The following is a 60948-nucleotide window of genomic DNA, read 5'->3' on the forward strand; positions in this document are numbered from 1 at the left end:
ATAATCAGTTAAGACCTCTGTCTTTGCTCTCTGGTTTTGCTTTCTTCACAATCTCTCTCCTGTCAGAGAGCTTCGGAGACGAGCCTTGGACATTATGGGATCTAGCTAAAGGAAAAGTTGGGTTGGGGATACACATAGTAAGGTTTGGTGGATGTATTCAAATGTTTCTTAAGCATCATTGTGTCTCCTTCTCACAGTATTTATATCCTAAAATTGCATTCTTTTTTTTTTTTAGATTTTATTTATTTATTTCAGGGAGAGAGAGAGAATGAGCACAAGCATGAGCAGAGGAAGAGGCAGAGGGAGGAGCAAACTCCCTGCTGACCATGGAGCCCAAACTGAGGCTCCTCTTGGGACCCTGGGATCATGACCTGAGCTGAAGGCAGAAGCTTAACCAACTAAGCCACCCAGGTGTCCCAAAATGATATTCTTTTCTTAAAGAGGGGTTCTAAAATTATAATGCTTTCTTCCACTTCCCAGAGCTGAGTCTTCCCACACAGTGAAGCCCAGTGTAATACACTTCAGGGCTCACATACCCCTGGGGGTGACCTTGGTTGTAGATGATGGTTTTGTCCTGATCTTAGTTTTGAAACATTCCTGTTGTAGGCAGACCCCTAATTTCCATTTAAAAAGTGCAGCCCTCGGCTCATAGTATGGCTTCCAACATACACATCTTTTTTTGGTTTTTCTTCTGGGGCCTCTCCCTATCATCACCCTGCGCGCACGCACACACCACACACACACACACTTTTATATCTGCCGCATTTGAATCTCCTATTTAAGCATCACAAGCTGGAGCGCAGAATGGCAGCGAGCCAGTTTTTAAAACTGAGCTAAAATGTACACGGCAAACACTTTCAAGAATGCCTACAGCTGCCAGTCTTAACCTTAGCAGGCAAGCGTAGGAAATAGGCTTGCGCGGCAGACACTCTGTCTAGGTCTTTGGAATCGAGGCTGTTTAATGAGGTAAAAATATTTCCACCTCTTCACCTAACAAAACGGTGAAAGGATGAAACTCTTAAATTAGAAAAGTTCCTCAAACTAACATCTCAGCAAAATTTTTGGCACACAGAAGAAGTGCTCAAGAACTATTAAGTTAATAGAATCTCATTTTTAGAGGAAAGCACCTCCAGTATGGCAAATGGACTCCATTTCCACTTAAAATGTCTTGGAAGAAAGGCTTTTCCATTGGCCTATATTCAAGATCAAGTTTTTTTGTGTGTTTTCTTTCTTCTTCTTCTTCTTTTTTTTGTAAGGGGAGAGGACTGTTTTTATCTCCTTTTCTCCCTCTACAATGCCTTTCCAGAAGTGTTAACCCTATCTATAGTTTTAAAAAATGTTAGCCTTCATTTCTCTGGCAGTAATCCATTCATGTATTGGTTGAACAAATATTTATTGAGCACCTACAATATTTCAGGCCTTATTCTAGGTACTTCTTTTTTTTTTTTTTTAAGATTTTATTGATTTGACAGAGAGAGACACAGAAAGAGAGGGAATACAAGCAGAAGGAGCGGGAGAGGGACAAGCAGGCTTTCTGCTGGGCAGGGAGCCCAGTGTGGGGCTCGATCCCAGGACTCTGGGATCATGACCTGAGCTAAAGGCAGCCCCTTAACGACTGAGCCACCCAGGTGCCCCTAGGTACTTCTTTCTCTAGGGGAATTTTCCTATGTTATTAAATCTCTTTGCAAACATGATTTAATATCATAACATTTTATAATAAGCAGGGCCCAGAGTTAATTTAGCCATTCTCTTTTTGTTAAACATTTAGATCATCCCTAATGTCTCCCTATTATAAGTAATGCAGTAATGATCTTCTTTGTAATAGATGCCTGTCCATATCTATGATTAATGCTACAGGACAGATACCTACAAGTGGAATTACTAGATCAAAGGGTATGAACACTTACGTTTCTTGATAAATACTTCTGGCAGGCTTTCCAAAGCATATTATCACCTCTAACTTTGCCAGTTCCTCTTCAACTGAGGAATCACCCACCACTATTTAAAGACAGGAGAGCATAATCCATTCCTTCTATAGAGGCTTGCTGATTCTTAAAATAATTTTACTTCCAGATGGCAATAAAAGTAATCAGGCTGTTTTCTTGAACACCTCTAGTCCTTTCTGTACTGCACTCATTTTTTTTTTAAGTTTTTTTTTTTTTTTTTTTAATCACAAGTAGGCAGAGAGGCAGGCAGAAAGAGAGGTAGAAGCAGGCTCCCCGCTGAGCAGAGTGCCTGATGTGGGACTCGATCCCAGGACCCTGAAATCATGACCTGAGCCGAAGGCAGAGGCTTAACCCACTGAGCCACCCAGGCGCCCCCACACTCATTTTTTAAGGATCACATTTCCACATTCTTTTTGTAAAGGAAAAAACACTTAAAGAATAGAGAGTAGCCATTTATTCGTCTGTTCATTAGTATCCCTCCAGACAGACAAGAGGTCACTCTGGGGAGGAAATCATCCATGAGAAATACAGAATCATGCAAAGGCATGTAAGAATATAGTAATCATCTCCATTACTGCTCATATTGGGGTTTTTTGGGGGGAGGGAAAACGTATAGCTAAACACATCCCTGGATAGCTTTGCTCACAGTAACAGAACAGTGGGGCAAATGAGCCTTCCTAGCTCATCAGCATCTCTGCTCTGGCAAATCAAATGATAAAAATACCTCCCAGAGGTTCTTTTCAACGTAGAAGTAAATTGCATTGCATAGCACTTGGTCCTTTAGTATTTTCTGGAATAAGTTCATTCCCTCTCAAGAAAAATTTGTTTTCCAAGAGAATCAGTGCCACCCTGAGAATGTCCCCAGTGTGTGGTGCTCAAGGAGATACACTAGGGGGAATAAACAGAACCAGGAGCAAGTCCCCTTTGGCCTAGTTTGAGGGAGAATATCTGCTAACTGCATTGACTTGTTGTCTTACTTGTATCAGAAGCCCCTCTGAGCAGGAAGTTTGTTTTTAAAATGGTCTGCTTAGGACAAGAGGTATGAAGATTGAAATTCAAGCTTTTCTCTTTCCTGGAAGCCAGGCCACCTAAAGGGAACTGACTCCTTCAGTCCAGGTTGTAGGAAAACCCCTGACGAGGGCAGACTTTCTTCTCCGGCTGACCAAAGGGCGTTTTACCAAAGAGGAGAACAGAATCTGTGGTGGGGGAAGGATGACCACCACTCGTTCGCCCATCAGTGAGGGACTGAATGTTTAGTACATGCTAGAAACTAGGCTGGGGGGACACTGTGTGAGTAAAATGGGCAGATAACCTGCCCTCGTGGAGCTTGCTCCTGAGTGAGGAGAAACACTAAACAAATGATCACACCCAGAAATATAAAACCGTAGTCTTGGTAAGTGCCAGGGCATCAAGAACACAGACCATGAATGCGTAAGACACGGAATGAGCTTAATGGGGATGGGGGCAGTTGTGGGACGGACTGTGTTTCTGTCAGAAAGAAGAGCATGAACAGAGGGACTGAGGTTCAGAGAGTGAGGAGAAGGGGGCGTGTGCAGACTCCAGAGATGTGATCAGGGCCAAGCAGGGGGTTCAGTCTTCATCCTAAATGGGTCTTTAGATTGTCGAAGCCCATATTTCTTGACAGTTCCACTCTTAAGTACTTACCCAAGAGAAATGAAAACTTATGACCTCGAAAGACCTGGATATTTATAGCAGTCTTAAAACAGCCTAAAACTGGAAACAATCCCAACGTCCATCAACAAAAGACTGGATAAAGAGATTGTGGCAATATTTATACTTAATGTAAAGGAATGAACACAGCACCATGGAACACTCTCAAGAAATTTCCACTGAGGGGGCACCTGGGCGGCTCAGCCAGTTAAGCCTCGGCTTTCAGCTCAGGTCATGATCCCTGGGTCCTGGGATTGAGTCCCTGAGTTGGGCTCCCTACTCAGAGGGGACCCTGCTTCTCCCTCTCTCCCCTGCTCATGCTCTCTCTCAAATAAATAAATAAATAAATAAAATCTAAAAAAAAAAAAAAAAAAAAACTTACATTAAGTAAAAATAGGCACAAAAAAGTCCACACTCTGTGGTTACATTTGTATCAATTCCAAAGCCAAGCAAAACTAATCCATGGTGATAAAAATCAAAAAGTGGGGGCGCCTGGGTGGCTCAGTGGGTTAAAGCCTCTGACTTCGGCTCAGGTCATGATCCCAGGGTTCTGGGATCGAGCCCCACATCAGGCTTTCTGCTCAGCTGGAAGTCTGCTTCCCTTCCTCTCTCTCTGCCTGCCTCTCTGCCTACTTGTGATCTCTGTCTGTCAAATAAATAAATAAAATCTTTAAAAAAATAATCAAAAACTGGTTGCGTCTGGGTGTGGAGGATGGGGAGGGGCCAATGCCTAGGAAAAGGGAGCAAGGGAACTTTCTCAAGTAAAAAGATATGAAAAAGAAATGTTTTGTATCTTGTTTGAGGTGGTGACTTCCCAGGCACATCCAATTACCGAAACTCCTCAAACTGTACTGAACATCTGTGCATTGTGCTATTTGTATAATATATATCAAAGTTGGGTGTTTGTTTTTTTTTAAGTACAATACATACTATAAAGTGTTTTAAGCACAGCAATGACAAGGGATTTGTCATGTGACAAGAGCCCCCTGGCTATGGTCTGGACAAAGATAAGAAGGGGCCAGTATACTCCTGAACAGCAGTGCATATCAGCCCCTTATCAGCCTTTAAGTACATTCAGACCTCCCCTTGTTGACATCCCCCAGGAACTGTGCGAAGCAGTTGTCAATGGACCACAAATGAAATTCAGCCGCGGGGGGGGGGGTGGGGGGTGGGGGGGGGTGGGGTGGGGGGGAAGCTGGGAAACTGGGCTAAGAGCACCAAGGAAACCAGAGACAAAGGAAATAGATCCAACCAGATTTCTATTACACAGGCTCTTTCAAGAAAGGATTAAAGTAATTGTGCTTGTTTTAATTATTTCAAATCAGTTAAAATGACTTCTTAGGTTCTCTTCCCCACGTCTACAATTATTCTTCTGAGATTAAGGGGCACCTGGGTGGCTCAGTGGGTTAAGCCTCTGCCTTCAGCTCAGGTCATGATCTCAGGGTCCTGGGATTGAGCCCCACATGGGGCTCTCTGCTCAGCGGGGAGCCTGCTTCCTCCTCTCTCTCTGCCTGCCTCTCTGCTTACTCGTGATCTCTCTCTGTCAAATAAATAAATCTTTAAAAAAAAAAAAAGAAAAAAAAAAAGAAATGGAGCGGCTGGGGGCGCCTGGGTGGCTCAGTGGATTAAAGCCTCTGCCTTCCGCTCGGATCATGGTCCCAGGTCCTGGGATCAAGGCCCGCATCCAGCTCTCTGCTCGGCAGGGAGACTGCTTCCTCCCTCCCTCTCTGCGTCCCTCTCTGCCTATTTGTGATCTCTGTCAAATGAATGAATGGAATCTTTAAAAATAAAAAAAAGAAAGAAATGGAGCAGGCTGGAACTGGTTGATGCAATAGGCAGGCAAAAATTATCTTTTATCTATAGTTAGAATGAACAGAATTAAAATGAGATGAGAATTAGGTTATGTCTCCACAAGAACATGGGCAATATTAAGCAATGTAAGAGGGTTTGGGGGCAGGACTGGGTTGTCACATCATGTATGCTGGAATCCTGAGGCACCTATACAAAGTCAGAGGGGCACCTGCCTGATGAAGGTTTAAAAGAACGGCAAAATCTAATCATTTCAGAGTTGGAAAGGATTCTCAGAAAGCATATCAGCCTACACATTTCACAGAGGAAATGCAGAGGTAAAGGGAACAAAATTACCTGGAAATATTCATTATGAACATTTGATTAGCATGTCACCAAGCATTTCTGCATTTATTGCCTCATTAAATCCTCATAAAGTGCTGGCAAACAGCAATTATTAATTTTTCTTGTCAGAAGAAAAGTTGGGGCTCAAAGCATGGTGCAGAGAAAGCTCGTTCTCATCAAGATTCTCCCTTTGCAAACACACCACGAGGTCACAGTTCTCAGCTCTCTGGAAGCTGGAGGGAGGGGGGCTTGGCAGAGAACTGAGTTCTGGCCAATGGAATGTGGCAAAAAGCCCTCCCCCCACCACTTTCTGGGCTGAATAAAACTTGGCATACAATCCTCTCTTCCCCACATTCACTCTTCTCTTGTGCCCGCCATTAGAGCATTCGATGCATGGGATCCAGTAGAGGACCTGAAGCTGCAGGGGATGAGGAACCACCCTGTGGCAGGAGCCTGGGTTCCCGGAATGACTCTGTGGAGCAGAGATTTTTTTTTTTTTTCTCCCATTCGTTGACCCAAGTTCTACTGTAACAGCAGTGAGAAATAAACCTTTGTTGTGTCCAGACACTGAAGTTCTGGTTGTTATTGTACTGGTTAGACTAACAAAGAAAAGTTAGGGGACTCATGCAAAATCTAGATATTAACTTAACAAAAGTCTACTGAGCATTTGTTATATGTGCCAGATATTGTGACACAATAAGGCCCTGTGTGTACATCAATGAATTAAGATAAATCTGGGCTATGCCCTCATGGGGCTAGCTCACACAGTTACAGACAGGGCTAGGATGCAAATGAAACCTGCTAACTCTAAATTTCTTCTATTTTATACTCCACATCTTTCCTCCCAAATAATACAAATCAAAATATATTACATTCTTCAAAGATTGTTTTGAGAAATAGAAGATGCATCCCACTATATGAATTATAGGATGAAATAGGAGAAAAAGAGATAGAGTTTCTTTGTTAAACTTCTATGACCTTCAAGACCTGATGAGGCTTGACCAAGAAAAAATTCCCCTGTACTGGATGCTCAGTCAGCTAAGCATCTGACTTCAGCTCAGGTCATGATGTCAGCATCCTGCGTCCTGGGATGGAGCCCAGGATGATGAACCGCATCGTTGTCATCGTTATCATCATGAGCGGGCTCTGGGCTCAGCGTGAAGTCTGCCCCTCCTTTTCCCCCTTCTCCCCCCTCCCCCTGCTTATGCTCTCTCTCTCTTTCTCAAATAAATAAATAAATAAATAAATAAAATCTTTTTAAAAAATTCTCCTATACTGTAGAGCTTTAGTCAGTAGGAGAGACTGGAAAACCACTGTGTTCATATATTTAAATTTTCAGTTATTTAAGGATTAACTTAAACCATGTGCTTTGACTTACGTTGTTGAAAATGGCATGAGTCCATTCCCCTGTATTACTAAATAGTAGGTGTTTTTAACTCCTCCAGATCTAAAATTCTATGAGCCTATGACTCTTCATTTTTTTAAAAAAATTTTTATTTAAATTAAATTAACATATAGTTTATTACTAGTTTCAGAGGTAGCACTTAATGATTTATCAGTTGCATACAACACCCCATGCTCATTCCTTCAAGTGCCCTCCTTAATGCCCATCACCCAATTACCTCATCCCCCCACCCACCTCCCCTCCAGCAATCCTGTTTGTTTCCTAGAATTAAGAGTCTCTTATGGTTTGCCTCCTCCTCTATTTTCAACTAATTTTATTTTTCCTTCCCTTCCCCTATGTTAATGTTTTGTTTCTTAAATTCCACAAATGAATGAAATCATATGGTATTTGTCCTGCTTCTGCCTGACTTATTTCACTGAGCATAATACCCTCAGTTCCATCCACGGAGCCTATGACTCTTTGTGATAACTGTGGCTTCCCGGTACCTCATGATCACTACTCAGAACTTTTCTCACTATAATGCATTATTATAGGGCTGGGCTATATCTCTCAGACTCAGGATATCCCAAGCAATTGATTGGATTTTTTTTTTTAGAATACTCAGAGCCTAGTTTCTTATGCTTTTCTAGATGATTAATTTTGGCAAGTATGTAGGACAAGCTGACACGGCCAATAGTCTGAGTTTTCATTTGTCTCTCAGATATTGCTCTAAAAAAATTCAGATATATATTTACTTATCTAATTTTTCCTCTTATTCAAGTGAATTTTACATGATCATTATTACACTGGTTAAGATTCTTTTGTTTATAAGTAACAGACAGTCTCATTCTGATGGGTCTGAGCAAAAAGTTAATTTTTGATTCAAGTAATTAGGCCTGGGTTTCTCTTTCTCCATCTTTTGGCTCCATGTCTTTTAGGTTGACTCCATTCTCAGATAATCCCTTCATGTTCATGAGATGGCTGCAGAAATACCAACCTCATAGGCCCTTAAGTTCATATCCTAAGGAGAGGAAAAACATATCTACTGTGGCATTCATAGAAATCCTGAAATGTCCTCAGGCTGCACTGGTTTAGGTCATGCAGCTACCTCAGAACACACGTGCAGGCTGCCTTAGGCTTAGGTCATGGCTCCACTCTTGAAATGGGGAGTGCATTGAGACCTCACAGACTCAGAATGGGGAAAATGTAAATCCCCAGAAGAAAACTACAGGCTAATTCCATTGAGGCAGGCAAAAAAAAACCATGGAATGCAATGACATAATACTGCATTGAATACATTAATGATTATAATTGAACCAAAATCAGATTCCTTTTTTTAAAGATTTTATTTATTTATTTATTTGACAGAGAGAGATGACAAGTAGACAGAGAGGCAGGCAGAGAGAGAGGAGGAAGCAAGCTCCCTGCTGAGCAGAGAGCCCGACGCAGGGCTTAATCCCAGAACTCTGGGACCATGACCTGAGCCGAAGGCAGAGGCTTTAACCCACTGAGCCACCCAGGCACCCCAATCAGATTCCTTTTAAAGAACAAAGCCATTAACCAACTTGTATAGCTGTCCTTGAACTCAGCAACTGTCTAGGTAACACAAAGATTAAGGGTTCTACCACCCTTAAGGACTAGAAAAGCTGAAAGAGTAGACACTAAAAACTGTCAAATGACTCTTTGTTAGAGAAAGTGTAGGCTTGAGCAAGCACTTGGTAGGTTATTTGTAACTAAATGGGAGAAAGTTAAGAAAGTATACATACTTTATCCTACAAACCATTTATTTGTTTCTTTAGGAATGGATGATTCAATAAATAAACAAGATAATATACACTCAGAGCAATAAGTGATGGGGAGAGTAAGGAAGGGAAATACCATTTAAACTGAGATCATTAATATGATCAATAAAGATCCTTGGGAGATTACCTGGGATAGATGTTCTAATATTAGGCATAAGCAGGGAAAAAAATCATTTTGGACAACTGCTGTTTTTATTAGTAAAAACAAAATAGCCATTTGTGGTCACTTTGTTTCCTACTATATGGGTTCAATGTTTGAGATGTTTATCAAAATGAAGTTAACTTCATTTTAAAGGATTTAAAGAATAAAGGATTAAAGACCTAAATATGAGACCTGAAACCATAAAACTCCCAGAAGAAAATGTAGGCAACAATTTCCTTGAGATCAGCCATAGAAACATTTTTCTAGATTTGTCTCCTCAGACAAGGGAAACAAAAGCAAAAATAAATCACTGGGACTGTACCACAGAACAAAAGGCTTTTGCACAGCAAAGGAAGCCATCAACAAAACAAAAAGGCAACCTACTGAATGAAAGAAAATATTTGCAAATGGTATATCCAATAATGGGTTAATATTGAAAATATATAAAGAACTTATACAACTCAACACCAAAAAAAAAAAAACAACAACAAAAAAACACAAATGATCCAATTAAAAAATTGGGCTGAGGACCTGAACAGACATTTTCCCAAAGACATATAGATGGCCAACAGATGCATGAAAAGATGCTTAACATCACTCATCACCAGGGAAATGCAAATCAAAACCACAATGAGATATCACCTCATACCTGTCAGAATGACTGAAATAAAAAAATACAAGAAATAAAAGTGTTGACAAGGATATGGAGAAAAAGGAACCCTTATGCACTTGGATGGGAATACAAACTGGTGCAGCCACTGTAGAAAACAGTACTGTAGAAAAAGTTAAAAATAGAACTACCCTATGATCCAGCAATTCTACTACTGGGTATTTACTCAAAGAAACAAAAACTCTAATTTGAAAAGATACATGCATCCCTATGTTTATTGCAGAATTATTTATAATAGCCAAGATATGTAAGCAACCTAAGTATCCATTGATAGATGAAAGGATAAAGCTGTGAGTTTTACATATATTATACTTATATATGTTTATATGATATATATATACTCGTATGAGTTTATATATGTATATATGTATAAAATGGAACATTACTTAGCCATAAAAAATTAAAAAGCCATAAAAAAGAACGAGCTCTAGGGCGCCTGGGTGGCTCGGTCATTAAGTGTCTGTGTTCGGCTCAGGTCATGATCTCGGGGTCCTGGGATGGAGCCCCGCATCGGGCTCTCTGCTCAGCAGGGAGCCTGCTTCCCCCTCTCTCTCTGCCTGCCCCTCTGCCTACTTGTGGTCTCTCTCTCTCTGTCGAATAAATAAATAAAATCTTAAAAAAAAAAGAGTTCTTGCCATTTGTAACATGGATGGATGTAAAGGGTATAATACTATGTGAAATTAGACAGAGAAAGACAAATACCAAATACCATATAATTTTACTCAGATGTGGAATTTAAGGAACAAAACAAACAAATTTAAAAAGAGATAAACCAAAAAACGACTCTTAAATACAAAGAACAAAGTGGTGGATGCCAGAGGAGAGATGGGTAGGAAGAGGAGTGAAATTGATAAAGGAGATCAAAAGAACACTTATCTTGATGAGCACTAAGAAGTGGATAGAATTGTTGAATTGCTATATTGGACATGTCAAGTTAATATAACACTGAATGTTAATATACTTTAAAAAGGGGGAAATGAAGTTAACCTTTGACAATATAAATGAAGTAATAAGCTTTTGACAATACAAATTCAAACAAGATTTATTTGAAGTCATTGTATGAGTGAGGACTCTCTCCTTTGGTGAAAAGTGACTGAAACCCAAGTCAAACTGTTTTAGGCAAAAAGGAATCTGTGTTGGAAGGCTCCTTGGTTCTGAGATGGCAAGAGCACACCTGGGCCTTGCAGACAAGGGATCAGAGATTCAAATCCCACCTGGAGTCGTCTTTTATCTCATCTGTTTCTCCTGTACTGGCTTCTTCCTGGGAATTATGCCACAAACATATCGATTCCCCACCTCTCTGTCTTAGAAAGGGAGTAAGCCTCTTCCCCAGGATCAGTTTTTCAAATCCTAAGGAAGGACCTTCACTGGCCTGGTTTATTTCTGTTATTGATACTACCAAGACCTGATTGTCCAAGCAAGAAAGTCGGATTCTTCTTTTTTTTCTTTAAAGATTTTATTTATTTGATGGACAGAGATCACAGGTAGGCAGAAAGGCAGGCAGAGAGAGAGCGGGAAGCAGGCTCCCCGCTGAGCAGGGAGCCCGATGCAGGGCTTGATGCGGGGCTCAATCCCAGGACTCTGGGATCATGAGCCAAAAGCAGAGGCTTTAACCCACTGAGCCATGCAGGCGCCCCAAACTTGTATTACTCTTTTTTTTTTTTTTTTTTGTAAACTTGTATTATTCTTAATGTCTTTTAGCCAGATACAACCAGGAACACATCTCTAGTTGAAGGAGGTGAGTTTATGACTCACTTCAGGAAGAACAAACAGCACAGGGAATCATGGAACTCAGTACAAGAGCATTATAAAGAAACCATTACAGGGTTTGCTATTTGTGTGAGCGCTTTGAGAGGGTCTAAGGAAGTAGAGACCTATTCTAGATTGGATGCTGTCATAAAAAGAGGGGGAATTCTATGACTGAGATCTCAACACATCTTACATACAGAAGGGACAGTCCAGAGCAAAGGTAATGCCAAAAATTGGTAAGAAGTAGCTGTCACTCATTTCAGCTGAAAGAAGGGGGTGTTTGCAATTTGGTGGATGGTACAGTGACTGCTTTCATCTGTGCTTACACAAAATTAGGGAATGAACCTGTTTTATCTCATGTTATTATGGCCTCAGAATAATCTTGTCTGACAGTACTCTGCGAGGTTCTTATGCCAAGCAGGAAATAATATGGTCTACCTGTAAACGCCAGGCTGGCTTCTGAATGTCAGGAGTTGCCATCTCTCCCTTCCTCATTCCCATATATTATTATGGAAATTATTTCCATGTAAATTAGTTACTGGGTCTTAGTAACTTTCTCACATATCTCTGGGCTTTGTCCTCTTCTCTCCATCTTCTTTGCTTCCTCTCTAACCCATTGTCGTTTGTCATCTGAATGACTACATCAGTCACTGAACAGTTCATCCAACATTTCATCTCCCTCCTGTTCCAGTCCATCAGCTCCCCTCCACACTTTGCCCACAATGATGTGGGTAAATACAGCATCCCTACTTAAAATCTCCTTTGTGTACATTACCAGTCCTGTTGCTAATATTTAAAAGGTAAAATTAAAAATCAGTAAGCTTAGCAAGGAAAATTATTTTTTTTCTTTTCTCCCTAAAAGGAATTTAAAAAGGTGGATGAGGAATCAACTAAATATGGAGACTCTTTTGATATTCTGATTCTGTCTTAAGAAATTGTGACTAGGGGTGCCTGGGTGGCTCAGTGGGTTAAGCCGCTGCCTTTCGGCTCAGGTCATGATCTCAGGGTCCTGGGATCGAGCCCCGCATCGGGCTCTCTGCTCAGCAGGAAGCCTGCTTCCTCCTCTCTCTCTCTCTCTGCCTGCCTCTCTGCCTACTTGTGATCTCTCTCTGTGTGTCAAATAAATAAATAAAAAAAAAAAAGAAATTATGACTCAAGGTGAATCAATAAAATGACAGGACTGCTAAAAAACTTACTGTACTGGCACCATTAGCAGAAGTGTATTTATTGTCCAGAACCAGAAATTTATGTGCAGTTCAGTTCTGGGTAATACATTTTAAGAAAAGACATTATTAAAAGAGTATGTCCAGAAGAGGGCAATCAGGACAAGGAGGTTCTGGTAATGATTTCCTAGTTACTAGAAGAGTTCAATTTAAAGCTGAATAATGGTCTGGAAAGTATACTGTGAAACAGGAGTTGTTAAATCTTCTGTTGAAGGGGACGGTTCTTTAATCTGTTGTGGTCTGATACTTTTATAAATTACACACAAAAAAACCCCTAAATTACTAAAAATGAAAAGAAAAAAATTAAAAGTAGGGGCTTAAATTTTTTTTTTAAAGATTTTATTTATTTATTTGACAGAGAGAAATCACGAGAGGCAGGCAGAGAGAGAGAGGAAGGGCTCTCCGTTGAGCAGAGAGCCCGATACGGGATTCGATCCCAGGACCCTGAGATCATGACCTGAGCCGAAGACAGCAGCTTAACCCACTGAGCCACCCAGGCGCCCGGGGCTTAAATTTTTTATTGTCTGATTCAATGAACATTATATTTCAGCAGTTAGAATTAAAACAAAAAACCTTGCCCACTATAAATGCACATTTAAGATTAGAGGATTTCTAGAACTCTTAACATTTTGTTGTTCTTCAATTGTAACAGAAGAAAATTGAGTGAAATAGTAATTCTCTAGATTAGACCATTACATATATACTTTAAATAAACACTACATGCATGAATATTTTTAAGTTTTTAATGTGCCAGATTAGCTAATTTCTTTCTTACTAAAATATCTAATCCAGGTTGGATTGACAATACTACTTTCAGGGAATGATATATATCTAAACTGCTTCTTCTGTGTTGCTTTAATATCATGAAAGAATTGTATTTACAAAGGGATGATGAGGAAAATGGAAAAAAAGTTTTTAAAATAATTTCCACATGCTCAGACTACTCATTTTTAACTTTGTCCAAAATGAACCAAATTATGCTGTATTTTCAAAATTCATTTTCAATTCTTCACTAGTTGCCAGTTAGAACAATGTATCCTGTAAGTTGATAATTAAATTTAAATCATTTTTTGATGAAATAAACAGATTCCAGATCCATGAATTGGCTTATCTGGACATTCCTTCAGTGGAAACTAAAATTCAAAGCATTCTATCAAATTCATCATGGTTCGGTAACTTTTTTGCAGACGTGCAACCTCAAGATAATCACTTCTTTCACTTGGAATTGTTGTGAAATTATGGAACATGTAATAACAGTCTCTGGAAACCCTATTCTTCCAAGCTTGTACATTTTGTTGTGCCCTTCAACTTGATCTGCCGTTGGAAAACATGTTGCATTCCTGCTTTTCAAAGAAGAATTCTGAAGATATCAAAAAAAAAAATTAGTAACTCTAGTTGGCCAGTTTGTATTTTGAGACCAAACTGGTTTCTTGCAAATGTTCAAATATGCTCAAAAGAACTCGCCCTCTGGATAACCATCATATCTCAGCATGCAATCAGAGTTGTTTATTATTGTCTTCCATATTATCATATAATAAAAAGAATAACCTTGAATTTACTGCATTAGCCTTTACATAATTTATAATCTACACCAAGTCACTAAGCACACTGTTGAGTTCAGCTGACCCAGACTTTCTCAAAGAAGGAAGTGGTAGGTTAAGTTACATTTGGGGTCAAGGTCTTCAATTTTGGTAACTACTCCAAAATGGTTTCTTGTCATTGACACTACATATCTGATTGTATTCCTACACAAAACTTCAAACTACATTCGTTGACAATATAATTTTTCAGAGTTTTGTGTTATTTAGAGTTAATTGTCTATCAGCAATGAAGCTGAAAAAGAAATTCCTCCTTTATATTACCATCATATTCCAACAGCACATGGACTAAAAGAAGGGCCGTATTAGCAGTATCTATACATTCATATCCATCAATAAGGTTGCAGAGAAAAAATAATTAGCTTTATTTATTTGATAAGTTAATCTACTCAAATATTCCAAGATATTAGGTTGTTGGTAAGTGACAATTAAACCTTGCCACAGATTACCCCAACATTTTTAAGAATTTTTGATGCAGTTTTTCACTAATGCCTTGACAATTATGTACATATATATTAGTTTTAACAAGCTAAAGTTGCTTACTTTATAAAAAGCCTATAAAACATTACTGTTTATTTATAAAACTGAACATCTGCTTTTTTCCATCTTTTTAAATTCACTTATCTTTCTTTGAAAGTAGTCTTTTGGCTTTGGACTTATCACTATGTTTAGGCCCAGGTACTGGGGAATATTGATAGCCAAAGGGACATGAGATTATTTTGGGGAGAGATAAAAAATGTTTTCTATCTTGACTTTGATGATGGTTACATGAATGTATATATTTGTTAAAAGTCATCAAACCACACATTTAAAATGTATACACTTGGGGCGCCAGGGTAGCTCAGTGGGTTAAAGCCTCTGCCTTCAGGTCAGGTCATGATCTCAGAGTCCTGGCATCTCAGAGTCCCACATCAGGCTCTCTGCTCAGCAGGGAGCCTGCTTCCTCCTCTCTCTGCCTGCCTCTCTGCCTACTTGTGATCTGTCTCTGTCAAAGAAATAAATAAAATCTTAAAAAAATTATAAAAAATAAATAAAATGTATATACTTAATGCATATAAATTATAACTCTATAAAGTAAATTTAAAAAATTTTTCTCTATGAAGCAATCTCCCCCAACTAATATAAGTTCCAGTAACTGCTTTTCCTGAACTTGAATGATGGCATAAAATTTATCAATTGATTACTTAATTTCTTACCTTGGTCTCCAATTGTTAGGCAGGCAGTATTGCCTTATTGTTTAGCTCTCCCCCACCTCAACCCTTACTAACCAGTGTGCAGGACAGATTCCATTAAAATATATGAATTAAACTGATAAGAAAATTATCAGTTACTGAGTGTATCAATCAATGAGTGATCATTCAAGTGAGATGGTTTATAAGTAAAGGTTATGAATTTCTTTTAAACACTGGAAAAGAAAACTCTAATCAGCTTTTGACTGAGGGCCAACCATATCATGTGCATTCAGCTCCGTCCCATAGATAAGACAATCTAAACCCCCAAACAAATCAGTAACAGAATGGAATGGAATGGCCACAGTATTTGCTATTTCTCCCTTCAAAAAGTAGAGTCTATTTCCCCACTCCCTGAACTTGAGATGGATTTGTGGAAGTGATGTTGTGCCAGTTTGCAGCCTAGGCCTTAAGAGACCTTGCAGTTTCTAGTCTCATACCCTTGAAACCCTGACGCCATGTGAACAAGCCAGGCCTGACTTGCTGGATATTGAGAAACACAAAGTTCCCCTTATGGCTCCAGCTGACAGTCACCAATCACTGGATGTATGGGTGACACCAGCTAAGACCAGCCAGCCTCATCAACCCAATTAAGACCTTAGATGCACTGGCAAATCCAGTCAGGATCAGATGAGCCTAACCTAGACAAAAAGATTTACCCAGAACTGTAAATAAATACAGGGTTGGTTTTTTTCCAGTTAGTAAGTATTTGGGATGACTTGTAACTTAGCAAATAGGAGATTGATACTCAAAGCTTCATCCTAAATTCTCCTAAGAGACAGACCCTGCAAGTAGTTTAAAGCACTTACTAAGAAGTCGTTAAACCCTTTAAACACACACACACACACACCCTGAAAGTGAAGGTTAAAGCTATCATATAAAGATCATTTATTTCCCCCCTGGAAACATTAATCAGAGAATAAGGTAGAGTGTCTTTGAATGGATAACTTGGATGAGTAAGAAACTGATCTAATATTTTAATCAGGGGCACCTCCAGTGGCATGCTAGAGCTGGTTCATAGCAATCTGAGATCCAATTATTAAATTTTCAGAAATTTTGTGAGCCAATTGTTGAACTGTTGTTAGATTAAATCAGCCATAATGGGATCATTTACACCTTGGAAATTGGCAAACATGACAGGCAGAGCCAGTTGTTGAACCTCCTCCACTAGTATGTCAATAAACACATCTGTTGTTGTAGGCAAATTTCATCAGTATGTGTGTGCATAAATATACATATAAACATACCCTTAATGTTTAAAGGAGTCATTGATTGGTTCTGCCATGAGTTCTGCCCATTGAGATTGGACAAATCAGTTAGTCTTACCGAATTTCAGTTCTCCTATCTGTAAAATCAAAGTATGTACCCAAAAATCATCCTGAAGGTATCTTTTGGGTCTACTATTCTATCTTCCATGATCCTACTGATGGTAGTTATAGCTGGGTGTCAGTGATGAAAAAGGCCAATGGGATTAATTAAAATTGTCACACTAACCACAACTTCGCTCTAATTCAAGACTTAAAAAAGTGATACATTAGTAATTCAATGTGCTTTGGATTATGGAGAAGGAAGAAGTGAATTCTAACTAGAAGGGACAGGAGGGCAGGTCTGGTAAGATATTTTGTCAATCAGGAATGAGGTCTCATCTTTGAAAACACTGTGGTTTGAACTCTACAGGTGCTTAATAAAATTTGCTGAAATAATTAGATGCCTGGAGAGAACATTAGAAAATACAATCTTGCCGAATACAATCTTGACTCAGGATGCTACTTGCAATTTCCAGATGTAATTGTGGAACTCTGCCTCAGTTTCTTCATCTAAAAATATACTAATTTATAAGCAACATTGTAAGAATTTAGGTAATCACAACTGTGAAGCAGTTTTAGCTCCTATAGGAAGATGTTATATAAATATGATGTGATGTTACTAAATCAAAGCAGGTGTCTTTGTGCAAAACTAGAAAGAATATTACATATTCTTCCTGAGCCTTTCTTCCTGATGTGTTAAAATATGACTTCTTTCAGAAGGTTCAACAGCACATTAGAAAATAGTAGGGGGTAGTGGCCGAACTGCAATTGGGACAATATTTACAAATTATTTTGCTAAGAATATTAGCAAGTCATTTTGAACTTCAGAGAAAAAAAATCTAAGACATCATTCCCTTTGACGTTAAGCCATGGAGATATTTATTTATGCCTTTAGCAAATAAAGTAATTTGCTAACCTCTTGTATTTATGTGCTGATATTCAAGTTGACTCATTTCTGGAAATTGAAAAATACACATCTGAAACTGGAAAAATATTCCTTAAGTCAGGGTTTGTTCACATTGCTAGAGCCTTCTAAAATGAAGGCATATGATCTTGCTTTCTTCCAAAATGAAGGCATATGATCTTGCTTTCTCCCATTCTTAAAAAAATGCTTGGAATCTAAGGTTGCTTTCTTAGAACATGTGGAAACCACACTTTCAATCTTGCATATCAATACTATTCCAATGCTTAATGTTATTATGTACTTAGCTGCATACAAGTAAGAATGAAGGCATGATGTGATATAGCCTTTAATGAACTGAAGAACTATAGATTCTATTCCCAGGAAAACACACAAGACACATATTTTCAAAATTCTACACAACTTCAGGAGTTTCATAGATAGCCCTCAACCCCAAATCTCATTCATAAAATGGGAGGTTTACAATCCTTTGCACTACAGCAGTTCTTTCATCAAATCATATGTCTGTAGTACAATGAATGTACCAGGCCATAGTAAGCACTAGGGACACAGTGGTCTGTGTAGCCAGTCAGGGACCTTGCAAGCTATAGAGTTTACAGTCTTGTAGACAAGAAGGATATTTATCTAATCACACACAGACAAATACTTAACTGAAAACTTTGATTAAGTGCTCTGGAGTAAGAATTATATCTAATTTTCTTTAGGTAACATGGGGGCAAGAAGACACTAGAAGGAAATATTTAGAGCAAAGATTGAGAGCAAAAAAACCCTACCAACCTAGAATTCTGTACCCTGCAATATTATCTTTCAAAAGTGAAGGAGAAATAAAAACTTTCTCAAACAAAAATTTAAAGAATTTGTTGCCAATAGACCTATCTTACAAAAAAATACGGGGCGGGGTACTGGGATTGAGCCCTGCATGGGGCTCCCTGCTCATTGGGAAGCCTGCTTCTCCCTCTCCCACTCCCCCTGCTTGTGTTCCCTCTCTGGTTGTCTCTCTCTCTCAAATAAATAAATAAAATCTCAAAAAAAATACTAAAAGAATTTCTTTAGAGAAAAGGAAAATGATATGGGTCAGAAACTCCGATCTACACAGAGAAAGAGCAATGAAGAAGGAGGAAGTGGAGGTAAAATATAAACTTTAACTTTTCTTATTTTTCACTGATCTAATAATTTTGTTTAAAAAATAGCAATAGGGGCACCTGGCTGGCTCAGTCCGTGGACCATGCAATTCTTGATCTTGGCATTGTTTGAGCTCCATGTTGGGTGTAGAGATTACTTAAAAATAAAAAATATATATTTTCAAAAATAGCAACAGTGTATCTGATTTTATTATGCTTACCAATGAGAAATGAATAACAGCAAAGATACATGAGACAGGAGGGAGGAATTAGGATTGTTATTATAAGGTACTCATACTGCCCATGATGCAATATAGTGTTACTTGAAAGTGGACTTGGCTTATTGTATTGCAAATGTATATATGCAACCACTCTAGGGCAACCACTAAAAAAGATTTTTAAAAAAGAAATGTGTGTATTACAATAGGGCCTGGCATGTGGGAAGGCCTTAAGGAGGAAAAAAAAAAAAAAGGATAACAGTGTGCTAAGAAAGGAGAGTAAACGGAATCATATAAATTAAAACCACAAAAGTTAGAAAAGAGTAAAACACAAAAACAGAAACAAAGAACAAGGGCAACAAACAGAAAACAGTAGCAAATATAGTGGATAATAACCCAACTATATCAGTATCAAAAGTCACTTTGAATCAATGGTCCAAATGCATCAATATAAAGACAGAGATTGACAGAGTAGATAAAAAACAAAATTCCATGTTGTCTGTAAGAAACCCACTTAAAATGGAAAAACACACATAGATTAAGAATAAAGGGAGGGGCGCCTGGGTGGCTCAGTGGGTTAAGCCGCTGCCTTCGGCTCGGGTCATGATCTCAGGGGCCTGGGATCGAGTCCCGCATCGGGCTCTCTGCTCAGCGGGGAGCCTGCTTCCCTCTCTCTCTCTCTGCCTGCCTCTCCATCTACTTGTGATCTCTCTGTCAAATAAATAAATAAAATCTTTTAAAAAAAAAAAGATTTACTATAAAGCTAAAATTATCAAGAGAGTGTGGTACTAGTGAACTAATAGACAAAATATTTCAACAGAACAGGAAGGCCTAAAAATAGAGTCACATAAATCTAGTCAACTGATTCTTGACATAGGAGTAAATCCAATACAATGAAGCATCCACATGCAAAAAAAAAAAAAATGATTCTAGACACAGACCTTACATCCTTCCTAAAAATTAACTCAATAGACCACACACACACACACACACACACACACACACACACACACACATCATAGACCTAAATGTAAAATGCAAAACTATAAAATATAAACTTTCAGAACATAGGAGAAAATTTAGATGATCTTGGGTTCAGTGATAAATTTTTAGATACAATATCAAAGGCATGATCCATGAAAGAAAAACTTGTTAAACTAGACTTAATGAAAATTAAAAATTTCTTCTCTGTGAAAAGGCAATGGAAGAGAATGAAAAGACAAGACACAGAGTGGGAGAAAATATATGTAAGACACCTATCTAATAAAAGACTGATATATAAAATATACAAAAAGACTCTTAAAACTCAACAATAACAAATAACCCAATTAAAAAATGGGCCAAAGACCTTAATGACAGACACGTCACCAAAGATATACAGACAGAAATAAGCATATGAAAAGATGCTCCACGGGCAATGTATCAAGGAAATGCAAATTAAAACAATTAAGATACCACTACACACCTATTATAATGGCCAAAATCTAAAAACACTGACATCACCAAATGTTGGTAAAGATGTGGAGCAATGGAAATTTTATTCACTGTTGGGAATGCAGAATGCTCTGGCCATTTTGGAAGCAAGCTTGGCAATTTCTTACAAAACTAAACATGCTCTTACCTTACAATCCAGTAATTATTCTCCTTGGCATTTATTCAAAGGAGTTGAAAACTTATGTCCACACATCTATGCACAGAAGTTTATAGCAGCTTTATTTATAATTCCCAAATTTGGGAGCAACCAATATACCCTTCAGTATATGATTATATAACCTTCAGTAGTGAATGGATAAAATGTGGTATATCCAGACTATGGAACAATTTTCAGCATTAAAAAGAAATTAGCTATGGGGCGCCTGAGTGGCTCAGTGGGTTAAAGCCTCTGCCTTCGGCTCAGGTCATGATCCCAAGGTCCTGGGATTGAGCCCCACATCCGGCTCTCTGCTCAGCAGGGAGCCTGCTTCTTCCTCTCTCTCTCCCTGCCTATCTGCCTACTTGTGATCTCTGTATGTCAAATAAATAAATAAAATCTTTAAAAAAATGTATTGAAAAAATTAGCTATCAAGATATGAAAAGACATACTTTTCTTTCTATGAAAAGACACAGTAAGTGAAAGAAGCCAATCTGAAAATGCTACATTCTGTATGATTCTAACATAAAACATTATGGAAAAGACAAAACTATGAAGACAAGAAAGATAGTGGTTACCAGGGATTAGGAAGGAAAAGAGGATGAAGGCAGACACCATTTTTAGGGATTTTTAAGGCAATGAAACTACACTACAGATACTATAATGGCAGATATATGCCAGTCTATATGTCAAAACCCACAGAATGCACAACACCAAGAGTGAACCCTAATGAAACCTATGAACTCTAGGTGATGATGTGTCAATGTAGATAAATCAACTGTTAACAAATGTATTATACTGGTGGGGGGATATTGATAAGGGGGAAACTATGTATGTGTGGGGATATGGGAAATATCCGTACCCTCCATTTAATTTTGCTGTGAACCTAAAACTGTTTTAAACAAAAAAGTCTTTTACTTTTTTTTTTTAAAGGTTTATTTGTTTTAGGTTATTTGTTTTAGGTAAAGGTTTATTTTGTTTTATTTTCTAAAGGTTTATTGAGCTGGGGAGGGGCAGAGGGAGAGAAACAGTCTTAAGCAGACTCTGTGCTGAGCAGAGACCCTGAGCTCATGACCTGAGCTGAAAGCAAGTCAGATACTTAACCAACTGCACCACTCAGGTGCCCCTAAAAATGAAGTCTCTTAGGAAAAAGGAGAAGTATATCCACTAAGATGTTAATAACAGCATTATTTATAATAGGGGACAAACAAACCGAGATTATATCTAAAAGTACGGAGTTAATTTTGATAATCAGATTATACAATAATACACATTTGTTACATGAGAGTATTTAATGATATGGCAAAAAAAATCAATTATATTAAATGAAAAAGCAAGTTATAAATAGCATGTATAATTAATACTACTTTTACTTTCTGAAATATATTTATGCAGTGAAGTAAAATGGAAGGAAAGCAAAAATTTCAGTGTTATCCTTTACAAGGGACAATTATGGGTAATTTTTATTTTCTCTTTATCTGTTTTTTAATTTAAAAAAATAATGTATTATGTTCATGGTTTAAAAACACCATTATAAAAATTAAGGGCTCAGTAGATACTAATGAAGTAGATACAATCATCCTTAAAAGGGACAATTTTTTTGGTATTAGCCTAAGCAAAAAGTATAAAAAAAAAATATAATGCCTCTTCATATGCATTAGTTGCATTAGGTGCAACTAGATGAACAGAATGAATAATGGCCTCAGACTATTTCAACACACATAAGTTCACTACTGCCATTTATTCCACTAGTCATTCTTACCTAAAGAATATCCAAATACCCTCTGGTAATTAAGGACTTGAGTTACTACCTTTGGGTGAGTAACATCGGAATTGAACACTATGTGAGAGTGCCCTCTCGTGGTTCAACTGACAGTGCTTTTTATCAGCTTGAGCTGTGTTGATTTGCCTCACCAACAGACACAGAACTGGGTAGTTAAAAAAAAAAAAAAGAACTGGGTAGTGAATTTTTCATGAAGCTAAATTAATTCCATTTAAAGGACCGTCCCACCCTATGTACTTTTTACGTTTCAAGGGGAAAAGGAGACAAATAAGGAGACACTGAATAAACTGCTTGTGATGGCAGATAAGTTGCCCCTGGAGTAATGGGGAATGGAAGGAGCAGAAAGGAGGTGACAGTGGTGATAGAATATGTACTTATTTAGCAAAACTAAATAACAGCAATCCACAAAAACCAAAATTCCAACAACTACAGTATTAATCTGTATTTCCAATACAGTAAGATTGAAGTTAATTCTCTAAAGCTTTGACATGTGGATGTGTGGTTTAAGCATCTTACAGTTGAACAATCTCCATTTAGTACATGTTTGTACTTAGGAAAAAAAAATTTTTTTTTTTAAAGATTTTATTTATTTGACAGAGATCACAAGTAGACAGAAAGGCAGGCAGAGAGAGAAAGGAGAAAGCAGGCTCCCTGCAGAGCAGAGAGCCCGATGTGGGGCTCGATCCCAGGACCCTGGGATCATGACCTGAGCAGAAGGCAGAGGCCCAACCCACTGAGCCACCCAGGCGCCCCAGGTAAAACAAAATTAATTAAATTCTTTATCCTTCCTACTTTTAAAATGCGGCATATCTCAATTTTTATAAAAATTTGGATATAAATCAATCTGAAAAAATTTAACCATTTTTCAGTGTCTAATATTAAACATTCTAGTAAATGTTTCTGATTGTTAAGTTCTATCAACTTGTTTTTCTTTGATATTTCCCCCCAAATTAATGTATTAATGAAAAAAAGTAAGCCGCTAAAAAACATTTCCTTTTGGTAACAGAGAGTGGCCATTATTAATTATTTCCTTTACTCTTCCTTATTTATTATTCCATACATCCTACCAAATACTTAAACCTTCAGATAGAGTTCCTTTATTAAAAGAACTAAACAGGGGGCCTGGTGGCTCAGTGGGTTGAAGCCTCTGCCTTCGGCTCGGGTCATGGTCCCAGGGTCCTGGGATCAAGCCCCACATCGGGCTCTCTGCTCCGCAGGGAGCCTGCTTCCTCCTCTCTCTCTGCCTGCGTCTCTGCCTAATTGTGATTTCTGTCAAATAAATTAAAAAAAAAAAAAAAAAAAAAAAAAAAAGAACTAAACAGGGGCGCCTGGGTGGCTCAGTGGGTTAAAGCCTCTGCCTTTGGCTCAGGTCATGATCTCAGGGTCCTGGGATTGAGCCCCACATCGGGCTCTCCACTCAGCGGGGAGCCTGTTTCCCTTCCTCTCTCTCTCTGCCTGCCTCTCTGCCTACCTGTGATCTCTGTCAAATAAATAAAATCTTAAAAAAAGGGCGCCTGGGTGGCTCAGTGGGTTGAGCTGCTGCCTTCGGCCCAGGTCATGATCTCAGGGTCCTGGGATCGAGTCCCACATCGGGCTCTCTGCTCAGCGGAGTGCCTGCTTCCCTTCCTCTCTCTCTGCCTGCCTCTCTTGTGATTTCTCTGTCAAATAAATAAATAAAATCTTTAAAAAAAAAAAAAAAAACACTACCCTTTTCAAAAAAAAAAAAAAATCTTAAAAAAAAAGAACGAAAAAACAGACTTTAAATGAAGTTTTCATTTCAATGAATTTCATTTCAATTTCACTCAATGAAATAATTTTTCACATCAAATTTTAAAGTACCACAAATATGAGTTTGAATAAAATACTTCTCCACTTTCTTAAGAGATTCCTCACCTCCAAATAGAAATCACAGGGGCAGTAATGCCATCAAGGATCACATATAAGGTGGTACTGACAATCAACAGCGGAATAATCTTTAACATTCTCATAACACTAATTCAGTGATACTAACATTTTAACCAGAACTGCATGTATTCTGAAGCCAGCATAATTTTTTGAAGAGTCAGAAAAAAAAAAACCCTCGAAACAAATTATATAATTTGTAAGCAAAATGTACTTTCTTTCTAGGAAAGCACATTCTTGGGTGAAAGAAAATACCCCTTTGTCACTGTAATGCACTATAAAAAAGCTTTGGCGCATGACCATTTGGATTCTGGCTCTTCCACTTGCTAAGTAGGTAGGGTTCAAGTCACTTGGCCTTACCCACCAAATGGGGATAATGCTCTTTCTTTAAAGGATTTTTGTGAGAATTTAATAATAATGTATATAAAGGACCCAGCAAACAGTAGAACTAATTAAAATGTAACTACAGTTGGCCCTTGAACAATAAGGGGATTAGAGATCCCAATCCGCCATGCAGTCAAAAACCCATCATAAATCTAACTCCCCCAAAACTTAATTACTAATGGCCTACTATTGACTTGTCGCCTTACTGATAACATAAACAGTCAATAAACATATAATTTTACACGTTACGTGTATTTTATATTGTATTCTTACAATAAAGCTAGGGAGAAGAAAATGTTGCTAAGAAAATCAAGAGAAAATACAGTTGCAGTACTGAACTATATTTATCAAAAAAAAAAAAAAAAATCTGTGTATAAATGGACCTGCATAGTTCAAACTCATGTTGGTTAGGGTCAACTGTAATTTAATTATTTCCTAGAAGCCACAAGAAAGAATTGTAACATTTATTTTCTGGGTGGACCTCATGAGTTTCTTTCCAAAGGCAATTTAAAAATCTCCTTGAGAAGGAGAACCATGCACATTCTATTAATCATATTTATACTACTAGCAATATTTGGCTGATGATGTAAAAATACTTAATCACACTAGACACATAAAAATAAATGGCAGACCTTAATGTCTAAGGTAAGATGAAGTAGGTTTCTGTAATTAAGAATGTCAAATCCACAATTCCCTAATACATATAAAGAAACATACATTCTAATACATGAACACATTTTATTATTATTTTGCTATATAACACGTTAGTGAATATACTCAATGCATTTTCTCAAAAGGCAAATGAGACACAAGATAACATCTTTTCGATTCCTGAAAACCTCAGTATCATCTGTCTTTTGGAGGATCCAGTTTCCTACGACGTCTATGATACCTTGAAGAAAGAAGAAAATATTTAAAGTATTATTTTAGTAAATGTTAACTGTTCCTGAAAGAAACACCAAATTTCTGTGATTAGTTTGTTGTTCATTAGTACTCAATGATCTCAATGAAACCTAATATAGATAGATGTTAGATATATCCAAGATAAATATTTAATTTTTTCTTAACAAGAAGCCACTTTCCCCACTGTGAAAATTTTTTCTACTAAATAAGCATTTTGGAAAGGTTTTTTTTTTTTTTTTTTTGCCACTCTTGAAGTTAATTTCAATATGGTAACCTGGATAATTGATCCTTAATTAAAAATTAACAATTGTCTTGGGGTGAGTTGGTGGCTCAGCCAGTTAAGCTCATCCAGCTCAGGTCATGATCCCAGGGTCCTAGGATGGAGCCCCACATTGGGCTCCCTACTCAGCAGGGAACCTGCTTCTCCCTTTTCATCTTCCCCTCCTCCTGGCTTGGGCTTGCTTGTGCTCTCTCTCAAATAAATAAAAAATAAAATCTTAAAAAGACACACACACAAAAATTGATAACTGTCTTTTGAACATGCTCTATTAAAGTTTTATTTATAAAGGGATGTTCTCCCCTAAATGGAGGTCTCTTAAAATCATGTTTTAATATATAATAGGATACAATTAATATTGTTTCTAGAAAATGTACATCACAAAAACGTAAGAAGTGCAAATTAAACAGTGAGGAACTTTTGTTTTTGCAATCACAAATATTTTAAAAATCATAACACCCAACCTAAGCACAGGTGTGATGAAATAAGCAACATCAGACCCAAATGGTTAAAGTATTAACCAGTACAATACTTATGAAAAGCAGTGTGGCAATATATACCAAAAAATATTTTTAAATAGTCATAGTTTTTGATCTAGTAATTCCTCTTCTGGAAATCTAGTCTAAAGCATATAGAAAAATAGTTAAAATATTAACTATCTTAATACTAAAATATTAAATATTAATCAGGGAGGGGAGATGCAGGATGTAAATTTATATATACAGTATGATTAAAGCCATGTAAAAATACACAAACTAACAAAACTTAGGAAAGATATAAAAAGAGAAATAAAATGCATTGTTAGCAGTGATTGACTTGGAGTGATTTCACCAGAATAATTTCTTTTTGCTCCTTTGCATTTCCTTATTTTATTTATTGATTTAAGAGAACTTCTACACAGAGTACATGTGTTTATGGTAACGAGTTCTCTTCAAAAATTCCCTTAAGACTGCATTTTGGCAAGTTGGTCTAAGTTTTATTTAATTTTCTGGTAATGTGGAAATCCAATGTAAGGATTTCTACACCATAAATGGTAAGACACGTAGCTTGTGCTCTTTACTTGTGATTAAGATAGTAAAGCATTCTTTTTTGCTTATTTTATGGTTTCATACTGGCAACTCTCCTATACATTGTTTTTTGATACTGATTTTTTTAAATTGCAAAAAAAGAAATTAAGTTGAAACAATGAAGTACATCTATATAAAATAACAGAACATTAAATTATAGAATAAAACATATAGCATAATATGATTTACATAAACTTTCCTACAGGCACTTATATTGGCATAGAAAAATTATAGAAAAGTATCATTTTCTTAAGGGTTCCAGTTATGTGCCAGATAATCAAGGTTTTACTAGTGCAGCCCTGGAAGGTGTTCTCTCAAAGCAGCTAGTCACCAGAATAGGGGTTTGGGAAGTCACACTATCTTTTTTCTAAAGATTTTATTTATTTATGGGGTGGGGAGCATATGCACAGTGAGTGGAGGGGAGGGGCAGAGGGAGAGGGAGAAGCACACTTCCTGTGGAGCAGGGAGCCAGACATGGGGCTCGATCTCGGGACCCTGAGATCATGACCAGAGCTAAGGCAGACACTTAGCCAACTGAGCCACCCAGGTGCCCCGGGAAGTCACGTTTTCTTATGATACGTGAATTTCAATATCTGCAACAAACACTAGCCAGGAACAAGCATCTTAATTTTAGGGTACCCTTATAACTTATATTCAGACTCAAACCCTTGAGAGAATTAAAAACCCATCCTACTAATAATTAACAAGAGAGTTAAACCAAGACTATTCATGGAAAACCAAGACACACTGTTACCCTTCTTAAATTACACAATGACTCAGTGACATCTGAAATAACTGTCCACAGTTCTTAATCCAGAGAACTTTATCTCCTGGTTCACACTGCAGTCTGATATTCAAATGTTTCCTACCAATGGGAGTAACTAATTTTTGTGGCCTCCATGGAAAACTAATAAAAGTTATTTAAATAAAAGAGTATTGCTATTCATACATTTATAGGATTGCTCTACATTTCAAGAAATTTAAAATTATTTTCCAAATCCTTCTTACTTTCCATCCAGCCTTCTTTCAATCTTTCCATCCTTCTTTCCCTCAACATAACTTTACACCTAGTAGAGCTATGTTAGCTTACTATCTTCTTTTTTAAGAGGTATTATGAGAATCAGGGGCATTTACCCATTGACTTATTAATTTTTAGATGTGTGAGCATCTACTACATGCCAGCGACTACTTCTAGAGGCTAAGAATTCTGTAGTACACAAAAGAAGACAAAATCTCTACCCTCATGAAGCTTACATTCCACTGCAGGAGACAGGAAAACAAGTTAAGTTGGACAAGGAAGGTTACAGGGAGTAAAAACCCTAAGGAAGTGAGAAAGCTAGGTTTGCTGATACTAGCAGGAAGAGAATTCTACGCAGTGAGAACAGCATGTGTAAGGGCTTTGAAGGAAAGGCATGTTCAAGGAACCGTCAAGAGGCCATGTGGCTGGAACAGAGTAAACATATAGGAAATGAGAGTGGAGAGGTAATGGAGGATCAGATCATACAGGTTCTTATAGGTTAACAGTTAAGGCGTTTAGCTTTTTTCTGAGTAACATGCGAAACTACTGGAAGGTTGTCAATAGAAAAATTATAAGAACTAAGGGAAGTATAAACAATGTTACTCTGGCAATGTGCTAAGTACAGACTGTAGAGAAGTAAAGTAGAAGGAGGGAGACCAGGCAATTGAGTAATTCAATAAACCAGGCAAAAGATGGTGACATGGACCAGGATGGTAGCAAAAGGAATTGTGACAATTGTCAAATTGTCAAATGTGGATACATTTTGGGAGACAGAGCTAATAGGATTTGCTGACAGACCAGATGCTGGGTGTGAGACAAAGAGAAGAGTAAAGAATGGCACCAAGGTTTCTGGCCCAAGCCACCAGAAGAATGGAGCAAGCATTAACTGAGATAGGGAAGGCTGAAGGAGAAGCTGGTTTGTGGGAGACCATCAGAAAGAGACAATATTAAGTTAGGGATCCCTATTAGACATGTCAAGTAGGCAGCTGGATGGATACAGTTCTGGAGGTCAGGGGACAGGTCTTGACCAGAGACAGAACTGGGAGCCATTAGAATGCAAAAGGTATTTAAAGCTACGAGACCATCTTTGAAAATGGGACAGGAAAGGGCAGAGAACCAAAGATTGATCCCTGACGACTCCAGAACTTAAGAGGTAAAAAAGATGAAAAGAAATCAGTAGGAGAAACCAAGATAGTATTTGGGTATGTAAAAAGAGTTTCAATGAAGCTATTAAGGTTGAATTAAGGAGAAAAAATAACAGAAAACCCACATACAACCATTAAGGACTGTAACACTGTTAAAATGATGTTTTCTGGAAAGAATTACAATGGAAAGAATGCACCATCACACTTGATGCACCTTTCAAAGAATATGTTCCAAGTTCCATGACTTCAGGTAACTGTAATGTAATGGCTAAGCTAGTTTAATTTGTTTTCATACCTGTGATATTATTAAACAGGAAGTAGCAAGAGCCACATGGTTACATATGTTATCTTTTGAAATCAAACTCTGCACAAATGAATGTAAAAATAGTCATTCAGGCAAAGGCAGAGGGTAAGGAACTAAAAGTTCAATTTAACCCCAAACTCAATGTCCTGGGTTTCCTCATCACCCACTTCCCAACACTAAAAATTCAAAACAGCCCTAGCACCCACTCTCACCATAAAGCCGAAAATCTAAGACTCTTTGAATTGCCATTCAAAAGTAAGTAAGATCATCAGGATTAGGAAAAGGCAAAAGGCCATTCACCAATTTCGTCGTAACAATATTAACTTTAGACTTCCAGGCTTGAGAAGATCTAATCACCAATGATTACTGGCCACTGGGCTATTTCAGAATCAGTTTTGTACAGTCATACCTACCTACACTTCCAGCCCACCCACTCTGGGTGAGGTCAATAATTAAATGCATGGAGGTTCAGGACTGAATGAAGTGAGGCAACACCTTGGGATCATAACTCACTTTGCTGACCTTGATTAAGAATTTGATAATAAGGAACATCTTACTCTACCTGAAACTCTAAATAAAATGGTAATTGAATAAACCCACATAATCTGATAGCTAAACTCTGGAAATAAAACTTCTAAGAATCACTGAGAAATTTATCAGTAGACCATCCTGTAAACTACCATAAATAAAGTACCATTTCAAAGAAAAACAGAATACCTTCAAGAAGCTGTGAAGATAATTAGGTAAGATAATATTTTATCAGACAGTAACTGAGATCCCACATACTGTATTAAGACTACTGTATTAGAGATCATGTGGAAAAGTACAAAACAAAAGATGCATTCCTGATGAAGACAGAATAATTTAGAGCAGGAAACGTAAATAAATAAAAAATTACCCATAAATATAAATATAACATTAACATTATCTAGTCACCTATAGTTATATATACTTGGGCTAACAGCTATTCAAAATAACTATAATCAAATTAAATTTCATGAAGAAAGTGAGCTAAGAGGGGCGCCTGGGTGGCTCGGTGGGTTAAGCCGCTGCCTTCGGCTCAGGTTATGATCTTAGGGTCCTGGGATCAAGTCCCGTGTCGGGCTCTCTGCTCAGCGGAGAGCCTGCTTCCCTTCCTCTCTCTCTGCCTGCCTCTCTTGTGATTTCTGTCAAATAAATAAAATCTTAAAAAAAAAAAAAAAGTGAGCTAAGAGCAAATGGTAGAAAAATGAAAGTACTGAAAATCAAAGGAAACAGCATCTAAGATGGCTTCATACTGAAATGAAAAGTCAAATTGGACAAAAGCAAAATCCAATTATATTCTACTTCTAAGGAACCCATCTAAAATATAAAGACACAGATAGGTTAAAAGTAAAAGAACAGGAACAGACAGATCATGTAAACACTAGTCAAAAGAAGGCTGGATAGGCCTGAGTCAAAGGAAGACGCTTAATAGACTGAGCCACCCAGGCGCCCCTGATCCAACTCTTGATCTCAGCTAAGGTCTTGATATCAGGGTCCTGAGTTCAAGCCCCAGTGTAGAGCCTACTTTAAAAAAAAAAAAGGAAGGAAGGAAGGAAGAGAGGAGGGAGAGACTGATGAGAGAATCAATTAAAGCGAAAGCTGGTTCTCAAAAAAAATCAACAAAGTAACAATAACAAAATAACAAAGTAACAACACCAGGAATGAGAGAGATGACATCACTACAGATTATGAAAATACTAAAAGGACAAAAAGGAATATTATAAACTATGTACAAATAAATTCAACAATCTAATAAATAAAATGGGCAAATCCTGAAGAGATCTGATACAAACCACCAAAGCTCCCTCAAGAAGAGATAAACTAAATAGTCCTATCTATTGAGTAGAGAAGTTGAATTTGCAGTTAAAAATCTTTCCACAAAGAAAATTCTTGACCCAGATGGCTTCATTGATAAATTCCAACATTAAGAAATAGTACCCATTCTACACATACTCTTCCCAAACACTGAGAAATAGTACCAAACCTACTCTATGTTGCAAGCATTACTCTGAAACCAAAACCAGACAAAGATATTGTAAGTCTATAGACCAATATCCTTAATAAAGATGTAAAAATTCTACAACAAAATTTTAGCAAATAGAATCCAAACAATACATAAAAAAGAAACATATACATATATATATATTTATCTTTCTCATCACCAAGTGAAGTTTAGCCCACAAATGAAAGGTTAGTACAACAATTTGAAGTCATTTAATTCATCACATGACTAAAAGAGAAAAATGTTATGCTCATTTCAACAAATACAGAAAAAAAGCATCTAACAAAATTCAACATCCATTCATGATAAAAACTCTCCACACCAGGAATAGAAGGGATTTTCTCAACCTGATAAAGGGCATCTATAAAAAGACCCATACTGAAACATCACACTTAATATTTAAAGACTCAATGCTTTCCCTCACTAAAACTGGAAAAAAAGCAACAGTGTCCATTCTTAACACTTCTATGCAACATTGTACTTGAGACTCTAAGCTATGAAATGAGGCAAGAAAAAGAAATAAAAAGCATACAGACTGTAAAAGAAGAAGTAAAATTGCCTTTATTCAATGATACCATGATCATCAACACAGAAAATCCTAAGGAATGTATTTTATTTATTTATTTTTTCCTAAGGAATGTATTTTATTTTTACTTTATTTATTTGACAGACAGAGAGCACAAGTAGGCAGAGAGGCAGGCAGAGAGGGAGGGGGAAGCAGGCTCCCCACTGAGCAAAGAGCCCAATGCAGGGCTTGATCCCAGCACCCTGATATCATGACCCGAGCCGAAGGCAGAGGCTTTAACCCATTGAGCCACCCAGGCGCCCCTCTAAGGAATGTATTTTAACAACTACTAGAACTACTCTCAAGATCACAGGAGACAACATCAATAAACAATCATATTTCTACAACAAATAAAACTATTATAAACAACAAATTCTTAGAAACTATAATTAAAAACCCAATACTATTTACAATAGCATAAAAATTATGAAATATTTGAAGTAAATTTAACAAAAAATATAGCATACTCATACACACAATTTATATAAAACATTGTTAAGTGAAAATTTTTTAAAGATTTAAATAAATGGAGAAATATACCATTTTAATGGTCAGAAAGATTCAATACCATTAAGACAGCAATTCTGAAATTATTCTAGAGACTGAATCCAATCTCCTTCAAATTCCAGGTTTTTTGTAGAAACTAATAAGATGATTCTAAAATTTATAGGGAAATGCAAAAGACGTAAGATTGCTGAGACACTTTGAAAAAAAGAGCAAAATTAGAGGACTCTGCCTGATTTCAAGACTTAGTTAAAATTATTTAGCCAAAACAGAATGGTATGGCAAAGATAAAAGACAGTGGAACAAAATGGAAACTCTAGGACCCACATATATGGTTAACCGAGTTTCAACAAAGTTGGTAGGGCAACTCAGTGGCAAAAGAGAATGTATTCAACTAACAGTTCCAGTGTTGGAACAACTGGAGGAACAACTGGATATATATATATCTATCTTCAAAAAAAATGAACCTCAACTTGTGCCCCACACCAGATATAAAAATTAACCATGAATGGATCAGGGACCTAAATGTTAGAGCTTAAATTATAAAAACTTCTAGGAAAAAAAAACATAGCAGAAAGTCTTAGTGACCTTGGCTTAGGAAAAGATTTTTTTTTTTTTAAGATTTAATTTATTTATTTGACAGACAGAGATCACAAGTAGGCAGAGAGGCAGGCGGGGTTGGGGGGGGGAAGCAGGCTCCCTGCTGAGCAGAGAGCCCAATTAGGGGCTCAATCCCAGAACCCCGGGATCATGACCTGAGCTGAAGGCAGAAGCTTTAACCCACTGAGCCACTCAGGTGCCCCATTAGGCAAAGATTTTTAAAATAGAATGTAAAAAGCCTGAACTAAAAGGCAAAATTTGTAAGTTGGACTTTATGAAAATAATAAAAAATTTTATCTTAAAATACACTATTAAATGAAAAAGCAAGCCACAGAAAGAAAATATTTGCAAGATATTTATCTCACAAAGGACTTTGATCCATAAGTTTTACACCATAATAAGACAACAAATCTACTTTTTAAAAATAGTCAAAAGTTTTTTACTTTTTTTACTCCAGACTGTATAATTCCATTTACATGAAATTCTAGAAAGGGAAAAACACAAAAATCTAGAAATTCATGAAATTCTAAAGAGACAGGAAGGAGAACAGTGACTGCCAAGGGTGAGGGTTAAAGGGGAAAAACTCACTGCAAAAGAGAACTTTTTAGAGTGATGAAACAGTCTTTACTCTGACTATAGTAGTAATCATACAATTGCATACACATTTGTCAAAACTCATCACAATGTGTACTTAAAACTGGTGAATTTTTCTGTATGTAAATTATACCTCAAAACCATCTATCTAAGAAAAGATACTTCAAAAGGAGTAAGAGGAAAATGAGTAGGAGACAATATTAATAATTATCATTACCATATCATCACTGAGCATACACTGTATGCTAGGCGCTTAACTCCCATGATTATATATATTTTTTAAAAGATTTCATTTACTGGGGCGCCTGGGTGGCTCAGTGGGTTAAAGCCTCTGCCTTTCGCTCAGGTCATGATCCCAGGGTCCTGGGATCGAGCCCCGCATTGGGCTCTCTGCTCCGCGGGGAGCCTGCTTCCTCCTCTCTCTCTCTCTGCCTGCCTCTCTGCCTACTTGTGATCTCTGTCTGTCAAACGTATAAATAAAATCTTAAAAAAAAAAAAAAAGATTTCATTTACTTGTTGACAGAGAAAGAGAGAGAGAGCACAAGCAGGGGGAGCAGCAGGCAGAGGGAGAAGTAGGCTCTGGACACAGCAGGGAGTCCTACATGGGACTTGATTCCAGGACCGTGGGATCATAACCTGAGGTGAAGGCAGATGCTTAACTGACTGAGCCACGCAGGTGCTCCTTACATTATTATATTTTATATCAAAATCATCATGTAGTATTTACCCAAAGAATATGAAAACACTAATTTTAAAAGATATGCACACCTCTATGTTTACTGCAACATTACTTACAATAGCCAAGACATGGAAGCAATCCAAGTGTCCATTTATAGATGAATAAAGAAGATGTAGCATATATATAGAGATATAAATCTCTCTCTATACACACACACACACTTTTCCCAATGGAATATTACTCAACCATAAAAAAGGATGAAATGTTGCCATTTGCAACAACATGGATGGATCTAAACAATATACTTTGCTAAGTGAAATAAATCGGCTCCGTAGCTCAGGGGTTAAAGCACTGGTCTCGTAAGTGAAATAAATCAGTCAGAGAAAGACAAATACCATATGATTCCACTCACGTGGAAATCAAGAACAAAACAAATGAACAAAGATAAAAAGAGACATACCAAAAAACAGATACTTAACTGTAGAGAACAAATTGAGGGTTACCAGAGGGGAGGTGGGTGGGGGGACAGATGAAATAGGTAAAGAGGATTAAGAGTACACTTATTATAGTGAGTGCTGAGTAATATATAGAATTGGTGATTCACTATATTGTACACCTGAAACGAATGTAACACTGGAATTAATTAATCAATTACTTTTTTATGCCAGGCAAATTAGGCATTATTATTTCTATTTTCTTTAATAATAACAAGATTAAATAAATAGCTAGTAACTAGCAGAGGAGATGGTTTGAGTAAGCCCAGTCCCCTTTAAAACAAAGTTGTACGCTCAGAAAAGAGCTTGGCTTTACTGGAGTTTAAAAAGCACAAGATTGACTATAATATGAGATAGGTCTATTTATATAGGAAGAGTTTAACAGTGTTTATGGGGCATAAGGAATGAGTAAGTATAAAGAAAATTTCTACTTTACACTTCACTGCATTGTTTAAAAATACTTTATAGAAGCATTTTGTATCTGTTAATAAAAACTTATTTAAAAAGATACTATATACCTGCAATTATTAAATTCATAATGAGTCCCAGTCTTTTGATTGCCAGGATCTAAAAACTGAAATATTTAATAAAACATCCTTCTATGCACTATCTGATGTTTAAGAAGACCTCAATGACATCTAGAAATCAATACTTGAAAATGGCTTACATTAGTCCAAAATAAATATTTAGATACCAAACAAATACTTGTTGAATGATTAGTGATCATACCTTAGCTTATTTAAAATTTTGTTTTAAATTTTGCTGTGATGAGGCATCACAAGGACAATGTCTATTAGTAAAAATTTTCTTTATATGCATAAGCTAGTATCTGGAGTATTTCTGCTAAACTTTATTAGGAGAGATACTGGGATAATCAACTGCATCTAGTTAAAGTCTGCTTAAAATTGCAAGTGCCTGATAATCCTGATGGAACAAGACATACCAAGAGATTAAATTAATTAGCAGTCAAAAGCTAATAAGCAATAACAAGATTAAACAAGTAAATATTTAGGGGCGCCTGGGTGGCTCAGTGGGTTAAAGCCTCTACCTTTGGCTCAGGTCATGATCCCAGCGTCCTGGGATCGAGCCCCGCATCGGGCTCTCTGCTCGGCAGGGAGCCTGCTTCCCCCTCTCTCTGCCTGCCTCTCTGCCTACTTGTGATCTCTGTCTGTCAAATAAATAAAATCTTTAAAAAAAAAACAAAAAACAAGTAAATATTTAAACATCAGGGCGCCTGGGTGACTCAGTGGGTTAAGCTGCTGCCTTCCGCTTGCTTCTCTGCCTACTTGTGATCTCTGTCTGTCAAATAAATAAATAAAATCTTTAAAGTATAAATAAATAAATAAATACTTAAACATAGGTGGGAGGCTAACACGCATGATTTTAAGACCCCCTAATGGTCTTCCTGCTTTCAATTTTGTTTCCTTAGAGTCCCCTTTACAGGATTTTTATATCTACAGTGATTTGGTTATACACAAAAGATGGAAGACAACTGTAGCAATATGGAGCACACAGGAAGAAAATAGGTACTGAAAGTCATCACAGAAGAATTTCAAGATAGGGCTTGAACTAAAATATCTAGATAATGAGACAAAATAAAATATAAACACAAGTAATGTTATGAATCATGGAAAGAAATCACAGAATACAGTAATGACATAGATATGGGGCTAAGATATGGTTTACTCATTTGTTTCTACATACTCTAAGCCCAGAGGGCATGTATAAAAAAAGTGGGTACTAAATATGAAAGAATAATCAAATAAGAAAGAATACTAAATATGAAATAAAAATCAAAGAGGATATAAAACAGAAGCAGGAAATGAAGACACCATGGTAGCCAAAAAATTGCAGATTTTTTCCCTGGGAAATTAACACAGAAATATCACTTTTGGTACAGAAAGATTATTAAGGGAGGAACTTTTTTTAAGACAGAAAAAGAAGAGCTATGTTTTTGTTATAATGAACTTAAAACTTTGGACAGATACCTATTTTGAAATTTCTATGAACAATGATACTGGGAATAAGACCAAGAAAATAAATGGTCTCCTGGGTGGCTCAGTCAGTTGAGTGCCTGCCTTCTGCGTGGGTCATGGTCCCAGGGTCCTGGGACTGAGCCCTGCCTTGGGTTCCCTACTCAGCGGGGAGCCTGCTTCTCCCTCTCCCTCTGCCGCTCCCCCGTGCTCATGCACTCTCTCTCAAATAAATTTTTAAAAATCTTAAAAAAAAAAAAGGCAGACAAGTAGACCAAGGAAATTAAAAAAAAAAAGTATAAGGGAGCATAGCATCTATATAGGAAATGTAATTAAAGCTCTTAGAATGAATTTCAGCAAGACACAGATTATGAGACTAGAGCCCTAAGGAATCTCTATTTTACCTAAGGATAAAAGAGGAAGTACCTTCTGAAGAGAAACTAAGTAAGTAAGCCAAACTCCAGATCCATACATCCATTTGCTTTCAGAATTGCTCTCCAGCAGAAGGATCCATTGACCCTTCAGACTCAACACGACCAACAATGAGTTCATCTTCCTGTCAAACCTGTTTCCCCACATATATGAACAGCACCACCATCCACCCAGACACGTCTTCAGAAACTTGGGAGGCTGCCTGTCTCTTCCCACACTTAGCTGGTAACCTACCACTGTTAATTAAAATTCTCTTTTTTCCCCTCCTTTCTCCTTTTATTTCCTCCTGTTATCATAGTCCTTTCTTTTATTTTCCCCATTTCTATTCCCATTTCTAGCCTTTTCATTGAGATCTTTAATAAATTTCACCTAGACTACTGTAATAGTTTCCAAACAGGTCCCCTCTGACTCCAGACTTGTCATATACATCTTCCATGTATCCCAAGTACAGAACCCACTTCATGATTTTCTAATGCATTAACTTTTCTTCTTAAAATTTGGTAATGAAAATAAAATCTAACTTCAGCACAACACAAACTCCTTCATAAGACTTACACTCCCTCCTCATATTCTGGGTCCCATCCAAGCTGAACTACTTGCAATTTCCCCATACTCTATGACATTCTGTTCCATCAGCCTGTGGAGCCTTTTCCCCATGGCTAGCTCCTAACCATTCTTCAAGGCTTAACTGCTTGACTCTGTTTATTTACTGTATTATTTTCTCTCCTTGACCATAAACAACTTATAAACAAGGAGTGTATTTTTGATCTTCCAGCACTCAGGAGAGCAGGTGGGTGAATGTATATTCATTAATTCCGTAAGCACATCTGGCCATGAAATGTGCCAGCCTAATGCTTAGCTACTGGTTAACTAAGTGAGTAAGAACAAAGTTTGCTCAAACATAAATGATTAAAAGTAGTCAGCTCTCAGTTTTGGTAGGGAATAAGAAACATATAAAAGAAAGAAGAATCAAAAGAAGAAAAATAATTAAAGCCAGAGTCAGGTGATAAGAATCCATGCAATAAAATGTGAATATTAGCAAACAAGGCAACTAGTTTCTAAAGGAACTGAGAACCATATATGCTGCCCAATCATTTACTGTACCACATTTTTTTTTTTAACAATAACGTGCAATCTGTTAAATAAATGGATAGGTGGGCTGAGAACAAGATCAATTATTTGGCAGGAAGATGAATAAAAACAGTAAATGACTATATCACAGAACAGAAAAATTTTCAAGAATTCTTGCAAAATTCACTGAAAGCTTTGGTTAAATTCCCCCACTAAAATAAAAGAAAAAATAAGTACTATTTCATTTTAGCTATCCTTCAGGTACATCTAAAAATACAATTTAGTAGGTGATCATACTGGGTGTTAATTTCCCAATGCAGAATACAACCTCAGAAGTTTGTTAATGCAGGAAAAGTCATATATTCTTTTAGTTGTCAAGTGGGGGTTAAAGAAAAGAACTTACTGTCCACGAGGATACCAACGGTGCTTAGTAGTAAAGAACATTTTGCTAAGTTGTTCTATCATGGGTCCTTGCTCCAAGTGCTCATTTTTTCCTTCTAATCTGGTTTTCAGCACTTGGTCATGTGTTTCTTCATTATTATGCAGAGGATCTGGCCGAGGGATAGGCTACAAAATAATCAATAAGCAACAGGATCAAAATGTAGGTATGTTAACCAGCATTTGATTGAGTTCACAATACAATTACCACACTCCAGAATTCATTATAGTACCTCAAGGTAGGTTAGTATGTTTTCAGAACAGAATTTTACTTAGTTGCATTATTCATTAAAGAATCCAAAACAGGGGCACCTGGGTGCCTCAGTTGGTTAAGCATCCAATTCTTGATCTTGGCTCAGGTCATGATCTCAGGACTGTGAGATGGAGCCTTGCCTTGCATGTCAGCCTCCACACTGGGTGTGGAGCCTGCTTAAGATTCTCTCTCCCCACTCCTACCGTCTTACACTATTGGTGGGAAGGCAAGCTGGTGCAGCCACTCTGGAAAACAGTATGGTGGCTCCTCAGAAAGTTGAAAATAGAGCTACCCTACAACCCAGCAATTTCACTACTGGGTATTTACCCTAAAGAAACAAATGTAGTGATCCGAAGGGGCACCTGCACCCCAATGTTTATAGCAGTAATGTCCACAATAGCCAAACTATGGAAAGAAGCTAGATGTCCATCAACAGATGAATGGATAAAGAAGATGACGTATATACGTGTGTGTGTGTGTGTGTGTGTGTGTGTAAAATGGAATATTCTTTGGGGCGCCTGGGTGGCTCAGTGGTTTAAGCCACTGCCTTCGGCTCAGGTCATGATCTCAGGGTCCTGGGATCGAGTCCTGCATCAGGCTCTCTGCTCAGCAGGGAGCCTGCTTCCCTCTCACTCTCTCTACCTGCCTCTCTGCCTACTTGTGATCTCTCTCTGTCAAGTAAATAAATAAAATCTTTAAAAAATAATAATAAAATAAAATAAAATAAAATAAAATGGAACATTACTCGGCCATCAAAAAATGAAATCTTGCCATTTGCAACAACATGGATGAACTAGAGGGTATTAAGTGAAAAGTCAATCAGAGAAAGACAATTATCATATGATCTCATTCATATGTGAATTTAAAAAACAAAAGAGAGGATCATAGGGGAAGACAGGAAAAAAACAAGATTTGTCTTGTTTACAAACCATAAGAGACTCTTAATCATAGGAAACAAACTAAGGGGTTCTAGAGGGGAGAGGGTGAGGTGATAGAGTAAGTGGGTGGTGGATATTAAGGAGGGCACATGATGTAACGGGCACTGGGTATTATATAAGATTGATGAAACATTGACCTCTACCTCTGAAACCAATAATACATTACATGTTAATTAAATTTAAATAAAAATAAATTTAAAAAAAGATCCTCTCTCCTTCTTTCTCTGCCCCTCCCCCATCTCTCTTTCCTCTCCCTCTAAAAAAAAAAAAGAGTCAGAAGTATTTTTCTTCTCATACCAAGTTTTGGGGTTTTTCTCCAAAAATAAATTTCTCACTTAATGTTATTGTTCCCCCAATTAAAAAAAAGCACTTATTACTTTAATTTTATTTCCCAAAACTGTAAAATTTGCCCTTTATTTTTTAACTTGAAAGTTTATAGTCTCAGGTGCCTGGATGGCTCAGTCAGTTAACCATCTGCCTTTGGCTCAGGTCGTGATCCTGAGGTCCTGGGACTGAGTCTCGCAACGACTGCTTCTCCCACTGTCTCTGCCTCTCTCTCTCTCTCTCTGCCTCTCATGAATAAATAAATAAAATCTTAGGGGGGAAAAGTTTACAACCTCTAACCTTGCTTATCATTAAAGTGAGATACAATGAAAATGGTATTTCTTATATCCAAAGGAAACAAAAAAGTTTCAGTGTTTTCATTTTAGGTGACTGAAAAGTCATCAAATGATACTTTATGGTAATGTGAGTACTTTTTCACCTAAAGACATCAACTATTAAAAATCTCATTTCCCTCCCAATACATTTGAATGATTATAACATAATCCCATCAGTAACCCTAGTTCATAAAGCCTTTAAGAATCACTGTTTAGGAAAGTCAAGTCATGTATATTTTAAATATTAAATGAGAATGTATGTAACACAAGGTGGTAACATTGTCTTGCTTTACAAATACCATATATATGTACTACAATACATGAAAATATGAATTTATAACCAGAAAGAAAACAATTCAAACATAAATGTCTTTACATTCATACACTATTAATGACAACTATTATATTCTCCCATTGTATTAAATGTCATAGCATATATTTATATTTGTTAGGCATATGGACATGAAAAAAAAAGACTTCTTTAAATTTTTTTTTTTTTAATTTATTCGACAGAGAGAAATCACAACTAGGCAGAGGCAGGCAGAGAGAGAGGAGGAAGCAGGCTCTCCAAGGAGCAGAGAGCCCGACGCGGGGCCTGATCCTAGGACCCTGGGATCATGACCCGAGCCGAAAGCAAAGGCTTTAACCCACTGAGCCACCCAGATGCCCCAAAAAAGACTTCTTTAAAAAGCAGTATCTAAGCGCATGAAGGGGACACACTGGCTCAGTACAACAGAAATGCAAAGTAACAAAAAGATATCGGTAAGAGGTAAAATAGGATCCAAGTCAGAGCCTTGCTACAGAGTGCAGAATACGTTCTACAAGGATTAACGAATATTAGAAGTAAAGGAAAGTAGGAAAGAACACACAATAAAGAGATAAACCTTAAAAACAGATCTTGAGGGGTGCCTGGGTGGGTCAGTGGGTTAAGCCTCTGCCTCCGGATCTCAGGGTCCTGGGATCAATCCCCAGATCGGGTTCTCTGCTCAGTGGGGAGCCTGTTTTCCCCTCTCTCTGCCTGCCTCTCTGCCTACTTGTGATCGATCTCTCTCTGTCAAATAAATAAATAAAACCTTAAAAAAAAAAGGATCTTGAGGGTAATTGGGTGGCTCAGTCAGTTAAGCATCTGCCTTTGGCTCAGGTTATGCATGATCCCAGAGTCCTGGGATGGAGTCCTGCCACAGGCTCCCTGCTCAGCAGAGAGTCTGCTTCTCTTTCTCCCTCTGCCCCTCCTCCCCGCTTCTGTGTGCGTGCTCTCTCTCTCTCTCCCTGGTTTTCTCTCGAATAAATAAAATCTTTTTTTTTAAGAGATTTTATTTATTTATTTGACAGAGATAACAAGTAGGTAGAGAAGCAGGCAGAGAGAGAGGGGGAAGCAGGCTCCCTGCCAAGCAGAGAGCCTGATGTGGGGCTCGATCCCAGGATCCTGAGATCATGACCTGAGCCGAAGGCAGAGGCTTAACCCACTGAGCCACCCACCCAGGTGCCCCTCAAATAAATAAAATCTTAAAAAAATAAAAATGGATCTTGAGAAACCAGATTATGAAAGGTCTTCAAAGTTAGACTTGTAAGTAACAATTTGGGGTAAGCAGAAATAAGGAACCACTTAGTGTGGGAGGGAATGAGGAGGTAGTATAATAAACAGGTTAAGAACTTGAGCTTTGGTCTCTAATTCTACCACTTACTAGCTCTGTGACCATGACAAGTTATTTAAGCTCTTAATTTCCCTTTCTGTAAAATCAGAGAAATAATACCTACCCAAAAGGACTTGGTGAGGATCACATGAAATAATAATATATGGTATGCTTAGCTGTCCTTTGTACTCTTAATTAAGAGTTCAATAATGGTAGGTAGCTACTAAGATTTCTTTAAGGCCTCAAACAGGAGAGAAGTGATAAAAATTTACTTAAAAAAAAAGTTCTCCTGGGGCGCCTGGGTGGCTCAGTGGGTTAAGCCGCTGCCTTCGGCTCAGGTCATGATCTCAGGATCCTGGGATCGAGTCCCGCATCGGGCTCTCTGCTCGGCAGGGAGCCTGCTTCCCTCTCTCTCTCTCTGCCTGCCTCTCTGCCTACTTGTGATCTCTCTCTCTCTCTCGCTGTTGAATAAATAAATAAAATCTTTAAAAAAAAGAAAAAAAAGTTCTCCTTAGGCATTTACAGTAATTTTAAAAGATTATCATTTGTATGTAAAGTGAAATATAAGTTAAGTGTCTTTGCAAGTTACTATGAGACCCTCAGAGGTCTAGCAAACACAAGTTTAGAACCTATAATAGTTTTCTCTATTTTAGGTGACTGTACTTGTTGCTAAAGATCAAAGTTTTCAGTATTATCAAAAGTTAAATTGTTTTCAAGTATTCATGAATGTTCCATTGTCTCTATTTCTATTCTCAAGCAGGCTCAATTCTAATATATCACAAATTCTCTCTGCTTTGTATGATTAAAAACACTTCTTTTCCAGGCACATAGATAAAAGACACTGGAATTAATGGATTCTTCAAAGTCTATACCAAGAGCCTCTGGCTGATTCAGAATTGATTTTTAGGCAGTATTTGATCTTCTTGATCAAACTTCAAAGGAAGGATACATGACTATTTCAGTAAAAAGGAAAAACTAAAATAAAACTGTCAACTTTAAGAAACATTCAGAACTATCATCCTCAATTTTCCTTGTTTCTCTTAAGAATTTTCAAAATTTGACTTTTGAAATTTTCCACCAAATCAGCCACTAAAAAGAATTGCTTAGTACCTGCATTTTTAAATTTCCAAGTCACTATTTTTGCTCCTGGTATATTATCTTTATTTTCCTAAACAAGAAATCCTAAGTTCTAGAAAAATACTTCTAGAATATTAGTACTTTTAATAAAATATATACTCAGCAAAAGAAGTAGGATCATTCTACCTGGATCTGTAGTAAACAATCAACATGTTTTCAATTACCAGAAAACCAAAGATGCAAATCATCCTAACTTTCTTAAAGCCAGTCTCAGTAGTTATTTCTACATATGACCAGGATCTTTGTATGCAGTATACTTTCTAGGGCCTAAAGAATCAAAGGGCACACTGGAGTTGCAGCAGCCGTACCTCCTTAAGAAAAGAAAAAAATTGGGGCGCCTGGGTGGCTCAGTGGGTTGAAGCCTCTACCTTCGGCTCAGGTCATGATCCTGGGGTCCTGGGATCGAGCCCCACATCAGGCTCTCTGCTCTGCACGGAGCCTGCTTCCTCCTCTCTCTCTGCCTGCCTCTCTGCCTACTTGTGATCTCTGTCTCTCAAATAAATAAATAAAATCTTAAAAAAAAAAAAAAAGAAAAGAAAAAAATTAAGATTAACCTTCAAGTCATGTTGAAGAGTATTTTATTATCATGTACTATCTGCATGAGATTTGTAAATCTAGATTCAAAAAGAACACACTGTATTCTAAATTCTAACAATGATGTGTTTGCAAGAATGTTTCTTATTGTGCAGCCTAATCTACAATTTATTACTTGAGCAACAAAAAAATTCCATGCCTCCCCATGTGAATGTCTCTTAGCCCTAAAACAAAAAACCCATAAGCAAGAAGAAAAGAGGAACAAATTTATTCATTTAATCAACAAATATTTAGTGTACATTTACCAAGTACAGGTGTTATTCCAGATGCTAAGGATATACCAGAGAACAACACAGAGGCGTCCTCATGGAGCTTACATTTTAGTGATGGGAGATAGACAGAAATACAAGAAAGTATCTATTGTGCCAGAAATGATACAAGCCATTGCGAAAAGACAATAGGAAGGAGTCCAGCCTCAGGGGTACTACATTAAGCCCTGAGGTAGGAGCCTGCCTAATGTACCTAAAGAACAGCAGGGAGGCCAGTGTGGTTAGTAGTGGAATGATGACTTGTAAAGTTAGAGGAGGGATCTTCCAGACGAGAGAGAGAGAGAGAGAGAGAGAGAGAAAATAAAAGGGAAGGAGGAAGGAATACTGATGACATGGGAGAGGAGACAAGTGCTACAATGGGAGTGCAATGGAAAAAAGGGACCAGGGAACTGGACATGTACGCAAGGGAGTGATTACAATGATGGACCATGGAATCTATGCCAGGCAAGGAGACAAGTGAGAATGTGTGAGATGCATGAGGGCTAAGAAAAAGTGCTTTGATCAATGGCTGTAGGTATCAGTAAGGAGATGAAGAATTCTTGGAGCTGGGAGACTGGGGGAGCTGGTAGGAAGGTAGTGGAATTCTTGAAATCTAGACTGGCAGGAAGGAGGAGCAGGTATTTGCGACTAGAACATCTATAGAGTACAGCAGTGGGAGTGGGGGCTGAAGCAGGGAAAAAGATGAAGTGAGAGGTCAGGGCATTAAATTATCTCCATATACTGCAATAACAAAGAATTAGGACGGAAACAGTATCAGAGGAAGTGATGGTACATCTACAATCTCTGAGGAAGAGTGGAAGGATTGGGGGAGGAGAAGTGAACTGAAGGATGGTAGGTAACAGCCATAAAAAAAAAGGGAGCAGGGGCGCCTGGTTGGCTCAGTGGGTTACACCTCTGCCTTCAGCTCAGGTCATGATCTCAGGGTCCTGGGATGGAGTCCCGTATTGGGCTCTCTGCTCAGCAGGGAACATGCTTCCCACCCCCCCTCTCTCTCTGCCCACCTCTCTGCCTACTTGTGATCTTTCTGTCAAATAAATAAATAAAATCTTAAAAAAAAAAAAAAAAGGAGCAGATGGTATAGTTTAATGATACAAACTACAAAGCCAGAAAATTTTTAGGGAGGAGGAAAAATGGTCTACATATGACAAGGAGCTACAGGGATCCCTACTTCCCCTCTAGGTCTAGTAGTAAAAGGGAATAGGGAAGAAAACATCAACTACCTAAAAACCTGCTGGGGAAGTAATGGCCCCAGGGTCCAATAAGGTTTCTGTCAGAGACAGAGATGAAGGCAAAATTCTGGAAGTTAATGTGATGAGAGATTTTAATGATGATAGTGAGTGCTAAAAGTAAAGTAGAAAGTTTAGACAGGAAGGAAGGATCGGAAAAATGTCAGATTCAGGGATGTAAAGAACTATAAATGGATGAAAGTCTGGAAGCTGAGAAATGACTTTGTGATTGTGGCCTTGGTATAACCACTAAAAAAGAGATAAACCATGTAACCAGAAATATAATACAAAATAACAATGGAGGAGGACACAATATAGCATGAGCTGGAGTTTTTACAAGCCAAAAGTCAGTGATTTATGCTTATTTTCTACACACTGTCTCAAGAAATGAAACAAAAGAGGTACTGAATTATTGCCTTTGATATGTGGCTAGAATACAAAGTAGGCAGACAAAATGATGAAGTTAAAAAGGGAATAAAAACTAGCAAAATAAAATTAAGCTCTTTTCTCAAATCTACCACAATTCTGGCCCTAATGATGATTTTTAAAAATAGCTACCACTAGATGCATCATGGATGATTTGAATTATCTAATTATTTTCTCCTCAAAGAGCAAATCAAACATTACCAAATATAGTAAACTATGGCTTAGAAACATAGAAGGAAGCATTTCAAATATAAAATAAGAAAAAGACTTGGGTCAAGTTAAAATAAATTGTTCTGAAAACAAAACCAAAACTTCCTCTATCTCATGCTTGGCTTCTGAAGAAATATGGAAAAAATTAAACTAGTCCTTAAAATATATGCCCATGTTGGAAAAAACTGGGGGGGAAAAAAAAAGAAATTCACCGAACACTGAAAGGATTATCAGAACCAATACAATATAAAAGGTATAAAACAGCATGCCAAAATACAAGTTTTTCATGATTTATTAGTTTAAAATATAAGGTAGTATGGGACAACATGTTTTGTAAATCTGTACTAGTCAAAAATCATCTATCAGATTTTAGACCAGAAAACTGATGCCATAGCTGTGTTTAAATGGTTCACTCTGTGTACTGAAAAAGTCTTTAAGGAAAGAAGACGAAAAAGATAGGAGAAAAATTGAAACAGTAAAATAAAAACAAAACAAAAAAGATCTAAACCAAATAAAGGAAAACAAACAATTCCATTCTCTTTGAATACGGTAAGAAAACTTGAATATTTCTAACAGCAAATTACAAATTACAAGAGATTTTCTTATACATACTTGTGTATGTTCATATGGAATGTCCACAGAAGGGTGGTAGCACACTATCGTCCTGCCATCAGATGTCAAAGCAAGCTCTACTTTGCTAAAAAAAAAAAAAGAATGTTTTAGAAACAGAGTTATATTGTATTCAAGGCAGAATGATTTTCTTAGAGATAAAATTAACTAATCATAAGTCCCTGAAGAACATATGCTATGGCACTGGACTGGCAGACCTGGTACCCATATCATAGGGGACAACTCAGACCATCCCACAAAATACGTCAGCTTAACTACCACAACAAACCGTTAATGCTTAAGCCACTATTTTACCTATTTGTTTTTAGACTACCCAAATCTTTGGAAGGGATCTTCATGTTTACTCATCAGTATTATTAGACCATTTTTTCCTTATCTAAAAACTACCCTCATGGTACCTCCGTGGCTTAAGTTGGTTAAGCATCTGTCTTCAACTCAGATCCTGACCTTGGGGTCCTGGGACTGAGCCCCACCTTGTGCTCCCTGCTCAGCTGGGAGGCTGCTTCTCCCTCTCCCTCTGCCTCCCACCCTGCTCATGCTCTCTCTAATAAATAAAATCTTAAAAACTAAAGACTACCTTCAAAAAGCTGTAAGAAATATATTACTTTGTTGAATTATTAGAATTAAACATCAGCAAAGTACATAATCTTCCAATCATAAAGACTGCAGCTGAGCCCTTTTTCTAGATCAAGTGCCTTCTCCAAGTGCCTTTGGCGGAACAATACATCTGTAAGAAGCCTCCCGTAAAAAGAGTTCTGCAGTCAAATAAATTTGAGAATTACTGAACACTATCCCTTCCCTCCATTAATATCCCTCAGAAAAACACATTTTGGGCAATACTCCTCTAAATATTTTTTCAAGGAATACTCTGGCTGGATCTCATTCAGGTACCAACTGACTTAGACTGTTTTTCAAAGATCCTAGCAATTACAATTATACTTAAATCCATATATAGTCTAAGAAGTACAACTTTCAGTTTTCATTAACCTTACAACAATGTTCTCTAGATGTCTATAAATTTAAGCTTCTTGGGTTTCAATACTAACCAGATTCGAACTAGATCTGCAATTACTACAGCATATTTTAGCTAACAAAGGACACAGTATTAGGTTGTTTCACCAGGATTTTAAGATCGAATAGCATAACACAGCTATAATGAACATTTAATCTATCAAGTGATTTTTGATGAAGAATGGAGTTTTACATGATACAAAAAACACTTCTAAGACTCAATCTTTTCAGGTTTAAAAAAGTGTTACCTATTACCTAGTCTAATTTCATTGCTATCTTAGTACTTATTAAATATACACCTAAAATTCAAATTAAAACTAGTGTCAAGAGGGAAGAAAATATATTTTTACTAAAATGTGCAATAAAAACATCATAGCTTAAGAAAATATGCTGCAGTTTCTGTACATCAGACTCAACTACAGAGAAGAAAACAACATCTTATTTGCCTAGTTGTTAGTACAGTGACTAGAATTGAATAAGTACCAAATAAATTGAGACTGAATCAAATTATTTGCAATTTAGGGTTATTCACCATCAAACAAAAGATAAGATAAATAACTGCTTAAGCTAAAAGATATGAACCCCAAGAGAAAAAAACTATAAAAACTAATTAACTTTTCTAAAAAGCTAAAGAACGCTTTGGGATAAAAGACAACATTGCTAACAGCATGTCTGTCTTAACAACAAATTAAGGATTCACTGAAACACAATGATAATGATTTTTATTTAAAACATTTATGAGTCCTGATACTGCATAAATAAGGCCATTGAAATGATTTTTAAATATAAAATTAAAGAATAATCAGAAAAGAAAACAGAAGATACCAAAAACAAGAAATAAAATTAAATCATTTCAGATACAACTAACAGACTGTTATTTTTCCAATTGAATTTAAATACATACCAATTATAGTCATCTGGTAGAGGAGAATATGTAGATTTATGACAAACACAATATAAAGCTCCGTCTGCAAAACCCCAAGCAGTAAAATGGATTTGGTTAATTTGAGCATATGTTCTCATATAAATATAAAGCTAGTTTCATTCACTCAACCAATATTTACTGTGTTTACTATGAAACAGGGCCATACTAGAGACCAGAGATTCAACAAGATCTAGTCCCTGCTCTCAGAAAGGGTGAAAATCTGGTGAGAGACAAATAAACAAACAATTCCAACATAAACGACAAGCCCTGTTAGGAAGGGTAGGCACTGGGAGAGGGAACACAGACACGTTACAAAATTGGGCTGTGCAGGTTTAAGAACACTTTTCTGGTGAAGATAATGTCTAAGGTGCTCTGAAGGATGGAGGGATAAGCAGGAGTTGGTAGGACTGAGTACAATGTTCCTTCCAGGAAGTTACAAGTGCTAAGAATCAGAGGAATAGAGGAAGTATTTAGGTATTCTAAAAACTTGTATAAATAAATAAATAAATAAATAAATAAAAGCTTTTGTGAGACCAGGTGCACAGTTCACAAAGGGAGAATGGTAAGTGATGAAATACAAAATAAACTGTTCAAATTTAACTTTTCTTAATCAAAATGCTCACATTTCAAAGCATATTTTGCTTTTTTAGAATACCTGCATATTCAAGAGCCATAATTACTTTATGTTTCTCCTATGTTCACAGAAACAGTGCTCCTTTAAATACAAAGAAAAAATGTAAATGTAGCCCAGTACAGTTAAAAACGGTTCTGAATAGAGGAGTTCTCCCCCATCCATGTTTTTGCTTTCTGCAGTCTCAGTTACCCAAAGTCAACCACAATCCAGAAGCAGATGAGCCTCCTCCTGACACAGTATCAGGTCAGCAGTAGCCTAACTATATATACACAATGCTACGGCATTCACCTTGCTTCATCTTATCACATAGACAGTTTATCTCACATTATCACAAGAAGGGTGAGTACAGGACAATAAGCTATTTTGAGAAAGACCACATTCACATAATTTTTATTATAGTACATTATGAGAATTGTCCTATTTTGTTATTAATTATGGTTATTAACCTCTACTGTGCCTAATCAGTAAATTTAAGTTTATCACAGCTATGTATGTATAGGAAAAAGCATAGTATATATAGGGTTCAGTACTATCCACAGTGTCAGGCATCCACTGGGGGTCCTGGAATGTAACCTCCATGGATAAGGGTGAGCTACTGTATATGCTGGCTAAAGCCAAGGATCAACTTCTCTCAACTGAGCCTCTTGCTCCACGGTATGGAATGCAATCTCCATTTTGTTCAAACACCATTCATCCTTCAAAGTCTAATGCTACTCTTCCATGAAGTCCTTTTTCCCTTTCCTTCCCCACAATTCCCATCACAGAGAAAAGAGTAGTCTGTTGTACATGTCCCAAAACCTATGCCTCATACCACATTGCTATACCTTCCTTGTGGTCTTTTTCTTTCCTGCTTCAGTTATTTATATGTATCAAAGATGTGTAAATAAGGGGCGCCTGGGTGGCTCAGTGGGTTAAGGCCTCTGCCTTCGGCTCAGGTCATGATCCCAGAGTCCTGGGATCGAGCCCCGCATCGGGCTCTCTGCCCAACGGGGAGCCTGCTTCCCTTCCTCTCTCTCTGCCTGCTTCTCTGATTCCTTGTGATCTCTGTCTGTCAAACAAATAAATAAAATATTTTAAAAAAAGAATTATTAAAAAAAAAAGATGTGTAAATAAGATACATTTTCCATCTTTGTATACTCCTCCCTTCCCCAGGACTGCATATAAAGGTCTGAACATAAATTCTTACTCCAAAGCATAAAAAGTGCCTTAACAAAACTCACTTTTATCATAAAAGATTGCTCAGCAAAATGTCAATCCCAAAATTCTATTGATGTAATATAATAAAATACAAAGAATTAGAAATTTAACCTCATCTCTCAAAAGATTTTATTTTCAATGATCTGTGCTAATACAGAGAGGAGCATTCAGCATAAGTCAGAGGATGACGTAAACATCATTTACGCTTATTTTCTTCACACTGTTGAGAATCTTTTCAATTATGTACGAATTAACACTAAAAGAAGTTTTTAGTCTCTGAATATACACCAGCTCGGTGATATACATTCACTGAAAGAAACAGGGTTGGGTTGGGTGGCAGAGGCAGGACAGACAGAATTAAGTGTTTTTAAAATAGGCAGGAGGGAAAACTCAAGACAACGGTATTTCAGTTCAGCAAGAAACTGTTAAATTTCTACCCTGTACTTACACAGATATTTGTTTGTACCCTCATGACATACGTAACATTCTATGTCATATTCAGTTGTTTCTTATTTCCATAAACGTCTGTTTCACCTACAAGTGTAGATAAATTCCTTAAGGCCAGGAACCACACCTTGATCACGACTCTGTCCCCTACAGTGGTTACTAACAGAGAAGTGACTGCTGAACTGCCTCTAAAACGCTAACTCATTTACAATTAGTACATACTTAGAGATATTCATCTGACACTTTATCGAGAGAAAAACTCTAAATATGGTAAATATCAGAGGTTTTAAATATATAATTAGAATTGGGGCACCTGGGTGACTCAGACAGTTAAGCATCTGACTTTTTTTTTTTTTTTTAAGATTTTATTTATTTGTCGGGAGAGAGAGAGTATACACAAGCAGGCAGAGAGGCAGGCAGAGAGAGAGGGGAGGAAGCAGGCTCCCTGCCGAGCAAGGAGTCCGATGCGGGACTCGATCCCAGGACCCCAGGATCATGACCTGAGCCGAAGGCAGTGGCTTAACCAACTGAGCCACCCAGGCGTCCCAGCATCTGACTTTTGATTTCAGCTCAGATCATGGTCCTGAGATTGAGCCCAACATCAGGCTATGTGCTCAGTGGGGAGTCTGCTTGGGATTCTCTCTCTCCCTCTCCCTCTGTCCCTCCCCACACATGAGCGCATGCTCTCTCGCCCTCTAATAAGTAAGTAAACCTTTTTAAAAAAAGAATGCCAAAGTTAACATCAGTCAACTCAATTTATCAAAAAGAACTTCAATGAGTCAGCTCTCCATAACTTACAGGCTATTCTTTTTGTGTACACACATGTTTAACTGCTTTTTGATAAGATCTATAAAAACTGACAGTCCTGGGGTGCCTGGATGGCTCAGTAAAGCATCTGCCTTCAGCTCAGGTCATGATCCCAGGGTTCTAGGATGGAACACCACATGGGGCTCCCTGCTCAACGGGAAGCCTGCTTCTCCCTCTTCCATTTCCCCTGCTTATGTTCCCTCTCTCACTGTCACTCTCTCTGTCAAATAAATAAATAAAATCTTAAAAAAAAAACAAAAAACAAAACCAAACTGACAGTCCCGCTTAACCTTCAAATACTCAATATTTTAAGTTACTACAGGAAGGAATATACAGCACAAAGTGTATTCGACTAAATAAGATGGGAAGACCCAAGTTTCGATCACAGCTCTCATCTACCAGATATACAACCTTGGGTAAGTTTCTGAGGGGTCAGAGAATTTAAGTTCCTTCATCTTCATAAAACACCTACCATGTAGTATTATTCAATGTTGTAAATTTCAAAGTTGTAAAGATCAAATGACTTAGTATGCTTAAAAACATGTAAAATATTCCCCACATTCCCATTGTTGATTGCATATTTTGGAAGGTTTTAAATGTTCCTTTTGGCATATGGGAGGCCTTTTTATTTCTGCTCACTGAACTTTCTCCCTTTTGCTTTGCCTCTAATCTTAACTGTTCTTCCTTTTCATACGAGGTATCAGTAACAGTAATTCTACTTTACCTTCAATAATAGTAATGATAGGACTTGTGGAGAATAAGGGGCTTCAGGATACAAGAAGTTAGGCAGTCACTGAATATTAGGATGACTGAGTAATAATGCAGTAATTTTCTGGGGTAGCCTAAATTAATTCGTAGTTAACTAGATATTTTGATAACACAGTCCATTCCAATCAGTTCACAAACATTTATCATCTACCATGTATGAGAGGTACTAAGGAAACCAAAATAAATTAAACATTACAAATTTATAATCTACTCGGTAAAGTATACATAGATAATTTTCACTTATCCTGGGGCAGATTAACTGGTTTTCAGATTGACCTCAGTGATAGCTAATTGCTACATGAACTAGGAAAAAATGATTAGGTCTGATTTATCATCAGCTGTGAGGCTGGGTTCTAGTCAGAGCCAAGCGGAGGACAAGCAGAAGTCTCTCTCCCAATTCTCAACAACAAAAATACTCCTAAATAATCAAGAACTGACTACTGTTGTTTTGTTCTCATTTTTGTTTTTTAAGCGATAGGAAGAGAGAGAAAGGAAAGGAGAGGGAGAAAGAGAATTGTAAGTAGCCTCCACACTCCACAGAGCCCAATGCAGGGCTTGGTCTCACAACCCTGATACCCTGAGCCAAAGGGGTGCCTGGGTGGCTCAGCAGGTGTCTGTCTTAGGCTCAGGTCATGATCCCAGATCAGTCCTGCACAGAGCCAGCTATTGGGCTCCCTACTCAGTGGGTAGTCTACTTCTCCCTCTTCCTCTCCCCCTCCATTTGTGTTCTGTCTCTCACTTTCTCCCTCAAATAAATAAATAAAATCTTAAAAAAAAGGGAAATAAAGTCAGACGCTTAACCAACTGAGCCACCCAAGGACTCCCTGATTTTAGTTTATATCTAGTCTCATAACAATTTCCTCCTTAATTCACTTAATTAATTATACTTAAACCTTTTACCTCAGTTTTCAACTCTTTTCCCCTAATTCAACAAACATTCAATTACAAATGGCAATAAATAGGAAACATGAAGGAAGAGATTAAGGTCAGCCAGAGATATATAAAAAAGTTGGCTAGCACAACTAAAGAAAAAGCAAACCGATTATTACACTCTAACCATATCTGCTTTAGATATGGAAGAAGAGAGTTCACAGAGGAAAGGGAGAGTGAAAGCAAGACTGGTTGGGAAAGATTTTAATAGTCTATTTATTTATATGGGTCAATGTTTTGACTATCAAACATGTATTCCCAGGCTTTGAAGAAAATATTAGACCATGCACATTTCTTCAGAAAAGTACAAATTATATATTATATAAATTATAAATTTCTTTTTTGGGGGCACCTGGGTAGCTCAGTGGGTTAAGCCTCTGCCTTCAGCTCAGGTCATGATCTCAGGGTCCTGGGATCTAGCCTCATATCGGGCTCTCTGCTTGGCAGGGAGCTTGCTTCCCCCTCTCCCTCTCTGCCTGCCTCTCTGCCTACTTGTGATCTCTCTCTCTGTCATAAATAAATAAAATCTTTAAAAAAAATTTTTTTTCTTTTTTTTAAAACTAGGTGCCATGCCCAACACAGGGCTTGAACTCATGACCCTGGGGACTGAGAGTTACATGCTCTGCTAACTAACTGAGCCACCCAGATGCCCTTATAAATTATAAATATTTTATATACTATTAAATATAAAATGTATTTTTATGTTAAATATAAACATACATACATATTTTTAAATGGCTAAGGACAAAGAAAATACAAACTGAAATCCTAAATATTAGCAATAATTTTTGTAAGATGAAATTGTAAACTGTAAATCTGCCCTTTACTTGCTAATATTAAGAACTACTAAAAAGCGGTATGTGAAAACATAATGAATGTAAAGCGATTCCAGAAAGTTCCTCTTTGTCAATCCCTCAGTTGCCCTCAGCTACATCCCACTAGTGGTATATACAGAAAACCTTTTTGGTCAAAACCTTTTACTCTGTGTGTACATATATATATATATATATATATATATACACACACACACACACACACACACACACACACGTATATGGTAGATCATCTTTTAAATGCACAAATGGGATCATACAATATATACTGTTCTGTGACATACTTTCCCTCCTGTTTAGAGATCTTTTCATATTGGTGACAGCTGTTTGATCTTCATAGAGATGTGCCAAAAATTTATCCATCCCCTTTTGATAGCCATTTAGACTTTCTCCCCTTTCCCATCATTGCAAACACTCCCATTAAGAGGCTTATACAATAACTAAACACTTCTTTTTTTTTTTTGGCCTAACAACTAAATACTTTAAATTTTCTACAATGAACATGGGTTTCTATATTTGAAAAATCTCAAACATGAAAAAAGCTCACTTTGAATTGGAAATAAATGTTTCCAGAGAGTTCTGTTTGATATCACCCATTTAACTGCTGCTAACGCCATGGTGAATCAAGATCCTTATCGGGTGGTATGAAAGAAGATGATCTGAAGAGAAACCGATTTTAAAATCTTCAAGGTGTATCTACTTTCATTCCTGAATAAAAGATAAAGAAAAATTAGTACTACCTATGATAAATTAAAATGATACAATATATTGAATGCTACCAGAACAAGAGGAATTGCTAGCTAGAACGAAGTCACAAGAAAAACTTCTAAACAACTTTCCATTTCCATGTGATATATGACAAAAAACAACACCGAAATATAAGACCTAAAGCCCTGGAACTATGTCTATTACTATTTTTCTTAAATGCAAACTTCTCAGCACCTAGTGTACTTCTTTCCACTTAGTAAGCACTCAGGAAATGTGTAATTCTGCTTAGAAACAGTCACTCACACATGTTATACTAAGCATCCTCCTTCATAATGCTAAAGTGTCTGTGTAGAGCCTCTCAGGTGCCATACACAAGATCTTATTACATCACTTGAAGTAGGATTGTTTCTAATTAAATTAAATATTAAACAAGGTCTATCCTTTACCTATTAAATACCGATTTAGAGGAACACATATAAACACTAAAGTCCCAAGTAAAATTTCACCCTCTTATATATGTATAAGGTCCTTAACTTTGCAAGGTACTTTCACTACCATTTCATTTTACTCTACTAATCATAACAGGTATCTTTATTTCATTCACGAAAAAACTGAAGTACAAAATTTAAATGATTTGCTTCCAAGAACTTTACAGTCAGTCACTCATAAACTGGGAAACTTCGGGAAAGTCATTAATTAAACGACCCTTTGTTTCTTCAAGGTAAAATGGGGAAAACAACCATAACCTCCATGGCTTTTGTCAGTAAATGACTTATAACCATTGCTACATCCCTTGTTTTTCATCCACCTCGATGATTCTTCATTCCTTTCCCGCAACAGAGATAAAATGGAACTGGGACATAGGCCTCATAGTCTTATTTATTAGACTGAATTATGCAGCGCGATTCCTTGCACCGTCAGTACATTTGCACTACTTTCCCTAAGTTCATACAGCCTGGTTTTTACAGGTTATAACCTCGCTGCCCTACACATTATATGCTCTTTCACAAGTCTGTGAAGTAGGTATCTCCATTTTATATACTGAGAACCTGAGGCTCAGGTCAAGCGATTTACTGCCCACCATACCACTGCTTTGTAGGTTGCATGTGTGGAACGCAAACTCATAGCTTCTGACAACGAACCGCGGAACAAAATATCTGGGGAGACCTTAGGTCCCCTCAATCACGGCAGCTGGAAGACTCACTCCAGGGATAGAAATTCAGACAGTAAATTCCTTGGCCTATAATTCAACACCGAAGCAAAAGCAGCGGAGAGCCTCAAAGCATCCGCGGTTTAAGGAACACGCTATCATGCGCGTCGGGACTAGCACCCAGGGACAGAACCGAAAGACCTGGATTGAAGAGGTCCCCAGGCGATCAGCCCAGGCACGAGGGGAGCCCCACTGGAAGGGCACAGCCATACGCCAACCCTTCTGCAGGACGGATCCAGAATGTTGAAACTAGGGGCTTTACCCAGCTAGGGACGACAGGTAGAAGACATCGACATCTCTCCATAAGGATTCTGAACCTGCCTAGCTTCTAGAAACTCCTTGACCGGAGGAAGAGAGGGCAGCAGTTACCTGACAGCCGCTCACCACGAGCCCGCCATTTTACCTCAATCCGGGTCCTAGAAGACACCGTTTCACGCGCCTCCCTGGCCCGCGGGGCACTCTGGGAAATGTAGTCTCCGTGGGAAGAGCTCCGGGTGGGATCGTGAGGACGGGATCCACTAAATTTGTTCCTGTGTTTAGTTGTAGCTGTTTGCTTCAACCTTACCTCAAAAACAACACAAAATCACTGCTCCACGCACACATCCTTAGAAAGTAACAAGCACTATCTTTTTAAAAACTTTATACAAATTATTAGAGGAGCTCAAGGCCGATCCTTGGTGGGTAAGCTAAGGTTTTCTGGAGGGGAAGAAGTAATTTCAGAGAAGCACTGAAGGCCGGTGGAGTTGGATTTGACGTTTGACACAGGGAAGTGGGGAGGCCCTTTCACCTGAAAGCCCAAAACTGTGTTCTTAGAATTGTACTGGCTATTCATTAGGGGAGGAAGAAAATGTGCAAAATCCTGGACAGTGCCTTTTGTTTTTGTGAGGAGAGAAGGCACCTGGGCCTTTGCACTTCCCGTTCTCATTGCCAGCAATGCTTTTCTCTCACCTCTTTTCATGAGAACTGCCTTATTTTTTTTTTAAGATTTCATTTAGTTATTTGACAGAGATCACGAGTAGGCAGAGAAGCAAAGGGGGGGGGGAGCAGGCTCCCTGCTGAGCAGAGAGCCCAATGCAGGGCTCGATCCCAGGACCCCTGGGATCATGACCCAAGCAGAAGGCTGAGGCTTTAACCCACTGAGCCACCCAGGTGCCCCTATGACAACTGCCTTATTTTATACAGGTCTTGCTCCGATAACATCTTGGAGAGGACCATATCAGTGGATGCCTCAGCTGTTAGGCATCTGCCTTGAGCTTGGATCATGATCCTAGGGGGTTCCGGATGGAGTCCTGCGATGTGCTCCCTGCTTGGCAGGAATCCTGCTTCTCCCTCTCCCACTTACCCTGTTTGTGTTCCGTGTCTCACTGTGTCTCTGTCAAATAAATAAAATCTAAAAAAAAAAAAAAGAAGAAGAAGAAGAAGAAGAAAAGAAAGAAAAAGAACTTCATCTGCCCTTAACCCATTTCTCTCCTTTATTTTTCTTCATAACATTTACCATTATGTAACATTCTATTATCATTTGTTTCCTTGTTTAATGTCTGTTCTTATGCTGGAATGCAAGCTCAATGAAGGCAGGAACAACTATCTATCATGTTCTATACTCTGCATAAACCCAACATGTAGGACTGCATTTGGCCCCATTGTAGGCCTCTAATATTTGTTGAATGAATGAAACAATAACCCTGCAGATATCCAAAACAATAGATGATTGATTGCTGAAGCAGCAGTTTAGCCTGGGAATTCCTTTCCTAAGTGATTTGCAACATATCTACATTTTTCTGAAAAGAATCATAACTTTTATCATGTATTCAAGGAGGACAATAAACTCCTCGAAAGTCAAGGGCCATGTGATCTGAGTGCCTGAGTGGCTCAGTTGGTTAAGTGTCTGACTCTTGATTTTTAGCTCAAGTCTTGATCTCAGGGTCATGAGTTCAAGCCCTGTTTTAAGTTCCACGCTGGGCTTGGAGCCTACTTAAAAAACAAAAATAAAAACTTAAGGCCATAATTCTGAGTGGTTAATATTGAAAATAAGTGGACGTAATATAAGTTCACAATAAAGAAAAATAAATGTGAGCTACTTTGGTGTCTTGCCTTACTTCTACAGAATACCAAGCTTTTTCTGCTACTAATCTTAGGGCCCATGTCTGTCCTTTCTAATCTTGTCCATCCTTCAAAGCTGTCCTGTAATGTCTTTCTGAACTACATTGTAGGAAAAGACAGAGAGGAGAAACAGATTTGAATGAACAATCAACTGGACTTGTTAAACATTTGTTATGCAATGCAGAAGAGGGCTGGATCAACGATGACTCCAGAGGACACATCTTGATGGCTGAGAGCTGCGTGGGGACCACTGACCACCAGGAAGACTCACTTCATGGGACCGGGAAAAAAAATGACAAAGCTGAGATGAGAAAAGAAACCAATCATGTGCATGGGAAAGAGAGCAGAGACAGCTCTAGGCAAGGAGAATAACTTAGAAGTCTAAAGGGGGTAGAAATAGCTATCCTCTGCTGGAATATGGTGTGCAGGAGAGTGACAGGAGATGAGGTGAGTAAAGAGCCAGGTCATGTTGGGCATTATAGGCCATGTAGTGACCACATGGAATCAGAACAGAGGCCCTATGCATCAATGTTATGCTAAATGCAGTATGGAGTCACTGAAGTGTTCTACCACCAAAAAAGAGACATGATATGATTTACGTTTGTATTTATTCTTATATTTTAATTTTTTAAAGCTTTTATTTATTTATTTGAGAGAGAGAGAGCAAGAGCCAGGAGGAGGGGCAGAGGGAGAGGGAGAAGCAGACTCCCTGCTGAGCAGGGAGCCCAACATGGGGCTCCATCCCCGATCCTAGATCATGACCTGAGCTGAGACAGATGCTTAACCAACTGAGCCACCCCAGGTGCCCCAGATTTATGTTTTTAAAATATTGGTCCAGCTGTACTTGTGAGGAGTGGTGACGTGGTAGAGGATGGCAACCATGAGAGAAAGCGAAGGGCAGAGTGTCCAGGAATACATTGGAAGTAGAAACGACAGCTGAACCTGCTTCTGGATTATTGGATGTGGGAGTTGAGAGAGAGGAAAGACATCTCAGGAAATGTTTTGATGACTACCTTGAAGGTGGTGTGGTTCAGGAGATAGGGGAGACTGAAAGAAGAGCAGGCTGGGCTGGTAAGGGGTAGTGAAGATAGAGATGAGTAATTCCATTTGGGCATTGCTGAGTTTGAGATATCTCTGAGATGTAAATAGAGATATAATAGAACTATAAAAGGAGGCAGGTGGTTGGACAGATGTGTCTGAAGAATATAGACTGTAGGCTAGATGCCGATTTGAAGCCAGGGGAATGTTGAGTGCATATAGGGAGAGACTGTAGAAAAACAAAAAACAAAAAACAAGAAAAGGCCCCAGAATGTGGGCGCAGGGAATTCCAACATTTAGAGGTTGCATGGAAGAGGACGCCCAGCAAGGACGTCTCGGAGATGGCAAGGAGAGAGGCACTATGAAAACCAAGAGACCGTGGAGTGAGAGTAGCTAAGAGAGGCATGTTGTAAAGAAATTTGAGGCTCTTAAGTTTAAAACTATAATTCCCCCCAATACAAACTGGAAATGCCAGCAATAACTTACACTGGCCTACATAAAAGCAGTTTAAATTCATGCTAGTAAAGTGATGAAACAGACAAAATTTTGGCTTCAGATGGTTTTAGCTGAGGAGGGGATGGCCTTTTTTCTTCCCTAACTTCACAGAATAAAGTCAATTTTTATATAAATCAGAGATCAAAGACTCCAGAGCAATAACTGCCAAGCCATGAGGGCTAATCTTTCTAAAAACTTTAATTTATTTTTTATTACATAAAATTGTCTACAGTTAAATGCAAGTACTTACTACGTGTCAGAAATTAATCTTCAAACAGTTTACAAAGGTGTTTTTTTTTTCTATTCCTTCTGAGAGTCCTAGGAGGTGGGTATAATTATTATGACTGTCGTTATACAAATGAAGTTCCAGAAGCACAGAGAAGGGAAATAACTTGTTCAGCGTTATGCAAGGTACACCTGATAGACCTATGAATTGAACCTGGGAACTACTGACGACAGCACCCATCACCGTAACCTGTGCAATGCTCATTTCCAAATAGAAAACGTATATTAAAAAAAAAAAAAAACTAATACAGATGTTAAAAAAAAACACACCCAATAAGATAGTCACTGTAACACTTCAGTGTATCATCTGCCACTTTTCTTTCATCTCTTCTTTTGTCCGTATTAAAATAGCTAACATTGGGTCCCTGGGTGGCTCAGTGGGTTAGAGCCTCTGCGTTTGGCTCGGGTCATGATCTCAGGGTCCTAGGATCAAGCCCCGCATTGGGCTCTCTGCTCAGCAGGGAGCCTGTTTCCTCCTCTCTCTCTCTCTGCCTGCTTGTGATCTCTGTCTGTCAAATAAATAAATAAAATCTTTTTTAAAAATAGCTAACATTTATTGGACACGTTATGTGTACTGTTTTAAGATCCTGGGGAGCCTGGGTGGCTCAGTAGTTAAGCGTCTGCGTTCGACTCAGGTCAAGATCTCAGGGTCCTGGAATCAAGCCCTGTATCGGGCTCCC

General features: G+C 37.8%; 1 protein-coding gene across 1 annotated transcript; it reads right to left on the reverse strand.

The window, feature by feature from the left end:
- Positions 1-25134: 25134 nt before the first annotated feature.
- Positions 25135-56764, reverse strand: MRPL42 (mitochondrial ribosomal protein L42). Its single transcript, XM_046013986.1, has 6 exons — positions 56720-56764; positions 54980-55140; positions 48796-48859; positions 46863-46947; positions 38870-39033; positions 25135-25706 (listed from the first exon to the last, which is right to left on the reverse strand). Exons 2-6 carry the CDS (start codon positions 55047-55049, stop codon positions 25661-25663), a joined length of 429 nt encoding a protein of 142 aa, XP_045869942.1. The 5' UTR covers positions 55050-55140; positions 56720-56764; the 3' UTR covers positions 25135-25660.
- Positions 56765-60948: the final 4184 nt, after the last annotated feature.

This window comes from Meles meles, chromosome 7 (assembly GCF_922984935.1).
Source record: "Meles meles chromosome 7, mMelMel3.1 paternal haplotype, whole genome shotgun sequence".
NCBI lineage: Eukaryota > Metazoa > Chordata > Mammalia > Carnivora > Mustelidae > Meles > Meles meles.

Coding starts and splice junctions, on each gene's coding strand:
- MRPL42 (XM_046013986.1), bottom strand. CDS start 55,049: ATGGCGTTAGCAGCAGTTAAATGGGTGATATCAAACAGAACTCTCTGG. Junction 48,860..54,979: donor ACATTTATTTCCAATTCAAA/GTGAGCTTTTTT, acceptor GGGGTTTTGCAG/ACGGAGCTTTATATTGTGTT. Junction 25,707..38,869: donor CGTTGGTATCCTCGTGGACA/GTAAGTTCTTTT, acceptor TCTTTCTTCAAG/GTATCATAGACGTCGTAGGA.